Genomic DNA, 71,887 nt, shown 5'->3' on the forward strand with positions numbered 1-71,887 from the left:
TTATTTGACAGAAAAAGACACAGCAAGAGAAAGAACACAAGCAGGGGGAGTGGAAGAGGGAAAAGCAGGCTTCCTGCCACACAGTAGGGAGCCCGATGCAGGGCTCTATCCCAGGACCCTGGGCTCGTGACCTAAGCCGAAGGCAGGCATTTAATGACTAAGCCACCCAGGTGCCCCTCTCCACAGTTTTCAGAGGCAGGGGCTGGGAAAGGACTCTAAGGGAGACCTGAGTATGCCCTTGAACTCCTGGCTAATGACAATGGGAGTAAAAGGCCTAGGATTTGGCTCACTCAAATAGGAAAAGGCCTGTGGTGCCACACACAGAATCTGAGGCTTGGGCCATCTGTGCATGGAAATCATCGCCGTGGGGCTGGTGGGGATGCTTATTTTTGGACAGGGTTTCCAGGGCTAAAAGAGGATTTAGAGGAGGGAGGACCTGAGGGCCCTTTCTGGCCACCTGCAGGATAGATAAGCCCTTTGTTTTTAGGGAGTAAGGTCTTTTTCTTGCTTTTGAATACTTTTCTGGGATCCAGCTTGTTCGCAAAGGAATTGGTCCCTTCTGCAAGGAGGTTTCAGTTGTAGGTGATAGGTTTATACATGTTGAACCAATTTTTGGCCTGTGAACTAATGCCATAGCTGGTGAAGGCATATTGCCACTGCGGCAAGCCCAGGTGCATGATAAAAAGGCGAGAGTAAGTGGTAAAGGTATTTGTGAGAAAATGCCAGGATAACGCTCTATCCAGGAACCAGATCTCAGGGTCTCATGAATGTTGGTTTTCATCTTTTGTAGATGAGGCAAACCTCCTCATTCATATTGCAAGGATCCAGCTCAAAAACCACACTGGGAGAATCAAAGTGAGGTTTTTCTCGCTGGTTCTCACCAGCTTCAGGTGTATCAACTTCCAGGTCTGCCAGAGTTGGTGCATTGGGGGTTGAATACACAGAAGACTGGTTGGGTTGAGTCAGGTTTGAGATGCAGTCACTTGCCATCCTGCCCAGTGGAATAGTGTGCTCATCCAGCTTCACATTCCATGTCATGTGTGGGCCATTGTTCATCAGATAAATATGCATCACATTCTCAGGTAGCACATGGTTATTGTTTTTGTTCCCATGAGGAAATCCTATGACACTTGGCAGGTGGTTTTCTATAGTAGTGACTTCTGTCACACATGGCGAAGATTCTAGGCTGCGGGGCATCCCCAAGGTCACCTTCTTCTGGTGCAGCTCACTGCAACCTGGTGGCAGCATACCATCCATGGGTCACGTTCCCACTCCAGGCTCATTTCTAGTTTTCCATGTTTACATCTTCAAGTGCTCTCATTCCATTTTGCAGTTATGTGCTTCCATCTGGGATCATTTTCCTTCAGAACTCCCAGAAATGTTTCTTGTAGTGGAGATCTGCTGGCAACAAGTTCTCTCAGCTGTGTTTAACTGTAAACATCTTTACTTATCCTTCGATTTTGAGGGATTTTATACTGGATATAAACTATCAGTTTGCAGGATTTGTTTGTTTTCCTTTAGTGCTTTCAAATGTTAATCTTTCATTTTCTGACTTCCATAGTTCCTGTTGAAATGTCAGTCATTAGTCTTTTTGATGCTTATTTGGAAGTATTATGTCTGTTTTTCTAGGTATACAAAGATTGTCAGTCTGTTTTTAGCTTGCAGAAGATTGCCTATGATGTGCCCAGTTGTGTTTTGTTTGTTTAGTTTTCTATTCTGTTCGGGATATATAGAGCTTTTTGAATGTAGAGTCATATGTATTTTAATGAGTTTGGATAAATTCTTAGCCAATATTTCTTCTAATACTGCTTTTTATATTCAATATAATATTTCTTATTGTACATAAAACCTTTCTTACCTCTTTGTTCAAATGTTACTGTGTTTTATTGAGGAAGTATCTCCTGATCTACTGGACTTTGCCACAACTATCATACTCTGAGCTTTCCTGTAACAAGGTCACATAATCAATTTAAGAGTTGAGAAACTACTAAATTAATGCGGCTTTCTCACATTTCATGCAATAATGTAAGCTCATAATCCAACAGGCAGAGGAAAAAACAAATAACATCACTTTTTCCACAAACTAGAAGAAAGTATCTTTAAATCATATAACTAACAAGGAATTCTTACTCAGGATGCCTAAAAAAATACATAAGTTAACAATAAAAGACACAGAGTCAAATGGAAAAGTGGGAAAGGAGTATAAAGTGGCGATTTATAGAAGAAGGAGAATAACCAAGAAAACATAAAAAAAAAAATCTCAATCCCATTACTAATCAAGAAAGTAAAAATGAGAGCAGTAACAAAGTACAAATTCTCACTTATATGAATGGCAATAAAGACCTGAGTAATGCACAATGTTGTGAAAAACTTGAAATATAAATTCTTAGACATTGATGACTACAAATATTTGGAGAGCAATTTGGCAAAATATAGTAACTCTAATGAATCAGTCTTTAGCAATTTCACCTTCACATACACATATATGTTCAATGAGCAATGTATATAAATATTATTATTTGTAATAACCAAAATTTGGGACTAAATTAAATAGCCATCAACAGGGAAATGAATGCACTGTGCTATATTTATGTAATGGAATACCAGGAAATAAATGTGGCAGATCTTCATGAAACAAGATAGATTTATAGAGTATGTCCAAAACATAATAGTGAAAATGCATGATGGCAATGGATACACACAGTTTGACACCATATAAGTAACTTTAAAACACATAGAATAATACTTCATATTTCTCTGGGTTATTATATTTATAATACAAGCATTAAAATATGCACAGAAAGTATACACTCCAACATCAGGAGAGCAGTTACTTCTCGTGAAAATGAGGGGAAATAAGAAAGAGGTGCATTTTGAGTCTTGAGCTCTGTTAAAATAGAAAAAGCACCTGAAACAGACTTAGAAAACTCCTATCATGTTTTTTTTTAAAGATTTTATTTATTTATTTGACAGAGATCACAAGTAGGCAGAGAGGCAGGCAGAGAGAGAGAGGAGGAAGCAGACTCCCTGCTGAGCAGAGAGCCTGATGCGGGACTCGATCCCAGGACCCTGAGATCATGACCTGAGCTGAAGGCAGCGGCTTGACCCACTGAGCCACCCAGGAGCCCCCTATCATGTTTTTTTAAAGTAGGTTGATTATATAGTTTTCTGTATATTTGAAAACTTTCATGATTAAAATTAAATTGTATAATGTAAGCTCTATTTTTATGTTAAAAATTTTAAGCTAAGTTTAAAGGGAAGTATTAACATTTAATGAAAGAAAACGTATAAAATTTTTAAAGGTTCAACCTTAGTAACAATCCTGGAAATATCAATTACAGTAATGATGAGATACCATTTTATTATAACAAAGAGGGATATTTGTTTTTCTGTTCATTTAAAACCCAGTGTGCTGGGCATTTGCATATATTCTTAGATTCTTAGATGGTGATAAACTGATATAATTTTGTAATGTAATTGGTAAGTATATACTGAGACCATTAGCATGTTTATACCTCTTGACTAAGCTACTTCCACTTCAAAGAAACAGAAATGTGGTTGATAATGACCTAGTGCTGAAATTCTGGATCATTTTAATTTTTATCCTTTTATATACTTTTAATTTTTTATATAGTATACAATATGTATAATGACACATTTTAAAATCAAAATATAATCTATTAATTTTGCATGAAAAACTTGAACTTCCTAACAATAAAACTCCTTGGAAAATAACTATATGCTGTATTAGTGCAACCAGGAAGCTGTACTAGATATGGCCAAGCCCACAGGGCAAATGATTAAACCTACTTGAGGTAGGTCCAGAAGATTCAGCTTGTCAAGAGGTTAGGAAGGAAAGATATTTGTTTCAAAGGAAAAGGAAAAAAAACTTACAATGGCATAAAATAGTGTTCCTCAAAGTGTGACACATGTATACCTCCTCATCAGCTGGAGTCATTGTAATGTACATCTTTGCTAACTCAAACCAACTAAATCAAAACTCCTGGGCATGAGGCATAGGAACCTGCCATATGCCTGGCTCCCTGGATTGTTCTCATGGACAAAATTTGTTCACTATGTTACAAAAAACAAAAACAAAAAAAAAACAACAAAAAAACCCCCAAAGTAATATGACATACTTTGGAAATTGACCATAATTTAGTTCAACTGAATTGTAGCTTATAGGTGATGGTAGAATGGGGGAGATAAATCTGGAGAGGAATGTCATGGTCCACTTGTAAGAAGTCTTAAATGGCACACTAGGAGCTTGGACAGTTAACATGAAGATTCAGTGGGAACCACTGAAGAGTTTTAAAAGGAGTAACCTGATACTGTGGCATTGGTGTGGATGACTGGATAGGGAGCAGAGAGGCACAAGGGCAACTTGGGATAATGTTTTAATTTTCCTGGAATAAGATAGCAGCATTACCATAGACTTGAATACATATACTTGGTGACAAATTGAATACTGAGTGAAGGGAGAAATGCTTTGGGATGATTCCAATTCCTTCATTTGCTTGTCTCCATTCTAGTCTTAAAACAGAATATCTAGACAAAGAATATCTTAAAACTATAAGCTGTACTTTTCTACCTTTGCTTGTTTTCTCACAAGACCTATATTTTACTAGAAATATGAAGCCTATAAAGATAAGCTTGTGTAGCCACTATAATAATACATGGGCAGACACTCTAGAGGACATTCTCTTACTGAATAATATCATTTAATAAATGTCTCCAAGATTGTTGGCAGAGAGCATGTATACTTGGAGATACTGTGATCCAGGGAATCTGAAAGGCTCCATTGCAGTTTCTGTGTTTCAACATGTGACAGTGTGTGTGCCTAGAGGAGGAATGAGTGGTGGTCCAGAGTAATTTTTTTTCTCAATAAAAGACTATTTTATTAAAAGCCAGCCCATTTCTGTGTGTCTTTTTTTGTGTCCCACAATGAGACATTCCTTTTAATCCGTCTGTCTGGTGAAACCACAGCAGTGACTGGTCTTCAGACTGACTGTGGCAAGAAGGAATTTCCCTTAGATGGCAGGATGACCTATGTCAGGTTTATATATTTCCTCATTAAAATAAAATGGCAGACATTTGGGGTATTAGAAAGTTGTTTTCTGAAGGCTCAAATTCCTACCCAACCTGAACAGAGAGCTACAGCTGTAGGCTGAATGTAGGGTGAGCAGTCCCCCTGAGGGCTTTGGCTGCAGGGAAGTTAAAGGCAGCAAATACCAATTCAAACTTCCCTATAAACCAAGAACCCCCAGAATTCTCAAAGGCTCCGAATCACTCACTGGACAGTCCCCGAGCACATAAGATCCTTCGGCTACGATCATTCTCAAAACCCACCAAAAGTAGTCCAAATGCAGGCCTTACTCAACCAAAACCTTTTAATGTTAATGCTGCTTTTTGGTTACATCCTGTATAAAAGCTATAAAAGCATTCCTCCTCCCACTCCTTTTAAAAATGTCAGTAGTTTCTTGGTTAACCTGACGTATCTGTCCTATACAGTGTCCAGCATTATGGATTTGGCTGATTGACCTTCCCTGGTTTCTTGTAAATTGTGCCTTTATCCCCAATATCGCCTCATGATCTGGCAATATGATAGTAAGATCTAAAGGTTTGGTTAACTTCATTGTTTTCTTTTTTCTTTCTGCAAGAGTCCTTCATGGGGAGTAGGTGTGTACTACTTACTGCATCATATCAAGAAATAAATAATGTCTGGTGGCACATTTTTATTAATGTTAAAATTATCCATGGATTCAGAGACATAGCCTAATTCCTGCCTTTCAACCTTTCATGCCTTGATTTCAGCATCCAAGGATGATCATTGCCCAGATGTATACTTTCATGAGAGCTCCCTTCTAACATTTCAGTGTGATTGAGATTCTCTGTGAATGACTTTCATACCCTGTTTAGTTTCCTGGTAAAATTTTAAGGATAAACAAAATAGAATAAATGCTTTATTCTTTCTCTTAATTTATCATTTTTCAAAGTAATGAGAGAGTTCCCTAATAACCTCCAAAAGTGACCAAGGAGGTGTGTAATTATTAAGTCATTCTGTATTCATTTTAATATATTCATATATATAGCAGTCATTATTTGTTTTTATGTTCATATCACCCTATTTTAGATCACTGAAAGGCCCTTAATGTTACTCTCCTGTTTTTGTGACATGATTCAAATAGCTTCCTTATTTTCTGGAATAAGATGGCCCAGGTTCATCTTATGTATTTCCTCTTCCAGACCTGGATTCAGTGATTTCTCCTAAGAACCCTGGTTCCCTGGTTCCTTCTACTGAGAAATCATATTTAGAGACCACCGTCTGAATGGGAGTTATACTTACTACTACTGAATTGTCATTGCTTCAAGGATATCTCAGTGGGAGGGTGGAAAATACTTTTTTTTCCAAAGAGAAAATAAATTTTTTTTAAGATTTTATTTATTTACTTATTTGACAGAGAGAGATCACAAGTAGATGGAGAGAGAGGCAGTCAGAGAGAGAGAGAGAGGGAAGCAGGCTCCCTGCTGAGCAGAGAGTCCTATGCGGGACTCGATCCCAGGACCCCGAGATCATGACCTGAGCCGAAGGCACCAGCTTAACCCACTGAGCCACCCAGGTGCCCGAGAAAATAAATTTTGATTTCATGCTAATACTTATATTCCAATTTAAAATCTAAAGAGTTTTTCTTAATTTCCATACTTTTTCACTTAACACTGAAAATCTTGACTTCTAAAGAAATAAATTCTTATATTTTCATATAGAATATATAGTAAAATGTAGCATTCTATGTTAAGTTCAAAATAAAAATATCAGTGTTACTAATAAGACTACTAAATGGAGGGGCGCTTGGGTGGCTCAGTTGGTTAAGTGTTGGTCCTGGGATTGAGCCCCACATCGGGCTCCCTGCTCAGCGGGAAGCCTGCTTCTCCCTCTCCCACTCCCCCTGCTTGTGTTCCCTCTCTCACTGTGTCTCTCTCTGCCAAATAAATAAAATCTTTAAAAAAAAAAAAAAGACTAATGCATTTTCAGATTTCTTCAGAATTTACTTGACCCTTAGATTATATCCCTTAAAAGATAGTCAAAATACTGGCTTTGAAAGTCACCAGAAATAATTACATATTTCTGCAGTTAGGCCATTATTTGATATTCATTTGGGTTCAGTTGTTTTGGTTTGTTTCCAGTTGTATAAGGAATGCTTTCTGTTCTTCATATTTTGTTTTCTTATTATATAAAATGTTTACATGGTCTAAGATCACAGCCATATAATGAGGTACATTCACATAAATGCCTGTCCCATCCTGTTTTCCCCTTCCTGCTATAGGTAACTATTTTAATATTGTTATGTCCTCTGTGATGTGTGTATTTATTCATGTTGCTCTAGACCCTTTTTAAAAATGTATTCTGAGGATCAGATGATATTCATATATAGGTATTTTGTTCATTTTTACATTCATATCTTTAATCCCCTGGTTATGATTATCTGGTTTGTTTCCTGTTATTGGTTATTCTAAATAATACATCAGTGAATGCCCTCAGGATTATACCATTTTGTATTTTTGTCACAATACCTTCGGGATAGATTTTTAAAAGAGGGATTGCTCAAGCAAAATGCAAATGCACTTATAATTTTGCTAGATTGGGGGGCATACTTTTAAATATATGGACCTTGCCATGAAAATGTAGGAATTTTTTAAAACATTTTTATTACAGAGGAAAGAAAAAACTGTTTAACTGGAATGATCATATTTATCAAGAATAATTCATTAGTAGAATTTAAATTATCAAATTCATGCATAGTCTCTGATGTAATTTAAGTAAATGCCTTGAATATTCAGCTCAAAAGCTCTAACAATTTTAGTGTTATGTCTATTATATCTTTGGAAGTAATGAAGATCTATTATGTATAAACAAATACATACATGTGAGTGGGGATGGATGGGTGGAAAGGTAGATGAAGAGAGAGAGAGAGAATTTTATCCCGGAAGAAAGCATTTCAGATTTTAATAAATTTACCAACTTTTTATTCAAAAGTTATCTTATTATCCTCTAAGTAACACAGTAGATATAAAAGTTAGTCATGTCTGTATAATAGCACTTGTAATATTTTCTAAACTGTTGGTAAATCTGCAAGTTTGTTTCCTTGGACCTAAAATATAATCCAACTTTTAAATGCAGAACAAAATGTATTTGCTGGTCCTTTTTATGATCATATGTGTTAAGAGAACATGACTATATCATCTTTTCTTTTCAGTTATGATCACTGCTGAAATCAGGAAGAACAACTCCAAGAACTGAGTGAGTCATTATTTGCTTTTATATCTTAGGCACAGCAAGAATTCAACTACATTAAAATATAGGTGAATGGTAAATTAAAAATAATCGATTCACATTTGAATAGCAGCTGGTTATGTGTAAAAATACATGAAAAAGTAACCTGTAGCAATAAAAACTGATGTATAAATCATTAATGATTCATTTCCCTGTATCACCATATTATTCTTCAGATATAACCACAGAGCCAGTAGCATCTACAAGATGACATACAGGGGAAAAGGTTAAAATTACTCCTTCCAAGTTAGTAGTCTTCCATGGGCACAATAGCATCGGGTATCTTCTCATTCTTTTCCTTTCTTCCCAGCTAAAGTCAACGAAATAAAAATATCACATATCTCCAGTCCATAGACTCACTTTAAATCAACATTTCCAATATGCTTACACACTCACCTCAACTATTTTTAATGATTATAAAGTCAGTTTTACTCACTATCCACTCAAGTTAATAACTTTCTACCTTTAAAATGCAAGGATACAGCTACTACCTGTTGAAGCTAGCCACTATAAGTATTTAACAAAACTGACTGGTACTAAAGTGCCATTTACGTAGAAATGGTCTAGAAATGGCAATGTGCTATTAGGACAACATACATAAAAATATAATTTTGCTTATGAATTATTTATAAAGTTAGTTTAAAAATTGAATAAGAAAATATCTACTACCTTTTAGACAAACACGTGTGCAGTCCTCCATGTTATCAAAGTTATTGTCATTCCCTCCACAGCCAGTATAGGTGAAGGCCTCACAGGCTTTGTGTCTTGGATTAAAATAATAGCGAGTTATATTAGCAGAGCATTTTCCCGCATCTTTTGGACTGTAGCAATATGACGGACCTTGATGAAAGGGAAAACAAAATTAGAACTGTAATAATACCAAAGTTAATAAACTGTGATGATTACTGAAGCTTCATTCTCAATTCAGAATATCATACCAAACCATTTAAAAAGTGTGTCTCAATTTTCAAGAAAGCTTGCATGCTCTAGTTTGTTAATTCTAAAATTTTTATAAACTGGAGAGAATTTCTTCTGAAGTTATGTCCTTGTATCATTTGAATGTGTTAAGAAATTAAACCCAAAAAGCAGATAAGGTCAAGTAGAAATTGGTTGTGTTTCAAGGGTTGATGTATGACATGCTTTAGTAAACTTCCTTGTGTTGGTAGATTTATTTTAAACGTTTTCATCAGTTCTCCTTCCATCATTTAAGTATACATTTATGTAATTCCCAAGTAGTCATTGGAACATTTATCTTTATATAAAACATTTAAGGAAACACAAGCAACAACCATCTTCTCATTAACTCGAGTTTCTGCATACAGTACAATTATAGAGCTTCCTCAAATATCTTCCAGAGCAAGTTTTCCTTGTTTGTTAAATTTATGTATCTTTCTGTATGTGTGTCTCTGTTATGCCTAGGGAGAATGCCTGTATTGCCTCTCTCTACAGAAATATTGCCCAAGTAACCTGTTATTTCAGGGACTAAGAAGGTGGGGGGGGGGTGTAGGTAAGAAATAGGAGCAGAAAAAAGAAGTATGGAGAGGTCTTTGTCCTACACTTTGCAATTACTAAAGGATATAGAAATCTAACCAAAAACTTTAGACAGAAATTTTCAAGATTCACCATCTGAGGTCTGGATATGTTCTACTACATCCTATACACAAGTGATTCCATATAAACCTGAATTCATGGCATTCAGAATACTGTGATTTTTTTTTTTGAAGATTTCTCCTTTTTTTTTTTTTTTAAGATTTTATTTGTTTATTTGAGAGAGAGGCAGTGAAAGAGAGTATGAGCGAGGAGAAGGTCAGAGGGAGAAGCAGACTCCTCGGGGAGCTGGGAGCCTGATGCGGGATTCTGGGATCAAAACCTGAGCCAAACTGAGCCACCCAGGTTCCCTAACGGTATTATTTATTTTGAGAGAGACAGCAAGAGGGAGTGAAGAGGGCAGAGGGAAAGGGAGAGAGAAAACTTAATCTCCATGCTTGGGGCTTGATCTCAGGAGCCTGAGATCATGACCTGACCCTAAATCAAGAGTTGGATGCTTAACAGACTGAGCCACCCAGGCGCCCTCAGAATACTGTAATTTTTATATGTAAACTGAGAAGATGAGAAATAGTCCTAAAGAAACAATCCAGAACAGGAAGCAAAAACTTAAATCATGCACAGCTTTGTGACTTTCTAGCCCTGAGAACTTGGCAAGTCATTAACTTCTGGTAGCCTGTACTCTCATATGTAAATGGGGGAATAATAATAATACTACCTCACGAGATATATATATATATATATATATAGTAGGACTGATACCCTACTATATGTGAAATCATCAGAACACAAGGCATGTAATTACACATCAAAGTATTATTTTTCTTCCATCCTAAAATCTTAAATGAAACAGAAACCCCATAAAAATAGTATTTACTTTTCTTTGGTGCACAGTAGGCCATACAAGTATCTTTGTCCGGGAAACTGTTCTTATTGTTGGGACACCCGCCAGATATGAATTTTTCACATGTCATGGAACTTAGGTTGAAGAAGTACTTTCCTGTGCGTACTCCACACTGCCCCTTACTGACTTCCAACCTGCAAATACGAGGAACTTCTAGGAAAAGGAGGGCATAAAAAATGCTAGTCAAAAATTAGCTTTAGTAATACTTAGTATTACTTACTTTCAGTATTACTAATTACTAAGTTACTGAAGTAATTAGTAAGTAATACTTCCTTAGCATTACTTCAGAACTTTACTGCATTTTCAGAAACAACTGGGGAGAAAACTGTATCACATTTAGTACGGGGATAGTAAATCCCCAGAAGACTTTTCTTTCATCCAGTTATTTAGCTCTTTTTTTTTTTTTTTTTTTTTTAAATAGCAGTCCCAGACCTGAGTCAGCCAAATACAGTGGAAACTCTCTGTTCTCTCAGGGTGTTCTGATTTTTCTACATAGGAAGTTAATCAGACTTATTCATAGGAATACATACACATTTTTCTTTGGCTTAGTTCCTTGAATGGCGAAGTCCCATGTTTTGTTACTGGCCTTACCAGATATAATAAATATGATTAAAATGAAATAGAAACCATGATCATGAATCTCTACTATATCCCTGTACTAACCCAAAACAAGTTTGGGTGTCAGGGGACAAAAGGAAAAGTTACAGTTAGCTAAATCACACCTTAACAATAAAATCTGCTGAAAAGTTTGTCAGATTGATGGATAACCGACAGGAGGAAACAGGGCTCTCCAGGAGGCATAAAAAAAACATGGGTTTAGAACTAAGGATAAAGAAAAGTACTTATGTGGTACCCAATACATCACACCCCTGCATTATTATGCCCTACGATGAACTCTTGCTCTTAGTCTGCACAGACACTGAATTATGATAAATGCCACTTAGGAGAGAAATTTGTTAGCCAGTGTAAACTTGGGTTTACTTTCTGGAAATAATAAGCGAGCCTTACTTAATGGTTGAGAAAATAAAGGCTAAACCTTACTGTAGAAAATGGGATCTGGAAAATTAAGTTACTAGCAGCCAGGAGATCTGAGCTTGAGCAAGGCCACTTACTCTCTATTCTCCAGCAAGCTTCATTGCAGTCCTCCAAAGTTTCGAAATTGTTGGCATTGCCCTCGCAGCCCCCGTAGTAGAACAGGCGGCAGCTCTGTGTGGACCTGTCGTAGTAGTAACGGCGAAGCAGGGCTCGGCAGGGCCCCTCGTCTTGGGGCTGGAGGCAGATGTCTGCATTGTTTCCTTCTGGAGGAGCAGAAGGAGAGCCTGAGAGAGGGAAGGAGGTCTGCCACGTCTCCGGGAAGGTAGAGGCTTCCCGAGGACTTCTGTCCCTCTGCTTCCCGGCACGAGGGGAGTCACAGAGAGAAAAGTACAAACTTCTGCAAGAGTATATCTTCCCGCGGCTCCCAGACGTCCTGTGCGACAGGGGTCTGGGGAGAGCGGGGCAGAGAGAGCGGGTGCAGTCCGGAACCCCACAGTTGCAGCACCCTCCCTGCTTACCCCAGGGCGAAAGAGGAGGGGTCCCCGGAATGGGCAGTACCTGGAGAGCTCTGAGCATTGACTCCCCGCCCGCTCATCAACAGGAACAACCACAGAAGCGTAACCCCTATGCCGGTCATAAAGTCCATGCTGTCCCGTTTGAGTGGCCCTCAGGGCGAGGCGTTTCTTGAATGTGCCGGCGGGAAGAGGGTGCACAAGGTCCAGTCTCCAGGCAGCCTGGGTGCCGATGCGGTGGGTGCCTGCTTTATGTAGGGTGATTGTCCTTCGGACCCTGGACAGGGGCGGAGCGTGCCTGCGTGGAGCCCGGGAGGCTGATTCATGCCCCACAGGCTGTGACCTGTCACAGCCCTGTGTAGGAAAGTGCGGGGGCGGGGGATGGGCGGGGGGGGGTGGGGATTCCCCACCAGGTTGAACCTGCCTCCCAAACTTTCTCCTAGCTTTGCGGGAGTGACTAGACGTGACATTATGTGAGTGATGGGAAGTCGGCAGGCTAGAAGGAAATGACCTGGGGGGGTGATTGCACAAGATTCCAACTTGCAGCATCACAGGGAAGCCTGAATCTCCATAATGAAAGCACGGCGTCCAAGTATTTGAAGGCAGAGAGCAAGTGTGAAATTCAGCTGAGGGGAGCCTAATTCGTTGCAACGAATTATTACATTAGATTAGATTAGAAAGTTAATTATGTGTATTTATTTACATTTATGCATACGTACTTCTTTCAGTCAAGATTTAATTTACATTTAATAAAAGGCTCATGATAGATCTTAAGTGTACAGCACTATTCCAGTCAAGAATTAGAACTCTTGCAGCACCCCAGAACATTCTCTCATACCCTCTCGCAGTCAGTCCTTCTGATCCCAGGCAGGGGCAACCACTTACCACCAGAGTCTTGCCTGTTCTTGAATCTCATGCAAATGGAACCATAAAGTGTGTATTGTTTGTACTTCTTTTGCTCCACTACTGTTTTCAAGACACACCATGTTATTGAATAGTTCATTTCTTTTAAATGCTGAGTCCAATATATGAATACTACAAATGTCCTGTTACTGGTCATTGTGTTGTTTCTAGTTATGACTGTTATGAATAAAGCTGCTTAGTGCGTACATACTTGTTTAAGCTTTAATTACTTGTGGGTAAAATATATATAAATGTTAAAAAACTACCACTTTTCCAAAATGATTGTATCATTTTATATCCTCCCCACCCCTCATCAGCCCTGTGTTAGTATTGTGGCTGTGTTTTTTGAGCTGGAACTTGAAACTCCATAGGAAGGTGGCTGTAGGGGATCCCTTTCTGCCCATTCCTAATCGTCAGTGCATGAACGTTCATTGCTCCTCTGACATTATTAGCCTGGGTCTGATTTTTTCTTTATACAAAACAAACTATTTATGCTTGGATTTCACATAAAATACTGAAGATACTTTTGGTGAACATTTTAATGGGTTCTCTTGATGAATGTGTCTTCCTCCCCCTTTTCCTCTTGTTGTATTTAATATTCTCCAGAGAACAGTTATTCCTGACTTCTCCTGAGGACCTGGAAGGAGTTTACAGGAGTTCCCATCAAAGTTTCTGAGAAACCCTATGCTCACAGAGAGTTAATAGTCGGGGACATTTTGCGCACTAAATCCCTTGTGCCAGTTTTCAGTTATTCTGATGTCATGCCGTAGAATCCTATTCCTAAGAAAACTAGCCTGTCCCGGAAATATTCAGTGTTCACTGATGCTGTCAGGTTACCAGATATCTATGATTAACAGTCCAAGATGTGAGGACAAATGTTTAACAACCAGCTCTCAGGAGGGGAACTTAGAAGCGTTTGCTGATTTGTATAGCCTGCTGATTTCCATGGTTTGTCAGTACTCCCAATATGGCCAATTTCAAACAACCAGAACTGGAAATAGATAATTACAATCAGTTCACCGGAGCTGGCATGCACTGGCTTTAGCATGCGAGCCACTGCAACAGCCAGCTGTTTTGGAAAGACACATTCATAGGAGAATCAGATGAGCCCTTCCCAAACATTAAGAGAGAAGGGAAGTTTTACCAAACAGCCAGTATCACTTTCAGAAGAAAAGTTAATTCAGCTTCCAATTTTCATTCTTCTCAATATGATTTTCATTCTTCTGAATATGACTAAATATATCTCCCATATGGACTAAAATAAATTCAAGGACTGATTCAAACTTGCCATTCAGCGTTGACTATTGTCATTTTTGTTCTTTGTTCTCATGTGCTGGTACTTTATGATCATCTTTAAGCTTCATATAAAAAGGAATCTTATATTAGAGCAGGTGATTTTGGAAAATTGCAGGATGCAATGGGAAAATGAATTTTATCCCTTGCTCCTTTGGACAGTCACATAAACTCTCTAAGCCTTGGTTTCCTTATCTGTAAAATGGATAATGAGTGTATTTTTACATGCGTGTTGTGAGGATTAAAGGACAAGGGCCTCAGCACTCAAAAAGATAGGCTTCAGTGCCTTATACACAGGCACAGGATCCAGCCAGATTGTCCATGTTTTGAGTCCAATTGAGAGCCTTGGCCCAAAACATTAAGATGGAACTACAGCCAGGAAAGAGCAATATGAACTGGCCTCATAGGACGAAAGCCTGTGACAGTGCTTTCATCAGCTCTCCTCTTTGGCTGAGCTCCGTGGTGCCATCTCTGCCTAGGAAGGTGTGACACAATCATATATAACTTTGGGATGTTTTCTTCTGAGGAAGTGAGCTTAGGGTTCTTTGAGTCAGAGCAGAGGCCTTAGTCCTAGTAAGGACACAGGATGCTGCATTCCCATGGAGGGGAAGGAGAATGGGGAAAGGGCCAAAATCAGGCCCTTCACCCCCAGGTGTAGAGTCTATGGACACAGGGCAAAATTCATGTTCAGAGGCACTCAAGAAATGTTAGTTACCTTCCTTTATTCTATGCCAAATCAGGTGCATCTTTCACACCCCTGTGACCACTGAGCAGAGACCGGGAAGAAGAATTCAACAAATGGGGCCAGTTAGAAGTTTGAGACGATCAGGCCAAGTTATCAGGAAGGAAATTATGCCTCTTAATTGCAAACCACTTGAGTATCTTTATATCCATGAAAAACATATCTTCCAATGTAAGGGGAATCTAAATTTTCTGGGATTATTTTAAATTACTGAATTCATCTTTAGCATCATGTGGAAGGAGCCATGTGACCACAGCAACCAGCCTCCATAAGGATGTCACAGTGCTTCCATATCCTTAAACCAGTATCTAGGCCAAAAGTTTACCACATAGCAAAGGGAAAGAAGTCCTTTATCCAAAGTCAACAGGAAGTGGAAGTCTGGAGGGAACCACAAAGAACAGTCACCCAGATTGATTTGTCATTGTTACACCAAGTATTAACTTTAGTGGCTGTGGCTAAAAATAGAGCTTCAAAATAGTTCGGAGTTCTGTGAAATAAGGCATGGAGTTCTTATAATCTGAATGTTGAAGGAACTATAAATATTCTCCATTCCACTATTTTCATTTTACAGAATTCTGTATTGAGATCTTGCCATGCTTCCTTACCTTCGTTGTTGACAGAGCTGAAGACTAGTTCTTGATATTCAGCCCCGTATTCTTCCTTACATTCCCGTATCTGGACTCCTTTTACTGCACGGAGACCTCAGAGTGGAACGTTCAATATCAGAATGAAAACACACGGAAGCTTCAGGAACACCTGTGCAGTGTCAGATCCTTGCTTCTAGGTCTTTCTCACCATCTCCCACATGCCCTCCCCCAAAATGGAGACTAAGTTGATTTGGAGCACATTAGTTCCTAGAAGTCCCAAGTCTCAAGTAAGACCTTCTATCTTCTGAGAGCCACACAGGCTTGGACGGTGATTATGAATTTAACAAGAGGATTAAGACAGATGGTCTTCCTCCCTGTCAGACACCTCAGAGAGAAGTGGCATGTCTAGCTCATAAATGAATGAGGTGAATTAGCCGGTGATTTGGGGATATATATTATATATCATAGTCACTTAAGGAGTTACATTGATTAACTCCTCAATAAGCGAAATTCTTGCCGCCTGTTAGCTGAAGTCCTGTCAAAATAAAATCTGAAGTGAGTCCATCTGGCACGAACAAGAATTTTACACGTTTGATAAGAAAGGCAGTTCATCTCTTCTGAGAGATTAGGGATCATGAGGATTTTGTTCAAGTTTAGGCAACTCCTTCACCTCCAAGGTGTTTTTCTGGCGAGTTGGGTCACGTAGGAAATGTTTACTCTAGTGCGCCCTCTGTCGGATAGAGAGTGCATCTATGAGCAGTGTATAATAAGGTGGAACCGTGTTAAGAGGATGAGACATTCCCTGTGCCTAATTTTATTATTCTTGTTCTCCTTAGGGGGAACGAGATAATGGGGTATTTAATGTGTCTCTTACCGTGATCATTTCTCCATCCATATATTTTAAAAATAAGCAGAATTACTATTTAATACGTGCCAAACCTTGTGCTAGGCGTTTTGGAATTCAAAGACAAATACATATAGGGATCTCCTAGCATAATAGAGTAGAAGAGTAGACATCACAACCCAACTGCAATATCGCATTTTCAGTACAATATTAAAGATATGTACTAGGTTTTATGGGATTATAGAGGAGGAAATAAAATTTTGGTAAGAGCTCAGTTCAAAACAAAAGCCAATCTACACAAACATATCTAACATTGTAACTTTTATGCCTGTGGGACACAGAGACTCATTCCTTAAACAGGTGCTTGCTTTGGTCAGTTTTTTTTTTTTAAGGTGTTGTGATTCTAGCAAAGCATTGCCTTCTGTAGAAAGGCAGAATCTCAAAAAACCCTTTTCTCTTCTACCTAGATGTATGTTCATTCAGCTATCATGCCTACTTAAGAGGCAAACCGTCTTTTCTCTTACTCACACTGCTGCATACTTAACTATGTAGGGCACCCAAAATGTTGGGACAAAGTTTGGACTATTTTATCCAAGACTTTCCTAGCACAGTATGGCTTCACCACCACCTGCCCAGAATTCTAGCCTGGGCTACTCATCCACCAGAGAGTGGCATGTCAAGAAGGGGGGAAAGACATAGAAAATTGCGCCTAACTCCTGTATATCATGTGGGAATAGCAAGCACTATAATAATGAATATGATGTTTATTGAGAGTTTGCATCTCCCACAGTCACCACTGAGGGTGATACTTTATGCTTCCCACTCTGCAAATGAGCACTGAAACTTAAGGTGAATATATGATGGTGCCATGTCTATACAGTTAGTTCAGGCCATTGGAATCCTGATCCACTGGTCTCATTCCCTGTACAAATGTATTTCTCTTACATATTAGTGGGGCCTGAAGTCGGGTTTATTATATATAACATGTGCTCATGACCTCAGTTCAGTACCTGGACAGCTAGATTACAGACTTCCTTTTCACTCAAACATGAAGTTTGTAATTGAGAACAAACAGATCACTGCAATTTAAATACATTGCTATAATGCTCTAAGAGAAACATCTGCCAAAGTTAATAATCAGATTAGAGGATTGAGAGAGTTAATCACTAAATCCTTATTTTCAGGGTTATATTTAGCAAAAAGTAATGGAGCTTGACCTTTCAAGTATAAAGACACTTTCTTACAAAAACACTGTCCTTTCTTTATACCTTAGCCTAAATCTCATGTTAGTTATACAATACTTACTAACGTGTCTGTCATAAACCCTGCATATGCTCGTTTATTCTATTTTATATAGAAAAGCTTTCATCTCTTAAGTCAAACAGGAGGGACAACCTACCATTTGGGGGCAGGGGGAAGCCATAGTTGCAGTTTGAAAGGGCAGTATATCTCCTAAGACTCTTACTATTTCTTTGGGGGCGGGGTATCTCTCTTGACTACTAGCCAAGAAAGCAAACTGAGTCAAACTAAAAGGTGTTATTGGAAGAGAGTTGACTACACTAGCATGGACTAGGTCTACTGAATGAGCCAGAGAAGTGTGAACTCTTCCTATTGGTCAGCAGGATGTCTGGCACTCTCTTTCCCTCCCTTACAGTAGAAGACATGCCCTGGTCGAACCAGACACCAACACTGTAGCTACTGCCCTAGGTCCTTTCACCTCTCGCCTTCTAGAGGACTTTACTCCTCTCACTCCTCTGTAACATCAGTTCTTTCAATAGTTTCCATTTCTATCTCTGATTTTTTTTCCCATCCCAAACTTAAAGTTCATATTTGACTTTCCACCCCTTTCTTGTTAGAGCCTTATTTCATTGCTCCCTTTTCCAGCAGAAATCTTATCTTCACTATCTGCCTCTACTTCCTCATCTCCCCCCACCCCATTGCACTCTGATTCAACTTCCACATTGGGAAGAGGAAGAACAGGAAGTGCTCCCATCAAGAGCACCTCATCCTATTGCCACATCTTACTGGACCTCTCAATTCATACAACATCCAAAGCTGTTGCCACTGAGGTCACCAGGGACCATGTTTTTCCATCTCAGTAGTATTTAACCATTTCAGATTCTTCCTCACTCTTGAAATGCTTTTCTTTTACTTTTTAGTTTTTCCACATTCTTCTGGTTTCCCCTACTTAGTTGACTATTCCTTCTCAATCTGTCCTTCTCCTCTACCTGCCCATTAAAAGTGGAATGACTCAAAGTTCAACCTTGAGAACTCCTTTCTAACCGAACTTTCTTCCTATGTGATTTTAAGTGTACAACACACACACACACACACACACACACACATTTGCGTATAGTCTTGACCTCACCTCTGAATTCCAAATGCTTACATCTTCTAAATATCTCTACCTGGATATCTAATAGACATCTCAAATATTATATGTCTTTTTTTTAAAGACTTTATTTATTTATTTGATAGACAGAGATCACAAGTAGGCAGAGAGGCAAGCAGAGAGAGAGGAGGAAGCAGGCTCCCTGCTGAGCAGAGAGCCCAATGTGGGGCTCGATCCCGGGACACCGGGATCATGACCAGCGCTGAAGGCAGAGGCTTTAACCCACTGAGTCACCCAGGCACCCCTCAAATATTATATGTCTTAAACTGAAATCTTGACCATATGCCCCAATCTTCCTTCTTTCTGTCAGTGACACTTCTACTTAGACTTTCAAGCCCCAAACTGTGGAATCACTCTTGACATCTCCCATCTCTTCATCACCCAATCCATCAATAGTCCTGTCAATTCTACTTGCAAATCACATTTTTAATCTGCCCATATTTCCCTATATCCGTGGCCACCAATATTGTTCAAATCCGCCTGTTCTTAAGGGACTCTTAGGTTACGTTCTTCCATAAAATCCCAGTTTCCGCTGTAGTTACCCTTCAACCCCACACACCTCACTTTTTTCAAAGTAGAATCCGAACCCTTCATTAGCTCCTCACTTTATTCCTTACCACTCCTCTGAGTCACTCTACGTGACTTGGCTACTGTCTCCGTTCCTGACCTCACCCCATCACTCTCCCTCTATCTTACTCTACTTGTTACATAGTGTTTTCTGTTCTTGTACAACAAATTTGTTCCCACATCCTGCCCATTGCATGAGCTGTTCCCTCTGCTTAGCCCTCCTCCTTGCATGAAATGCTTGTCTACTGACCTTTACTGTCACTGTCTGGACAGTCTTAGTGCTGCTGACTACTTCTAATCAGTCTAGATGATGTTGCTTCACATCCTAGTCACTCCTTATCATGAACTATAGCATTTATCAGTTTAAATCGCTATGTTTATTCATTTTGTTTCACTTGTCTGATCCTTTGACTATTACGTAAGCTCTGTGACAGCAGGAAGCTTTCCTGTTGTAGTCACCATTGTTTCCCAGTGCTGAGAACTAGACTTATGGAAAGTAGAATCTTATAAGCGTCTGTGGAATAAACAAATTACTTATTATACCTCCCCTAGTACTTATCAAAATAAATATATGTTACATTTTATCTTGTTTATTGCCTTTCCCCTTCATTAGAATGTATGTTCCTCATGGGTAACATTTTCTGTATTTTTTTCTGTTCTACCCTCAAGCATCTAGATAGAGTCTAGAACATAATAGTCCTCAGTAAATATTTGTTGGACGAATGAATAAAATGTTAGCTATTTTTATAGTCCTAAGTATAATGTCAGGATGGAAAAGAATAGTACGAGATAAGAAAATTTATAGCCCTATGATTGCAAATTTACTGTAAATAATATAGTGGATTTGTTTCTGAAAACAATGTGTCAAATGGAATGTTTATAAATCAAAATATTTAAAGTGTGTTAGCAACATTTCTATTTCAAAGAATGTGTGATTTATCTTCTGTATAAAACAGGGGGCTTCTAAAAATAATTTTAATAATTTCCACTAATACAGATTTTGTAAGTTCAATATTTTGTCGAGTTGCCTTACTTCAAAATATGCTTATCTATATAATGTGTAAAAACAAATAGAAAGCAGGTAGCTTTTGAACTTTATACTAGCCCACTTTAATTCTTGAATAGATTAACAAGAAAACTATGGACAATATTAGTGAGACACTTAAGCTACTCTAAATCTTTCTATCTTCTCTACATCCCATACTCGCACCCACAAAACCCCTGAAAACCATAAACAACCTGACATATTTTCAAAAAGCCCTGGAGGGGGCGGTATTGCCTCCCACAGAGAACCCCTGCTCTATGAATGGGGTACAGCTCTGAGGTACTTTTTCCCCCTTCTCATCTCTTTACTTTGTTGGACCTTACCTCCTCTGATAGTAGGCAAGATGGAAGAAGTAAAAGGGCAAATATCTTCTACTTAAAGGGGTAGGTAACACCCCCCCCTTAAATTAGCTATAATTGCTGCCTTAGCTTGTTGGTCTGAGTCTTCAGTCCTTCTCTTTTATATTCTGGTGGAAGGGGGGTAAGGATGCTTGGTTATAGTGCCAGTAATATGATCTAGCCCCTCTGAGAACTTCCCATGTAGAGGCGGCTCAGTTGGAAGCTTTGAGCTGCCCAGAGATTGGGGCCAGGGGTGGGGGGGAATAGGACAGGGAGGCTTAGTGCCCCTTGTTTTCAATTCTGTACTTTCTTCCTGTGTAATTCTAAAGTTTGACACAACAAATCTATGCTTTTACACTGATTTGGGAAGGGTAGCAGAAGTGTGTTGGATTTGAAAACACCCCAGACCAAAAACCAAGCACCTGTGTTATAGCCCAGCTCTGTTGCCACCCCTTTTATGATTTGGGTCACTTCAACTGTCTGGACCACCTTTACTTCATCTGTAAAGTGGGTTTAAGGATGATTGGATGATGCCATATCTGAATTCATTTAAACCCTTCAATGCAACTCTGAGCCTTGGGACTCCATGCAGACAATATACACTGCCCTTTCGTTGGCTGGCTGTCTTTGAAGGAAGTTAGAGTTTTGATCCTCACTCTTTGAATTTTCTCATGTAAGTCCCACGGCATCAAGTTTGGCAAGCATTCCCTCATCTTCTAAGATTCGCCTCCACCAAATGAAATGTGTTTTGCTTAAAGTATTATTGAATTTTAGAGTTCAGAGATCATTTGTTAGTAAATTGGTGTTACATACTTTGTACTTTTTTCTATGGCTAGGTGAATATTTATGACATAGTTTGCTAGTGACTGTATCTACACCCCATGATTCTCTTTTATATATTGAACAATGGGCAGGAGTAAGGACATAAAAGTTGTGAAAGACTTAGATGCTCTTATAAAAGTCCTTATAACCTTTTGTGTCTTAGATTTGTCAGAATCAGTGCCTAAGACAGGGATCCTTGTCCAAGTGATTTACCAAGGATGAGCTCACACAAGAAATCTCTGAAGGAAGGTAGAAAGCAAGATGAAGCAGAAGTTAAGCAAAGGTATAGTCTCAGATGTCTAGCATATCCTGACTCCATGGGGAGCTCTGGAAGGTTCTCAATTACAGGATTTTTCAGCCCAGAGGCACCTGGTCTGAACTGTTACAACCTCACTTCAGCCAGCCCTACACTAAAGGTCACTCACAGGGGCCAATTGAAACCATAATCTCCCAGACATCACCAGTCGAAGTCATTCCCATCAGCCAAGAACAAACCTATGCAGAAGGCTTGCCCTTGGCAGTCAACATGTGCACCTCTGGGAAAATGAACACCCCACTCTGGAAAGGGAAATCTAGGAAGGGCACCATCAGCATCAGCGACCCATGATATTAAGGGACCCAAATCATGTCCACATGATATCCCTAAAGAGCACTTATAAAGCCACCTATCAGCGAGTGCCATGTAAGATATCAGACTTTGAAAGTCTAGAGGTGCAGAATAAATGGGTAACCCAGCTAACGTGTACTGAGCACAAATTCTGTGCCACATACCGTTATGCAATATTGATCCCTCCCAAGACATCTGCAACCTACATAATCATATTGCTCCAATTTCCTAGTGAACTGAGGCACAGAGAATTTAAGTAACTTGATCAGGGCCACACCCCTAGCAAGAGCCAAAGAGTGATCATTTCATTGTCAATAACATGGTAGGGATTCTCTAAAACAGAGAAAATTAAATTCTAAGCCCTATTCCAAATCAAAACCTCTTCAGTTGGGCTCATATTTTAACAAGTTCCTAAAGCGATTCTTATACACACTGAAGTGTGAGAGTCATTGCCAGTGGAATTAGTTTTTCAAGATGTAGAAAAAATGTGCAAAGGATAATCTCAACCACTAAAAATGATCAGCAGACGTAGATTTGCTTGTGAATGGTTACAGATAGTCTGAACGCAGTTAAGAAGGAAGGGGAGAATGAATACCTCTCTCAAATACCAAACAACAATTACACAATTACGCAGGTTGAAGGAACAATCTTTTCGTGTCATATTGTTTGCTAAATTAAGAACAGAGAAGCAAAAATAAAAAGGTAAGGGAAACATTGACTTTGGGTCCTCATAGAGTGTTCTTTTCTATATCTGTGCTGGCATATTTAGGCATTTGCCCCTAAAAATATGTGAAAATGTCTGTTTCCCAAAGAAGAAGAGTCCATTATAAGATCGAGAAGGGAAATAGTATTTCCTCAAAGGTTGTGGAAATGATAACACTCTATCACTATAAGGAAATAAGTTAATTGCTGATAAATTATTAGCAGAGTATTTGTATATAAATATGCAATGTTTTGTTCGCTGAAATAACATGTGACCTAAATATGTCTACTTTCATAAAAATATCTCATTATAAAAACTGGACCAGGGAGACAAAGTAGAAAAAAAGAATACAAAAAAAGGAGAGGTTTTAAGTGTGATGCCACTTAGCTACAATGAAATACTTTCCATTTTGCATATGGGTACCACCAGCTACTGCACCATTTCCCCCCATTGCCCATTGATCTAATTAAGGAGAAGAGATTGCTGAGAGTGCAGAAGATCCTTCTTTTATGATGTCCAACAGTATGCCCACTATCTCACCTTTAACCTGATACATTTGGTCATGGTTGCTTTCCAGTGCATTGTGACGGTTACACAGAACTTCCTGGTATTGTATAGAGACACATTCTAAGTAACATGCTCCTTTATTTCTGATTAATGAGGTTGTTTGCTATATCTCCACTCTATTGTTTCATATTACAACCTGTTATTTGTAAAGAACTTATAGTAACAGTTTGTGTATAGTTCTCTGTTAATACCAGATTACTCTAGCGTTTTAGAGGATTAATCCAGTCCTCAGAATGACCTCAAGCTCATTTAAATGGTGTATATCATATGATGGAGAGTTTTGGTGTTGGAGATTGAGTGTTGGAAACTCAAATATTTACACTATACAAAAAAACAACAATAAAACAAAACAGAGAAAAGGAGGAGCTTTGGATGTTTAAGACTGTATGCTGACTAAACTGACCTCTCCCACATCCCTACAAACCTACTAGCAGGTGGTTAGAGTCAAATGCTTGGTTTAATCATATTAGTGAAGATTATAAAGAAGCTTTAAAATTGCAAGGATAGTGTGCAGTGCTGGAATTGTTCAGAGAGCATTCATAAGAAATCAGTTATCCTAGAAAGCTGAAACAAAGAAACAGTTCCCGTAGTAAGTTAAGAGCAGAGGGAAGGACTGGCTAATACTGACCTGAACCATGTCCAGAAATTTGGTGTATGTATGAACTGTCTCTTTTTTCAGCAGGTAAAAGATGCCAGTGATCAATATTGAAGACTTGACCGAAAAGGACAAATTGAAGATGGAAGTTGACCAGCTCAAGAAAGAAGTGACCCTGGAAAGAATGCTGGTAAACCATAGCTCCCTTTTGAATTTTATTTTAAACTATAGATATGGTAGTACTGCCAGGTGAGGACCTGTCACAGGGGAGCAGAATTTGCCACCCCAAACAAAATATATTTCCTTAACATAAGTATTGTTTTAGGCTGGTTATTTTTAAGAAATAGCAGGTAGGAGAATATCTGAAAAACAAGTAGAAGTTGTCCTTTTGTAAGAGACTTTTACAGTTATAAGGGAAGTCTCCATTTATAAAATCTCCCTCTCTGTACCTGGAAGAAAAGGATGACTCTAAAACTCTTATTAGGAGAGAAGGCAAGGACTTAAATGCTCTTGAATTAAGTGGGCTTTTGATGGCTGCTTTTCCTGAAAACCTCCCATAACTGGCCTTTCTGTCCTCAAACCCCCAAATTTTTTGTCTTCAGCTGGAGATGGTATTTAAGGGGGTGTCCTGGGCCATTTTGGTTTTCCTGGATCTCTCCCATGTACAAAGAAGGTATACATGCTATTAAATTTTTGTGTGTTTTTCTCCTGTTAATCTGCCTTTTTCATTAGCAGGAGTGTCTCAATTAAGAACCTTAAAGAGTAGAGGGAAAATGATTTGTCCTCCCCCACACCATTCACTAGAGAGTCTCAATGTAGCTAAAAATGAATTGTTCAAGTAAAAATGCATTAGAGAATAAGAAAACTAATAATCATAATTATCTCTTGATTCAGACTTTAAATGGAAGGTTTTCCAAACTATTTTCCATGGGCCAAATTCTTAGACTGTTTTTGTATGACCACAAAATTAAAAATGTTTTTCTGTTTTCATAGAATTGTTTTAAAAAAGAAGGAAAGAGAGGGAAAGAAAAAGGAAACAAAGACTATGAGACAGAGACCATATTTTAGTTAAGCAGTAAAATGAAGCAATGCATACATAGGCATTTTATTTTTCCTTTTCTAAATTGATAAGTTTCTTTTTATTTAATGTAATACTTTGATGTTTAGATACTTTTAGCCAAGACCTCATTTCCGCCAGCACTGTCATGGCTAGTAATGAATGAGTACACGCTATTCCTTCTTTGCAAATAAAAATGAGTTCAAGCACAAGAATTTACTCATTCCTCCTAAAAACATCTGACAGATCTTGGAAATGGTTACCAAGAGTTCTCTGCCATTAAAAGGAGAGGCGTGGCAAAGGAATAAAAGTTTCCTCCAAACAAACAGTGACTGAAGCTTGGAAAATGTAGATATGTATTTTAGATTTCTTCATTTTAGGAAAGTAAGTAGAATAAAACTCCTCTATGAGTGATAAGAGTATATTTTATATTTTTTCCAAAACACATTTTATCAAGCCAAAGCAGAAAAGGAGTTTGTATTATCTTCATACTTTGCTCAAGACCCTTATTCCCAATAAAAATTGGAATTTTGGCTTCTTTGACATTTATAATTGTCTCAAACTTCTCTTTTGCCCTTTCCATACAGGCAAAACATATTTTTCTATAAAAATAAAATTAAATATATACACAGCACAAAAATCTTGGAACATACAACAGAACAGTTAAAATCTTTATATTTGGGGGGAAATAAAGGAAATTTATTTTTTCTTCTTGACTTGAAACATCCAAATGCTGTTTCATTATTTATTTCCTTAGAATTGTTGTTTGAAAGGCAGTTGGATCATATTCATGTTTATTATTCATTTGTGGCCACCTTATCTGGGATTTTTTATTTTGGGTGAACATCACATACATCACCATCTAGCAGGTTTTTGGGGTTCCTTTTCCCTGCTACTCAAAATCTCCTTGCTTTTGGAAGTCAAACTAATATAATACCGGACTACCAAAACTAAACACACACACACACACACACACACACACACACGCACACACATTTTAGATACCAAACCTATAGTTTTGACACAGGCTGGCATAAAGTCCTTCTAGAACAGTTCCAGGGGATAGACACTGGAACCCATCCCTGGTTCAGATTCTGGCTCCACTACTTTCTCCCTGTGGAATACTCACCTGAAATATTGTCTATAAAATGGGAATAGTAACAACATCTAATTCAGAGGGCAGCTGGGAAGCATAAATGTGATGATGTATATAAATCTCTGAGAACAATACCTAGGACATACCAAATGCTTTCTACTAATTTTTATTACTTTTTAAATAATTATTTGATGTCTGTGAATCAGAATAGTTCATACTATTCTGCTATCAAGGTACTAGTATTGTCAGAAGACACAACTCTTTGCACCCAGTTTTTAAAGCTGACAGATTTGCAATTGAGCACATACACTCACATAGGATTTTTAGGTAATTTATTGCTCCTTATAGCCTCAGATCCTAGTTAGACATTGTCAAAACCAACCCTTCGCTGACTCTAGAATTATAATACCTCTATTCCTGACACCCAGTTGGGGCCAAAATAGCTGGTGTTTGGAGGAACAGGGGGAAAAGTGAACCTAAATCTTAATTTTGAATTTTGAAAAGAAAAAAATGTGAATCTAAATTACTGCATATTTCAGAATTGTGTATAAACTATGAGTATCCTCATATGAAGGAGACATCTGACCAAGGCCTTGCCCCAGTTAGAAATGATGTTTCCTAATATGTAGATAATGAACTTGCAGAGTTATAAAGTAATCTTAAGTCTTATGTTTAGTGCTACTGGAAATTTGCATACAAAAATGATATAAATATTTTATTTTAAAAAACAGTGAATTAGTTAGAGAAGTTATGGAATGGCCACCTAATGGACTGCCAGAAATGAAGCAGTTTCATGTTACTGTCATGAACAGTAGAATAAGTGAAAAGGAAATAAGTTGAACATTAAAAGAAATATTTTGAGCTTGTGTGGATATGCATGTGTATATGTGTATACACAGATGCACACATTTATATTTCTATGTATTATAGAACATTGACTCTTTCTAAAAGGTGTGTTAAATGGCACATGGACCATTTAAGCTCTGGCTGAGTCCATTAAGTTACTAAAGCCTGATTTTTCATGAAGCCATTACTATAATGGTAGATGAGTGAAGAGCAAGCTCATAAACAAAAATAATGATTTAGTTCAACAAATACATGTTTACTGAGCACCACCTAAACCCAGCCTCTGTTCTGGATGCCAGCGATACACGTGAACAAGTCAGCCAAAGGTCCTTGACTGTTTGGAGCTCATGATCAATCACTGTAAATGAGTTTAAAATAAAATTATATGTGTATACTTCTGAGAATTCAGGAGTGACGATAAGCCTAGAATTTAAAAATTATTCATTCCCTTCCATCTTTACAGGTCACATTTCTGGAATGAGGAAACAGATTTAATCAATGTTTACTCTGGTGACCCTGGTGACCTCTGTGGCCAGCTGTTTTCTGATCCCTGTTCTGATCTCCTTTAGAGAAGCTGGAGGCAGTGTCTCCTGAGAACCCTTAGCTGAATTATGGCCAAATGGTTCTCCTTTACCTGAAGATATCCAGGACAGGAAAAAAGAGCAGCTATTTTTTTTTCTTCTCTCCTAGAAAATACATATGCACTGGTGGAAAGCAGAACACATAAAAAAGAACACAGAAATTATAATACATTCTTGGATTCTGCAGCATTCTGTATTAAACCAAATGTGTCATTTCTTTCTCCTTCCCTTTAAGGTCTCCAAATGTTGTGAAGAAGTAAGGGATTATGTTGAAGAAAGATCTGGGGAAGATCCACTAGTAAAGGGTATTCCAGAAGACAAAAATCCCTTCAAGGAACTCAAAGGAGGCTGTGTGATTTCATAAGAAAAAAAAAAAAAATCCGTGGAATAACTTGAGCTTGAATGACAGTACTAATTTTTGGTCATCTATAATAATACTGTTAAGCATGTACGTAACCTTTTGATTTATAAGTACAAACTTTTAATAAAAAGTGGGATGTGATAATGCATAAATCTGTTTTTCTTAAAGTATTTAACACAGAGTTTAGCACATAACTGGCAATAACTATTGATTGACCCCTTTCTTTAACAATGACTGCTATGGAGACAGCTGGTTGGCTCAGTCAGTTAAGTGTCTGACTTTTTGATTTTGGCTCAGGGTCGTGCTCTCAGGGTCGTGAACTTGAGCCCTACATTGGGCCCCATTGTGGGCATGGAACCTGCTTGGGATTCTCTCTCTCCTTCTCCCTCTTCCCATTCACACTCTCTCACTCTTTCAAAAACAAACAAACAAAAACAAAAAACCCAAACAAGCAAAAAACAAACAAAAAAATACTATGTTTCATGAATGAGTCTATATTATTCTGGTTGCCAACATACAGTTTTCTGTTTCTTAACTTCTCTTTCAACACTACTAATATTCTAACAGGAGGAAATTTTATGCTTAGCCTTATATGTTTTCCAACCTTTCTCTTTCTTTGTAGAATTAGGAACTCTATTCTTTTGATTCTATCTTGAAGATCTATCTTGACAGAATGTGTGCTCTGAAGATTTTCACTTTGGATGTTTTGTTTTCTGTTTCTCTTGCTCTCTCAACCCCCAGGCAGCAGTGATGGTTTTAACATAACCTCTTCCTACATTCTTACCATTTTTACTTGTTACCAGTGATGTAACTTTTTACCACAATACCAAATGGATCAAAAGGCAGTCTGTGGTCATGGAGACAGCAGATTTAACCAGCACCAGAGTAAAGGTTATAAGAAAACAGAGAGCTCTGGCTCTGGCGTTTTACTGCCTGACTTTGGATGAATTACTTACTCTTTCTAAATCTCAGTTTCTTCTCCGGTAGGATAGGAATAATATGGTCCTATCCCCTTTTTCATGGGGAGTTACATATTACATTCAGGGGATTAGGGCACTCAGCATACTGCCTGACACATAGTAGCAACATCCAGTAAGTATTAACTAGTCGTGTTGCTGAGAAAGAAACTAGACAAATATCCAGAACCCTTTGAGAGCCACACATTCCATTCCATCCCATCCCAAAGAAGACTCTCACCAGCACAGCCCTTTTTTTCTATAACAGTCTTAAGAACAAAATGATAGAAAAATAGCTGTCTTCTGCATCATCTTGCTAATCAGTTTCCTCCTGGCATCTCACCAAGTTGACATAAGCCAAATTTCACTACCTTTGTGCTAAAGACTGAGAGATAATTTGCCTCTTGTCTGTAACAAATGATGAGTGCTGATTACTGCAACTTGGAAACTGTTTTTGTTGTGTTTCCTTGTTGCTATCTCACATTTACAGTGCTATTTTTGGGTATGTCAGTGATCAGAATACAAGGGAATGCTAATTGATTGTCATCCTTTTTAAGAACAAGAATTAATCTATTATTTGGTCGGGAAGGGAATCTCAAGGTGGTCCCAAGTTTAGCACCTAGCACTGTCCTTTCCACTCTGGCCGTAGTAAATGCTCAACAAGGATCAAGGCTGCACGCTCGTCCAACCCCTTCATTTTGAAATGGAAGAAATCCAGGCTCAGAGAAGTGAGTTGGCAAGTTTCTCAGGTCCGGACTCTGGATCTCTAGCTGAATGGGTAACACCACACTCTACCACATATCAAATATGCTTTGAGTATTACGAGATTCCAGGATAAACTATTGGAGTTTATCATTTTCCTCAGGAGACACTATTTTCCATTTAAAACTGCAAAACTCCTCTCCAGCCACCCCCTCAGCCCTTCCTATCTCCCTGTTCCGCTCTCTTGTCTCCCATAGCACCCGTCACCATCTAGTATCCCATACACCTCACTGCAGTATTTGTTTAATTGTGGTCTGTCTCAAAGGTATTTCTGTGTGCAATTTAGCGCTTATTATATGTTCCATTTATCTTTTTTCCCCCTGACTAAAAAAAGTATAACAGAATCTTGGCTATGGCATTTAGTAACATGTATGATCCTAACCACATCTCTAGTTTTATCTAACACTGGAAACGGATTTGGAAGGCAGGTGATTCTAAGTGAAAACGCTGGCTTGTTTAATTTCTACTTCAACTCTTTGAACACCACTTTTGTTTGTTTGTTTGTTTTCAAAATAAAATGAGAAACTAGAATGGATTCTTATATAAAAATTTAAAGTCACTTAGAACAGATATAGATAAAAACCTAATCAATGTCCTTTATTACAATAGACCTGGAGGCTTCCTGTGGTCAACAAACTTAAGTATTTAATAATTCCTAACATGATACCCCATTTCCCCACCTTCTGCAGTTCCATCAGACTGATCTCTCCACCTGAAATGTCCCTCCACTCTAACTCATTTCAGCCTTTGGAAATCCTTCTTCTCTGAGGCTCACTATAAACTATCTCCTCTGTCCCTCACTCCAGCCCAAAAGTATTCTGCAAAATCTTTTAACTCACTTAACATTCCCTTGCTTTCTTTTTTTACAGTCTGTATGGTTGTGTTACTCTCAAATCTGTGTTACAAATTTCCCAAGCCAGAAGCTCTGTTCATCTTTGAAACTGCTATAACAACTCATAAATTGCCTCTACAATTTAATTGACTTAATAAGTGTTCAATTAAAAGCAGGAAGGATGGTAGTTTTTATTTTGGAGAATTCAAAATTCTTACTAGCTTAACTAAGGAATGAATCAATAGTAGGGTAACATTTTTGTTGCTTTAAAATACAGACTGTCTGCAGGAGTTGGAATAAGATAAAATTCATAGAAAGGAATACAGAGAAAGATGGTCTAGGAAGAAGATTGTGAAGTCATGACTATCCCACAGGATACACAGTTGCAACAGTGAGTGATTTTTTTTTTCCAGAATTTATTTCGGGGCCACAGATTACTAGGTTAAAATGAATGAGATAAGACTATAGGGAAACAAAAAATATTCTAGGCATAGCCTTAACATTTGGTTCATCCACAGAATTTCCTGGTACCAGTAATGAGAATAGGTAAAGCATATACTACATACTTACTGTAATATATCATTTGAGATACTTGCACTTTGAAAGTATTTTGTACACATAGGTGAGGTTAAGCATTAGCAAGGAAAGAAAAATGATTATTTTAATTTGCATTGATTTGATTTTAGCCAGATTTCAAAACAAAGCTAATACTGAACTTCCTAAATTCCTAAAAAAATGTATTAACATAAGGAAAAGAGTAAACTAAATAATAAGAATGACCACTTACAATGGAAATTAAAGTCTTGTGAAAGCAAAATTGATAAAATAAATCATTTTTATATGAACTATAAGTAGTTAAGATGATCAGAGCATCAGACATAGGCCATCCTGTAACTTTACATTATCTCCATCTAGAAAAGGAAGCTTATGCATATAGTTACATGAAACGGGTGAGTTTATGAAATGTTCCATGTGATTTTTGTAATTAATTGAACTAAAACAAGTTAACTGGGTGGATCAAATATGCGTTAAATATGCTCCTTAGAAACCCATCATTTTAATGGCCTAAACAGTCACCATTAACTTTATAAATTCCAGAGGAGCAGAATTTGGGAAATAACCTGGTTTATTTCCACCAACAAAACAAAGGCAGAGAGTATCTATGTCTTGCCAAAAATCACAAGATAGAGTAAGACAAGAACACTTGTCTTTTTGAGTTCAGCCTAGCATTAAATCAACTCCAATATAACTGCCCTTGATATTTTCTTACACAGTTTCCTTTATATGGATTTTTTAACAACACATTTAATACATCAGAAAAGTAACCAAAGAGTTGTTTTTCCCTTTTTTTTGCAGGTCACAGTAGGTATTTCATGGCCTTTGCTCTTTTATAATTTAAAAGTAGAAATAACCACACAGTTAATTTTCTTAAACAGTTTTCTTTAAAACATTTGTCAAAAGACAGTGGGATAATAAAAGTTTCTAATTATACCTATTATCTTTCATTGCAGAGTAGTTTGTACACATACTATTTTGTAAAACAAATCTTATTAAAAGTAATATGTAAAATATAAGTAAAAAGCTAATATGACATTTGGCTATAACTCACTTGGATTTTAAACTTTGTTTATCCAATAAGTTTTGTTGATAGAACATTTCTGTGAGAATAGACAAGAAATTGTTTACCATGGTTGCTCTCTGAGAGGTAAATTCCATGCTTAGGGATGGGGGCTACATGCTCTTATAAAAAGAAGTGTTCCTATCCTTTTACCATTTAAAACCAAACAATAACAAGACATTTTTCAGAATGCTGTGTCATCATAGGATTTCAGCATTTCCCAATTCACTTTAATCAGTTCACTTAATGTGATTTTAGTATCATGCATTATTCTGTAAGAGTAAAAACTAAATAAAATAAAATAAAATAAAAAGACTAATATGCATTTGCTCTCCAATTTAAGTTCTCTTAGTATGGGGAAGAAGTTAAATGGCCACTATGGATTTATATCTATTTATCACTGTCTGCAAGTAGGTGATTTCAAAAAGAAGAGATTTCCAGGCCAAAATAATTCTATTTTTATGATTTGGAAAAGACATGCATTAAGTTACTTAACTAGGTTATTTGATTTGGTGCTGAGCTTATTTAATTTGGGCCACATTAACTATTTTCACTAACTTATTTATTTTTAACCAACCTTTTAAATCTGAGCAATGGGGAATCAAAAATCATTAATTGCTTTTGGAGACAGATGTAAGTTTTTGTCTTGGCTCACCTTGCATACTAACGGTGGGTGGGGGTCCCTCTAGAAGCTTATTTAACTTCTTTGAGCCTGGGAGATCCTGGAATGTGTGGTAGTTAAAATACAGAAAAGCTCCCAAACAGTTTTCTTCATGAACGTGATTTATCAGATGTAGATACATAAATGCAATTAGAATGTAACATACCTTAGCTAATTCACTGTTCCCCTGGCCCATCGTCTATTTTATAAATTAGAAAACCAAAATCCAAAAAAAAAAAATAAATGACTTTTCCAGTGATAGCCAGTGGCAGAGCTGGGACTAGACCCAGAGTTCTTACCAAGTAGCTTATTGTTCCTGTCCCTCCAGTGTATTCATTGAGGACAAGGGGGTAGAACCTAGAGAGAAATTAGGAACAAACAAAAGCCTGTGGTTATAAAATAGGGAGTGGCTTGGGGTGTCTAAGCCCAGGTACCCTGAAATTCTCCATTCAGGCCACCACACTTAACTTGAATTTGACTCTCTAGGCAAGGAGGTCATCTCCAAAGAGAGAAATATCTAACTGCTTGGGAAGGTTTCTTATATTCGTGCTTTAGTTTTCTTCTAGGCTCTTGAGCATCTTTAACAAACCAAACATAAAGTTTTAGTTTATAGTCAAAGAGAAACTTTATATTGCAGGTAAACATGTCAGGCCCCATACCTTTCCTGGCTTTACAAAATGGCAGCAAGATGAATACTGCTTTCCAGAGAGCGGAGAAACCCAAGCTGAGGGAATCCACTGCCGACCTCCAGGAAGTTTGCGGGAGCCAGGAATTCCTAACCCTTGGTGTGGACAGTCACCCAAACCGCGGTTGATGGGGATTAGGGAAACACTTCCTGGTAAGAACTTTCAGATTCCTTCTTCTGTCTTCTCTAGTATCATCCGTGTGTCGTCCAAATCATTACAAAACATCCCCCTGAAGAAAGAGTAAGAGCTCTGCTGTGGAAGTTGCAGAGAGTTCATTAATGTCCGAAAATGGCCCTGCAGATTGGAAACAATATTCACATCCCAATGCCCCCTTGACCCCCCAATGTGTCACTATGTTTCAGGCATTAAACAGACGGGATGGATACACATCAACAGACGTGGAGGGTGTTTCTGAGATTACAGCTCAGTTTCGTTCTCCTCCTGGGCCTTTTCCCACAACACCCATGTAACTGGGGAAAAGTAACACGCTGTATATTTTTGAAACTTGGAGAGGAGAAGGGCCGTTATTTCCTGCAGGCTAGTGTCCTCCTTTTCTGGCTTCGCAAACAAAACCCGGATGTGACTTGGGAACGAAAAAAAAAAAAAAAAGGAACAAAAAGTAAAACTTTAGTTGTTTCTCCAGGAGAGTCGGCTAGTGCAACCCCAACTGTCCGGCCACAGCCCTGGCGAGTCCCCCGCGGGCGTGGCAGGCTTGGGAGCCGGCAGAGGGCCAGCATCCCGCCGGGAGCTCCGGCAGCGCCCAGCTTCTCAGGCTCCCTCTCCACTCAACCCTCCGGCTCGCTGGAGCAGGCCTCCCGCAGTTGAGGAGGCCTGAGAAAGAGCCGAGGACGCGGGGCAGGGTCTGCGTGTGGGGCCGCCCCGCAGGCAGCCGAGCTCTAGGGGCTCCGGGGAGCACGGCGGTGAGGCGGTCCTATCCAGCACCGGCCGGCGGGCGGTGTGCGTGGGCACCGCAGTTATTTTGGGGCGCGTCCTAATTTGCTGCACTTCCAGCCTCTCCGCTTCCAGAGCTATCCCCAGGCCTAGTTCTGGGGCGAAAATGCCGGCCCTTCACATCGAAGACTTGCCAGAAAAGGAAAAGCTGAAGATGGAAGTTGAGCAACTTCGCAAAGAAGTGAAATTGCAGAGGCAACAGGTAAATTGTCCCAGAGCATTTCCTTCTCTGAAATCAACCAAGGGCAGTTTTTCCTGGTTTGTTACAGTAAAGCAGTACTGCTTTTCTGGTTTTTGTTATCCCCCCCGCCACCAGCTTCTCTTGAAGTAGGGCTTTTTGTTGGTACCTGGGAACTGCCAGTTGGTGTGGGGAAATCATCGGAGGTAAAGGAGAGCAAGGGTCGGCTGAGTAATTTAAAGCCAAATGTCAGAACATCTGAGCCTAGGACTGGGCAAATGGACAAAAAATTCTGCCTGCTGTTACTTGGTTTTAAAAACTCAAAATGTAGGAAAAAGGCAGATGGCTATTTAGTTCCTTGATCTTTTTCATTATGGGAAAGAATGGTATTTTAGTGCTTTTTAATCACTATTTAATTCATATTTAATTTAGGTAATTTGAATTACATAATTTTGAATTTCACCAGGCCTCTCCAGAGGTATGCAATGAACAGCTCACTGGGGCTTGGGAACAAAACATTGCAATTTCTATTATTATTTGTTCGTAACTCCCATCCCTTTATACCTTCCACTTGGTTTATAGGTATACACAGTGAATCAATACAGTAGTATCTGCATTTATTTATAAATAATTATACATATATTTGGGTACATACAAAAATTCTTTTTAGTGATCATGATGTAAAATTTGAGAGACCACTAAAGTGGATTACAAATTCAGTAAACATATGTCTCAGTGTTCAGAAGTCTCCACCAAAACGTGCTGGAGATTTTGTACTTTTGACTTCTTACTGCTAGCTTGAGCATGCATTTCTTCCTTTTTTTCCTCAATCAGGCAACCTAAAGTCCAGGAATAGGTTTTTGGATAGTTTTTGTTGTTGTTTTTTTGTTGTTGTTGTTGTTGTTTTAAGGAAATGATCCACTCCTTTCTCCACAGCAAGAAAAAAGTAAACTGATTTCATTTCTCTATGGTTTAATACTAGAAATTTAAAAAAAAATAGAAAAGGAAAACAATGGAAATTAAGCAGTTATAGTAAATAAGCTCTTTTACTTTCCTGCTCTAATTATGGTAAATCTACTCATGACAGAGTCCTGTTACTCAAGATGAACATTTGAGTGCTATCTGGAAGATGCGGATGTTTTTGAGTTTTACTTTATACACATTTCTTTTCTGAAATTTAATTTTTCACTTCCAAATCCCTATTCTTCCTAGATGTTTGAGTGCAGAGGTTGTTTCTCTCCATGTTGAAAGTTTTTGTACCTTTAAAAATGCTGCTGTGCTTGAAGGAATAAGCAAAGCTACGGTACCCAAAGAATAGGGTAGTTTCTTGAAACTTTAAGGAACCCATTTTGTGGATGACAAAGTGCAGTCCGTGTTGGCCACTGAGACTTCTTCACACAAGGCATCTTAGACGTTACATATCAAACATAGTTGCATATACTGAAGCATAGCCTTGTATAAAGTTGGAATATCCTAATACCAGAGTGCACAGAACTTCTAAGAGAAAAAAAGAGACAAGTGTCTTCTAGGTATTTTAAGCTTCAAATTTGAAATTGGGCAGGGACCTGGATGCAGCTGACTGTATAGAAATTGAAGGTGTCATTCCTGAGCCATTCCTCCCTGCTAGCTCCCCACCTCCTCTCCTTAGGACACACCCTACTGAATCAGTTTCCAACTCCAAGTGTATGCTAATGGGAGAGAAACCTTCAGAGACAGCCTTAGCAGATACAAGGAGAGGCATCTGAATCCTAATGATAATACTCAAACATATGTTACCACACACTTTGGTTTATAGAGTATTAGTGTTCTACAACCATTATGGCTCTTAGATCATTCAGTGCTCTCCCTTTTAAGGATCAAAAACTTGAATCCCAAGGAGGCTAAGTACCTCCTTATTTAAGACCTCATAGGGAATGATACAGACGTGTACTAAAACACATGTGTTCTGATAAACTAGTTCATTATTCTGTCAATAAATTGTTCATGTCTGAGCTGTGTGCTCTGCTCAGGCCAAGGACACAGAATCCACAGGCTGAATTCTGGCTCCAGCTAACTGTTGCTCAAACACATCTTCTTGATCATGGAAGGAAATGCTCAGAGGAGTAATTATGTACTTTTGGAGGTTTGGAAACCTAGTGAAGAAGCCGCTATAGAAACAGATACAATTTGGAGGAACTCTAATCTTACCCACAATTATCTGTGGGAAGACAGACCCCAGGTTGTGGTTACTTGCGTCTGTACTTCTGACAATTCCATAAAATGTGTGTACTATGAACGTCAGCAACAAATAAGAGCAGTTGTTATCCAAGAGAATGGCACTTGAAAAGATTTTTATTTCACCACACTTTAGATCATCTAACTCCATCACCTAGTTCTAAATTTTTTTTTTTAAAAGATTATTTATTTATTTATTTGACAGGCAGAGATCACAGGCAGGCAGAGAGGCAGGCAGAGAGAGAGAGGGGGAAGCAGGCTCCCTGATGCAGGGCTTCATCCCAGGACACCAGGATCATGACCTGAACCAAATGCAGAGGCTTTAACCACTGAGCCACCCAGGCGCCCCTCGTTCTAAATTTTAGAACAGTGGTCTTCACTTTGTGTGCAAAAAGTATGTGGGGTATGGGAGTATAATATTAAAAATATCTGATTTTGGTTAGATTTAAATCTCTTCTGACAGTTTTCAGTTTATGTTTTATAATTACACATTAAGTATAACACAGTAGCATTTATACTTATTTATAAAATAAGTAAATAATTAGATATCATTACATAATTATGTACATTTTGGGATATATATATATATTTTATATATATATGCAAGCATGTTTTTGTGATCACCATTAAGACAATTTGAAGATTATTAATCTAGATTACAAATTCAATGAGACAGTTTCCCAGGGTTAAGAGATCTCTATTAGAATTTGCTGGAGCTTCTGTAATTTTTACTAATTTCTTCTTAACAATGCAGGCCTTCATTAACACACTAATCCTTTTATTTTCTTCCTTTTTTCATCCTTTTTCTTTTTTAAATTCACACTTGTGATCTGTCTCTAAAGGATAGAATTTTTGAAAAAACTATTCAGTCCTTTCTTCATTACAGAAAAAGTTTCAACTAATTATATAAACACAAGGATCTCAGATATCAGATAAATTTTTTATTATGATCATTGCCCTCAAGCAACGGGAAGGAATCCTGAATAGAGACACAAATGGTATGACTGGGCAACCTCAGCCTCTCCAGGCATCAGACTTTCTCCAATGTTTCTATCATTTTGTAAAATTGCAGAACATGGCACACACCCATAAGTGAGAATTTTGGCAGGACATAGCCCAAAACATTTGGGGATTATCTATTACTGCACCTGATCATTAGCATGGGAAATTGAAAATGCAGTATATTTGGTTTGTAAAATATTATGAATAGATCATAATTATATTTCAGCAGAGGAGAGAATTCACATGAGCCACAATGGATAGAAATTGCTGGGATGAGCTATTTAATACAATGACTTTCAAGCTTTTTGACCCTCACCAGACTGAGAAATATATTTTACATAGATTGTGTCATTCATATATAGCATATATGTTATACATGCTTTGTACAACTATTTTTATACTATTTTATTTTTTTAAATGCTAGTAGTGCTCAATTATGTTGATTTCACTAAAGGGTGCTAATGAAGTGTAGACAATCCTGACCTAATTTATTCTTTTTTTTTCTCTTAAGGTGTCTAAATGTTCTGAAGAAATCAAGAACTACATTGAAGAACGTTCTGGAGAGGATCCACTGGTGAAAGGAATTCCAGAAGACAAGAATCCTTTTAAAGAGAAAGGCAGCTGTATTATTTCATAAATAACTCTGGAGAGAAATTTCATCCTCAGTAGAAGAACTAGTTTGTTTTGTTTTTCTGAAATAAAACCGAAATTCCTTTCAAAGAAGGAAAACAAAATTTAAAGACTTTCTTAAACACTTAAATTGATATGGTTACGTATCAAAGCTGTGTGCTTCTTATCTTTGCTCACTACACCTCCTTGTTAAGAGGGCAGAGAGTATCAAATGTACAATTATGGAAATAAGGACATTACTTGTGCATGACTCACCTCTTTCAGTATATTGCTTGATGCCTTAAATAAAGTTTTATCTCTGGAAAATGAGTGTTGGCAATTTTTAAAAGCAGTTTGTTGCTGGGCGGGTGGGGGGGGTTGGTGTTTTTTGTTTGTTTGTTTTGCATTTACTTTTGTATTTTTTCCCATAACCGTTCACGTGTTTGGGACACATATCAAAGGATTAGGGGATTTGATCAAATCTAGCTCTCTCCTTCAAATCTCAGTTGGTTTACGATGCTGAGTTCTGACTTCTGGAATGTTTCTGATCTAATTTTAACTATGAGGGAACCAAGGGAGTAGAATTCCTCCCATTGACGGAGTAGCTAAGTCAGGAACCACATTAGCACTCAAAACCCGCATTACCAGTCACCATACAGATCTTGGTCAAAGTGTTGCTGCAGTGGTGCTGTGGGGAAGGGCCACATGTGAGGCCTGCGAGAAGCCCCTAGGAGGTAAGCCCCAATATGCCCATCCTCAGGGAGCTTCATCTCTCAAAGGATGCAGGTTGGCACTGTGACCCTCTGGCCCTGTGGCATTGGCAGAGAGACTCTGCTCCGACCGACTCTTACCAGTGTCTTCCAGCAAGCCCAGGCAAACCACACCACCTTTCCAGGGTCCTTCTCCTCCAAAGGGACCAGTTAATCTTTTGCCCATTTCTAAAATCAGCTTGTTTTATTGTCCCCTCATTAATTTGTAGGCATTCTTCATATATTTTGGCCATCATCAGTGATAGGTGTCGCCAATACCTTCTCCAGTACATGGCTTAACATTTCATGGCAGAATGGTAGCTGCCGCGGCTTTAGCCCCAAGGTGGAACGCACCAAGGTACAGGGCCCACTCACACTGGAGGAGTTCTTTATGAAGGCAACTGCAGCAGTGACCTCAAAGAAAGCGACCTTTCTTCTTCTTTTGAAGCATTTTTCCCTGTTTCCCTCTGACTTTTGAATGTCAGTTGTTCAATGTTTGAGCCAAAAGAAAGATGAGAAAACCCTTCCAGGCAAGTTCCAGTTCAAATGGGCTTACTCACTAATGCGCCCCGCAATTTTAAATGTGACACCAGAAACCCAGGCTTGATTAGGTTCTTTTCTCCTGTTTAGATCAAAAGGGTAACTTATCAAGCCAGAGATGTGCCGGTGACTTCTAGCAGCTTCCTAAAGCATACCAGCCTCCTCCTCTGAAATTGCTTTCCCTTCCCTCTGTGAGAGGGAACAGGATGCCCCAAGCAGGTTACAGCAAACGAAGAGCAGAGACTATTTCCTTCAGTTTCCTGCCGTTTTCCAAGTGTTGACGTCAATTGGGATTACTGAGAGCCCAGGGATAATTTTAGCCCAAAGCACACTCTACTCCAAGGTGAGATTTAAGAAAAGTAAAGGCATTAATTTTACCAACTGCCATAGAACAATTTGTATTGGGATGTGTTGCTACTATCAGTCATTTCACATTTAAGGTGGCCTGGGATTTTAATACTTTGGGGCCTGTGAAGTTTTGACTTCAACGCACTGTTTCGTGTCTCTCAAGTCACAAAGTTTTCTTGTTTTGCAGGAGGAAGGAAGCATCTCGTTCTTGCTAAGGCAGATTAGATGGCCTGCTTTCTTCATGGAGGGCCAAGTCAACATGTTTATCCTGTAATTTCTTCAGTGTTATGGCTTCAAAGGCTGTGCCCTGAGTTTCTGTTAGCCAGAAAGAGTTCTGTCAGCTATCTGTTCATGTACACCTCCAAGTCCTAGCCTCTGCTTTTCATGTACTTTCAGCCAAATGACAACTTAGCCCACTTCTGCTTTTTCCTTAATAAATTCCCAATCTTGTAGATGTTTCTACCAAATCTAATTCTGTTCTTTTTTTCTTACTGTTTTCATCATAGTAATTTGGCAAATATGCGGAAGTGTAATAAAATCCTCTTGATTTTCAAGCGTTCAGCTGCTAAAAACTTATTAGCTTACATGAGGAAGAAAATGAAAAATACGGTAACTATATATTTGGGTGTATTATAAAAGTAACCTTTAGTAAATGGGAATTTGTTAAGTAGAATTTAAATCATGTATTCAATTTCTTCCAAGTATATAGTTGTGTTAATCATTTGGCATCTGATTAAATAGTTGCTATCCTTTGTGTATTGAGACTTAGGTTCATAGAACTCATTAAATTAACAAAATTGACTTTCCTATTTCCAGCCAGAATCTACATTATGAGCTCCCTCGTACTTGGTATTTTAAGAGTTTATCTTACATGTTGGATGCAAACTGGTATCTCATTATTTTCTAAATTTGTATTTCCTTGATTTCCTGTATATTTAATAGTCAGATTCCTTGTGACTTTCGACCACCTTCACCCATTTCAACCCTCCCAACCCCCACCGCTGACAACTACCCTTATACCCAAGTGTGTAAGCTTGGTTTATTTGGGATGTTGTTGTTATTGTTGTTTTTAGATTCCACAAAAAAAGATTATATACAGTGTTTGTCTTTCTCTGTCTGACTTAGTTCATTTGCCCTCAAGATCCATCCATGTTGTTGCAAATGGCCAAGGTTTCCTTCTTTCATTATGGCTGAATAATATTCCAGTTTGTATAGATACTCCATCTAATTACAATATATTCTTTATCCATTCACCACCCATCATTGGGCATTTAGGTTGTTTCCATATCTTGGTTATTATAAATAATGTTGCAGTGAACATGGGGGTACATAAGTCTTTTCAAATTAATGTTTTCATTTTCTTCAGATATATAGCCAGAAGTGGAATTGTTGAATCGTAGAGTAGTTCTAGTAGTAGTTTTTTTGAGGAAACTGCATACAGTTTTCCAAAGTGGCTGCACCAGTTGGCATTCCCACCAACAGTGTGCAGTTGTTCCCTTTTCTCCACATCCTTGCCAACACTGATTATTTCTTGTCTTTTTGATAAAAGCCACTTGGACAGGTAGGAAGTGATATCTCATTATGGTTTTGATTTGTATTTCCTTGATAATTAGTGATGTTGAGCACCTTTTCATGTACCTATTTTTATCTGCTTTTATATGCTGTTTCAAGGAATATTGGAAGGTTATTACAGGAAACCAATAATGGCTACCCATTAGGGTCAAAGTTGGGGACAACTATGTAGGAAAGGATGAGATTGAGGCTTTTCAAGGAATATTCTTTTTATAAAGTTTTGATTTGTGTAACCTGTAAGTGTATTATCCAGTTTAAAAAGTAAAATTAATTTAAAAATAAAAAATTGAAGAAGTTTTATATTACTATGCTTGGGCTTTGGAGACTAAGTATGTTTTGGTATTAACATCTTTATGAATCAGAAATGAGTCTGTTTCATCAACATGATCTGATTAATAGTACATTTATATCTATTCAGCTCATCCCACTGAGTTAGACAGAAAAATTAAGTCAGTAATAGTTATAATCTACCCTTATCCCCTCTAACTGAGTCTTAGAAGGATGACAACAAATGAAAAATAAGTTCCTATTTCTAGTATTACAGTCTAGGAGAGTAGGGACCAGTCAGAAGATATTTGAATTTCATAGAATGGTCACAGAACGAAAGTGCTGTGGGATCTCTCTGTTAAAACAAACCCTGAGGCACCTGGGTGGCTTAGTGGGTTAAGCCTCTGCCTTCAGCTCAGGTTGTGATCTCAGGGTCCTGGGATCGAGCCCCACATCGCGTTCTCTGCTCGGTGGGTAGCCTGTGCCCCCCCAACCCCACCTGCCTACTTGTGATCTCTCTCTCTCTCTCTCTCTCTCTCTGTCAAATAAATAAAAAGATTAAAAAAAGAAAAAGAAGAAGAAACCCTGATATCTTAGTCTGTATGTCTGTGGTCCTAACCAGGGAAGACCAGGGCATCATCAGCAACTTTTCCACTTGGGCTACCTTCAGTCTGAGGTGATGAATCCACAGACCATTGAAAACCATCCACTGGCACTAGGAGAATGTAGAGACATATTGATGCCATTTCTTCCTTTTTCTTTTGGTTTGCACACACATTAAATGATGACTTTTTTTTTTATCAACCTGATATTAAAGAGTACTTAAAGAGCAATTTCATTGAACATAAAAAGGCACAAATGGTTAAAATAGGTGGACTATAAATTTCAGAAAATGACCTCGAAGTTATTGTGCAAAAATTGCACTAAAAATGAAAGGAGGGGCACCTGGATGGCTCAGAAGTTAAGCATCTGCCTTCTGCTCAGGTCATGGTCCCAGGGTCCTGGGATGGAGCCCCATGTAGGGCTCCTTGCTCAATGGGAAGCCTGCTTCTCCCTCTGCTCCTCCCCCTGCTTATGTTCCCTCTCTTCTTGTCTCTCTCTCTCTGTCAAATAAATAAATAAAATTGTTTTTAAAAAAAGATGAAAAGAAAAATTAAAATGAACAGATAAGGTCCTCGTAAAATTAACAGTCATGAAAAATAATTCACATTGGCATATATAAAAATGTATGCATTTATTTATCCAAAACCAAAAATATTTGGAGCTCTGTGTACTAGGCACTGGTTTAGGCACAAGGGATATAGTGGTGAATTAGACAAAGTCCTTAGCATCATGAAATTTACAGGAAGCATAATTAATCAGATGTAGGTGGGAATTACAGAGCACATTATAATGTATAGGTTAGGATAAATAGGAGAGTGGTTTTTCTACTTTTTGTTTTGTTTTGTTTTAAAGATTTTATTTATTTATTTGACAGAGAGAGATCACAAGTAGGCAGAGAGGCAGGCAGAGAGAGAGGGAAGCAGGCTCCCTGCTGAGCAGAGATCCCGATGCAGGACTCGATTCCAGGACCCTGAGATCATGACCTGAGCCGAAGGCAGCAGCTTAAATGGCATTGTGATGATGTTGATGATGATGGCAGTAGCTTACACATGTGAAATGCTTAATATCCGTTGGGCACTGGAATAAGCCTTTTTACATAGATTATGTCTTTTAAATCTCACAAGTGCCTTATATACCGGAGAAATAATTTACACAAAGTCATATAGCTACTTAACTGGCAACACAGAGACTGTGTCCTAAACAACATGCAGCACCACGTCTCTTGCAGAAGTCAATATAGATGCAGACTGAAAGGAACCATTAACTCAGTCATTTTCTGAAGTGGTTTTGGCACATATCTAGCCAGCTGCTATAGCCTCAGAAATGGTTAGCCCTTGTGTGTGACATAGCATTTTACAGTAGCTTATTTTAGTTGTTTCTACTGGTTGGTTGGTAGGTTGATTAGTTGGCTGATTGGTTTTCTGTAATCACAGTCTAATATGAAAATTTTAACCTATACAAGGGAGTGAATTTTGCTTTCTTAGTAAAAATCATATCACAACCTAAATTTTTGGAACAGTGATAACCTCCAATTATATACTAAATAGCACTTGCTCGTATGCTGAATAATATAATATCTCAGTTTAGTACGAGAATTTAGTCCGATAAAAGCTACATGAGTTATGGTAGAGTGTCTAGAAAAAATAAATCATATTCTGTAAGGACTTTCTTTACCAAAATTATTACATCGTAGTTAGCCCTAGAGAATTACGTATAGGTACCAAAGAATCTTTTCTAAGAAGTGACTGAGCTCATTCTCTGTAAAAACTTGTATGCTTTCCCTAATAATGTTACCCATTGGCTTTAACTTATGTCATCTCAGCCTCTTCTTAGAGCCAGCCTGAGACACAATGTGAATGACCTACTTCCCAGAGTTGGTTTGGGAATTATTGAGCCTGATTCTCTAGGCTATGAGTAGGTCCTCATATTTTTAGCATTGACCTGTATTTATCAGTAAATACTTCCAAATCCCTTTTGGAAGTAATCAAATTAAATACAAATATATTAAAAATATATTTATTCTACAGAATTAGTGCATTCATTCAAACTTTCACAGCTCTGTTTGGTACAGGAATAGGGAAGGAAAGAAAGGGAGTTGGTCTCGCCTTACTGAGTGTTTTGAAATAGCATTGAAACCTGTATGTGTCTCAACCTAAGAAGAAAAGATGAAGAGAAGAGAGAAACATTTTAACCTATAATAATAATTTGAAACATAATCTAAAAAATCTTATAAATATTAACATAGTTCACTGATTGCTTAAGAACAGTTCAAAGGCCATTGTTGCTAAATGTTTCATCTTTATAACTGAAGTAATATGTTAGCAAGGAAGACCACAATATGGATGTAGGTGCTCTTTAACTGCTAATACTGAGGCTTGCCTTTATTTCTTTTTTGGTTTTAATTCATCTTTGAAAGATCATATGCAATTGGATTTTAAACTGATTCTTATTTACATATATTAATATAAATGCAGGTATCAGGTGAGTGCTGTGAAGTGTATAAACCAGGCAATTCACAGACCTGTACCCCTGGGGCTAATAATACATTATATGTTAATAAAAAATAAATTTATAAAAAAGGTATCAGGTAGAATAAATTAATATTTATTAACATTTGGATTTTGCAATTTGGGGCAGGGAATAATTTAGACATTTAAAAACAATTTTTTTAAATTTGATTCAACAAATAGATTAAGGACCTATAAACATTGACACTCTTGGACAAGTTCAGCCAATATTTTTCTTGCGTTCTAGGAATTGGCAGTCAAAACAAATGGTAGTGACATTTATCAAGTCCAATTAAATCAATTTATGTACAAAATGTAAGTGGATTAAGTGCTTGAGAAAAAGAGGATAATAAGTGAGTGATTCGTAGAATAAGATCAGGACATTTTCTATCTTTTAGAGGAACACTTCATGGAAGAAGACATAATAGCTTAAATGAAGGAAAAGAATTTGTAAAGTATGAAACTAAGAGGAAGAAATTTCACTTGTTGAGTGCAGAGCTTAGCAGACTAAGAAAGCATTTGCCAAGTATATAGAATAAGAACAGAAGGAACCTATAGCTAATTGGATACACTGTCTTTGGTTAAAAAAAAAAAAAGTTTTGAAATTCTTGTTTCAGTTATTGTGGGAAACAAATTACACCAAATTCAATGACTTAAAACAGTACATTTATTATTGTTTGTGAGTCTACCAGTCAGTGTAGCTGGGCCTTGCTCTGTTGATAGTGCCTGGTTTCGTTGGTTCGTGTGCAATCAGTGGATGCATCAGTGGGGGCCCAACTGGTTAGCTGGTTGTTGGCCAGGAGTTGGCTAGGGCAAAAGTTGGTGACTGGGTTATATGTTATTCATCCTTTAACAGACTTGCCTAGGCTTGTTCTTGGCATGGCAGAATTCTAAAAAGAGGAGAAGTGTAAGAGGTGTCTTAAGGCCAAGAAAAAGAGCTAGGGCATCATCCCTTCCACTGCATTCAGTTGTACAAAGGAAGACACAAGACAAACACAGATGCAAAGCACAGGAAAACAGATGCCCCCTCTTGAGTGAAGGCGTGGCAAATCCATCTGGCCAAAGCATAGATAGTAGGAAGAGTAAAATATTAGGGACAGTTTACAACTTATCCATCACCTTGGGGGAGGATCTTGGCTCTAACCTTGGGCAACGGAAAGCCAGTAGGAATAACCTAGGGCTACGTGGGCAAAGATGCTTGGTTAGGATAAGAGCCAGAAGGTTCTGATGATAAAGGCAAAACATGGGGATGGTCAGGGCACACACTTAGTAATTCAAAAAGTTGGGAAGAAATAGGTTAGAAATCTCTTGAGAGAGGGGAAACATGACAATGAATTTGCCACTTGACCAATTCTCACAGCTACTGTGGCAAACCCAAATTACATGCAGGAGAAAATGATCAGCCTCTCAAAAAGCAATTGCACTAACTCAACTTACAAAAACATCAGTTTCTAGAAAGCAGAAGGCGACAGGTTCTGATTTTGCCCTTTTTTTCTTGTTACAGAACAGAAAAGACTCCTGCAACTTGATGACCCCTTCGTGCAGAGGGACTCGTTTTCAATAGAGTCAACCTCCAAGAAGTCACAAGATGTGTTCCCAGCACTGCCAGCCAATCTGGTGAGTGGAAGGGCTATAATGTGCCAATCCTGCCAGTATTTCAGAAACTGATGATAACATGCCACTCTCGGTTTACCCCCTGGCAGTCTGCATTTCTTTCTAGTCTTTTCCAAATATTCAAACTTAGATGGAGACAGTGAGAGAGATGTCTAGAGAATTCAGTTTGCTGTTCAATTTAGAGCTTACCTCCCAAATTTGCTCTTGTCTTAATTCATCTGTTGGAGGCTACAGCGTGGTTGGAGTCAAGGACCAAACCAGGTCCTGACTTGTGTCTCCTTTAAAGTCCGGACACCTTGACAAGGTTAAGGACGGGAAGTTGAGTAACACTGAGAAAAGGGTCTGTGCTATGTGTTGTGGGCTCACCTAAGTGACTTCCCACACATTCCCCCTACGGAAGGGAACAAGTGGTCAGGGTCATGAATTCTTAGTTGGTCCTTGATGTTCTGTACCTCCCATAACCTACTCCCTGGTTGATTGTCTTGCTAATGGCTTTAGCTGAAACTACCTGGCATCAGGAGATTTGCTTGTAGTTAATGTAAACTTGTTATAGGAACTGCGGTCATCTGACTAGGTACTGATGTATTACTCCTCCTATTGTGGTCTGCCTTATAAATGCTTGTAAGATGTGGAATAAAATCGGCACTGTTGGACATCCTCCTCAGTGTCCCTCCTGCCCCCATCTCTTTGTCTCTTAGTTTCTTTTCACCATCCTCTTACCCTCACGTTTTCCTGGTCGATTTGTCACGCCGGCCACGACATTCTTCTGCACTCTCCAGATTCCATTTGAATCTGGACTTGAGAGGGACTTCTACTGATATTTGTTTCAGTATTTGTCTATGTTGGACTTTTTTTTTTTTTGCATAACACTTATCTTACTGAAGTTGAACTTCTCTTTAATCCTAATCAGTGTTTTCTGAGGCTTCTGCTTTCTTTTGTTATGCCAGAAGTTTCTCACATAATTCCTCATACTTTCCTGTAGTTGAAAGAGTGCAGTTTATCTGGAAGGGAAGGAGTTTGCAAATACTTTTTGATTAATGAGTAACACAATCACAAGTTTGAGGGCACACAAATCATGAGCTTAAAGTATTAGACTGTCTTGGTGCATCCACTGCCTGGAAACAAGTGTTTCTTTTATCCTTTTAGAAGGACATTTCCTAAAGCAATGCCAGAGACTCTCCCTCACAAAATTTACTTGGGTACCTGTGATCTGAACTTTGTGTCGCCATCTTGCATCTGTATAAACTAAAAAACTGGGCATAGGGTTATGCATTTGTCACATATCGCGAAGGGCTATAAGGCAATATTATGAATGTATTTTCCTGGAGTGTTAAGTCATATTGGTACACTAGAGCAGAGGCTGTCAAATTTTTTCTGTAACGGGCCAGACAGTAACTAATTTAGCTTTTGCAAGCCATGTAATCTCTGTGGTAACTACTCCACATGTGGAGGCAGCCACACAGTAGAACAGATAACCGAATGGGTGGGGCTGTGTTCCCATAAAACCCTTTTTATACGAACCGGCCACAGGCTGGATTTGGCCTACAGGGCCCAGCTCTAGATCATTGTCTCACTTAGTGATCAATTTAGTGGAATGGTACCAATGATTTAATAAAATAAAATATCGGGACACATTCCATATTGTAAAAAGGCAAGTATTTATCTTTTAAAACATAGTTGTCCAAGTCACCATATAAAAATTCACCTCTTTTTGTAGGTTCCAGGTAATGAAAGTCTGAAAACCATTAGTCCAGAGTGTTAGAGCTGGAAGTCTGGCTTTTGATAGTATACAGTAATGACTTAAAACTTGCCCAAAGAGAAGCCTGGCTTTTTACTACTCACCCCCAGCCCCAAGCTGATCACTGAGCCCTTTGCATGTCCTGCTTGCTAAGAGTGTCTTTGTTTACCTGGGGACTTTGAACTATGCCAGGAAGAATAACAGTGTGACTCAAGGTGAGTCTTTCAGTCTTGTGTGAGTCAGTTTGATCTCTGGGGAGGCTAGAGATGGGGCCCAAGCATGAGGGTAGTTGAGTATGGAGCCCCCATAAAGACTCTGGATGCCAAGCTTTGGTGGATTTCCCTGCTTAACAATCCCCTATGCATATTGTCACACATCATCTCTGAGAGAAAAAGGAACATGTTGTCCATAATTCCACTGGGAGAAGGCAACTGGAAACTCCATCTATGGAACTTTCCTGAACTCGGCTCCATGCATCACTTCCCTTGGCTGATTTTCACTGTCTCTTTCAGCTGTAATGAACTTGCAACCCTGACTAGAATAGCTTTCAGTGAGCCCTATGAGTTCTCCTAGCAAATTATTGACTCTAAGAGTGGTCTTGGGTACCCCTGAACTTGTAACTGGTATCAGAAGTGAAAAGGGGTACTGTGGACTATGTCCTGTGAGTTTCTAAGTAGTGGTAGCTGTGGGTCAGTGACATTTATAAAGGTCTTGTAGCAAATTAGGCCAGCAAAACCACAACAAGCATATGCAGTCTGCAGACTCCTTATTTGGAGGCTCCTTCCTATTCCTGTGCCTATTCCTGATGCTTGTTGACATTTGTTGAGTTTATCTGACTTTGTCCCAAAGGCTTTGTACACATTAACCTATTTTATCCTCAGAAGGACCCTATAAGATTCATACCAGTGATGCAGGCTGTCCCCATCCAAGGACCCAGAGGTGGTTCCACAGGACCAGCCAACAGGGTCCTTGGCTTCATGCAGATCAAATGTGAGCCCAGAGGAAGTGGGAGGATAGTTTACTGAAATTTATTGAAGAGAGAAAACAGATATAGACACAGAACATGAGAGTCTCTGAGGGGAAAGGAGAGAGTGTCTCATCTTTGCTTGGAGATCTAAGGTTTTTATATGGGAGTGGTCAGCGGTGTGAGTCCTCTCGAGCTTCAAAGCGAGGATGAAAGCTCAGGTCGCCTCCATAAGTCACTTATGCCCTGGAGCCGGGGATTTGGACATCCAGGTGGCTGGAGTGTATAGTCTTGGAAGACATACATGATGACCCCATGGTCACTCCTTAGATGTTATCAACTGTGCTGGAAAACTCCAAAGAAATCATTAACTGCTTGCCTTTTCATGGAAGATATTATCAGTACTCTAAACCATGTATAAGGTCAGGATGCACATCCTAGCAAGAATAGAAGGAGGAAAAGGAACAAGAAAGCAGGGGTCTTTTGGTTTTTTGGTTTTTCATGAGGTCCCTCAGTTTTCCTATCTCAGCAGGATTACACCCATTTTACAGCAAGAGAACTGAGGTTTGGAGAGCTCAGGTAAATTTCCCAGGGTTGTACAGGTTTTAAATGGCGAAACCAGGATTCAAAGCCAGAAAGCTTGTTTCCACCGGAATCTTATACTGTATCATTGCTTAATATTGTTTCCTTGGATGTTGTACATTGTATTCTCTAGAGAAGCTGATTTTATTTATTTCACATGAAACCATCAGGTTATCTTGGACATATGTATATAACAAAGACCTGAGTCATACACATCTTTTATATTCCCCTTAGTACCTGGCATAATTAACCTGTAACAAATAAAGGGTGAAAAAAAATGAATGAGGATAAAAAAAATAAAGGCCATTGGGTTAGATTCTCATGTATCTTCTTGGTTTTCCACATTGTTGAGACACTGGTTTTCTTTCTCTGCCTCTTTTCCTTCTTTTGCTCTTCTCTCTCCCCCACTTTCCTCTCCCCTTTCTCTTGCTTCCTATAGTTTTCATCCTCCATCTGTATGGTTTTTATTATTATTGGCAAATTCTGATTAGACTAATCTAAACCTCTTAATTGCTTAAAAAAAAATGAGTTAAGCCAAAATTGCAGCTGACTGGGGTATTTGGTTGGATATTCTCTAACAGTGTTTTCCTGCTACTTAGTACATAATGGAACCCAAACTTTCCCTTTCTCCCCGTCTCAGGCATTTAGGGTAAGGATACCCAGAAAAGGAAATCTGAGAGCAGCAATGGAAAAATAGGGACTGTATAGTATCTCTGAAATGCTCTGAAGTCAAGAAGACTGTTCTTACCATCTAATTCATAATTCAGGCCACTTAACAAATCTAAAGGAAATCTCCCTTTTGAAAGATATTTAATTTAATTTATTTTCCCAGTCCTAATCCCAGAGTAGAGATGGGGAGATTTAACCATTTATTCATTAGTAGGAGGAAAAAAAGATGTTTCCCTGCTCCTCATGTAGTCAATATTCTAGGAAAAGCTAGATTCGTGGGATGAATAAACCAACAAGCAATAAATAAGTATAACACTAATAGTGACTTCTGTCTATTTGTATGGTCTTTTGACATTTTCTGGGCACCATCCATTATTTCATTTGATCCTGAGAAGGAGACAGTGTAGGTATTAAACCCCATGGGATTTTGTGATTTATAAGTTGATACATATTTGGTCTTCCTCCCACTTCTGACACAGAGCTTCCATAACTGTTGGCACTTCCTCTGCGATGAGAGCAACAAAGGTATCTGTTGCTATGTGACTGAGGTGACTTTTGGAAAACACGTAAGGGTGGCGGTTGGTTGACAGGAGAACCAACCATGTGAGTAGAGGATTGGAAGTTTCAGTCCCACTCCCTGACCTGGGGAAGGGGAGAAGAGCGGGACTAGAGGGTGAATCAATTGCAAAAGGCCAATGATCCAATCGTGCCTATATAATGAAGCCTCCTTAAAAAATCAAAAGGACAGGGGCACCTGAGGGGCTCCATTGGTTAAGCGACTGCCTCAACTCTGGTCATCATCGTGGAGTCCCAGGATCGAGCCCCACACTGGGCTCCCTGCTCAGAGGGAGTCTGTTTCTCCCTCTGCCCCTCCTCCCACTTGTGCTCTCTCTCTCTGATAAATAATCGATTTTTTAAAAAATCAAAAGGACAGGTTTGGAGAGCTGCTCATTGCTATTTAAGTGGAGACTGGGGAAATGTGTACTAGGAGAGAATGCTGCCTTTCCTCGAGCCTTGCTGTATGCCTCTTTTCCACCTGGCCGTACCTGAGTTCTATCCTTTCGTAATAACCCCGCTATCTAGTGAGGAATGCTTCTCTGAGTTCTGTGAGCCTCTGCAGCAAATGAATCCCACCCAAGGAGGAGGACATGGGAACCTCTCATTTACAGCCAGTCGGTCAGAAGCATAGGTAACAACCTGGACTTGCAGTCAGCATCTGAAGTGGAGTGAAGTGGAGGGGGCGGGGAGCATCAGTCTGGGAGCACTGGGAGCCTAACCTATGGGATCTGAGGCTGTCTCAAGTGAGTGGTGTCAGGATTGCGTTGAATTCAGACATACCCAGCTGATATCCAAGAATTGTTTGGTGTCGTGGGGGACCCCTCCTTCCCCCCAACACACACACACCCAACACTGAAATGCCTCAGAACACCTAAAGACCTCATGACTTATTTTCATCCTAGAGATGACGAGATTAAGTGTTTTGCGCCCCCCCCCTCCCCTCCCAAGTCAAGGAGTTTCCAAAGGTCATATGTCTAAGTCGGGACCTCTGACTTGCCTTTGTTTAAATAAATATCCTCCGTTGGCAAACTCTTCTTTCAAACACTCATTTTTATTTTTTAAAAACCAGGAGCTCTTAAGCTGTATTATGTATGCATGAATATGTGTGAGTGGGTTTCAGGAGCGGGCTAACCTCCTGAAATTCCATTTGATATGCTGTGTACATATGCTCAACACCCTCCCCCCACCCCCAGGGTAAGTCAGCCCATTTTTAAAAATTAATTAATTATTTAATTCATTGGGAAAGATTTCATTTGCTTATTTATTTGAGAGATGGGGAGAGGGAGAATCAGACTTCCCGCTGTGCAGAGAGCCTGGAGCATGGCTCAGTCCCAGGACCCCGGGATCATGACCTGAGCCGAAGGCAGACACGTAACAGACTGAGTCACCCAGGTGCCCCCAAACAGTCTATTTCAATCTCAAAGGGGTCAATAAGTATTTACCTTAAGAAGTAGATTGCCTATGTAACCCACATGAAAGAGATTGTGTTGGGCTTTTAGTCCAGACTGACTACAGTGAGGGCTTCTGGGAGACTTAGAGCACAAGCCCCGCGTACCCTCCTCCGTGCCGTCCCTCTCGCATTCCACAGAAATCAAACTGACCCATGTTCTGGGTTATCTCCTTCCATGAGGTTTTCCTATTATCCCAGTCATTCCAAGACACCGCCCTTTCTTCCACGCACTGAGGGGCCTCCACTGCCATATCCTGACCACGACGTTACTGCCCTCACGTCATGTTTGAAGTTCAGGCTGCTCCGTTTTGCCCTTCTCTCACATGGCAATCAGTTACCTGCCATCCTTGCTTCTTCCTTGATGACATCAGAGACCTCGACTCCTCCTGTCTCCCTCACCTGCTAACTTCTAAGACGATGACCCTCTTTACACTTCAAACTTAGAATTTCTCATCTCCTTCACCCAAGGGATTACAGTGCTGGTTTTGTACATCCCACTTTTCCATTATCTTGTGCTACCTCAATGCATGAAAGTACTAGTATTTTTGTTGGCATATCTCCCATCTGAGATATTAATAATTTCTATCTGGAGCTATGCCCAGAGTATATTAAAAACATGAGCAAAATGATGGTGAACTTTTTACTTTTTTATTTCTGTGTCGTTGTTTTGATATGTGGTTCTTTAATCATGAGCAAGTTGCATATCTTTTTTGTCTTTTGGCAGTGTTTTTTTTTTTAAGATTTTATTTATTTATTTGATAGAGAGAGAGACACAATGAGAGAGGGAACACAACCAGGGGGAGTGAGAGAGGCAGACTTCCCACAGAGCAGGGAGCCCCATGTGGGGCTCAATTCCAGGATCATGACCCGAGCTGAAGGCAGACACTTAAGGGCTGGGCAACCCAGGCGCCCCGTGGCAGTGATATTTTTTAATGTAAAACTAATAGATGGGGTAAGAAGTCAAGATTATGGTTGCTTTTAGGCGTAGAGTGTGACTGAGTGCAAACAAAGGGGAGGGGATTTTCTGGGAGGCTGATAATGTTTTTGGTGTAGGGTGAGTGAGGTCCTTCATTTCATAATTACGTTCATTTTGTGAAATATTTCTTCGTGCTGTACTCTCTGATGCGATAGGCATTGTTTGCCATCACAGAAAATATTCAGAGGTCCTTTCTCCCCTTTGAAGCTATCTAAGAGATAATGTTCTGGTTTTAATTCAGACTCCCCAGGTTACCATTGAATTGCGAATCTTATGTTTTAATCATTTGTATTTCTCCCAAAGCCAGTTTGCCCTGCACTTTCTGGGATCCATAAGAGGATCTTAAAAATCAGGGGCCGGGGGAGTGACAACAGGGAGATCAGGAGGGTGTGCGGTAGGGGGCTCTGGGAGCAGAAGAGAGCCGTGGAGGGTGGGAGGTCATACCTCGGCCAATCCCCAGGCCAGCCCTGAAGGCTGATTATGGATGCACTTCACTCTCCTCCTCTCCTTATTCGAAGCCTGGTAAATTGTCAGGGGCCTGACCCCTGGTGCTCTTAGATGATTTATTTAAACCAGGATTTTTTTTCATCAATCATTTGAGCCAGAAGGTCAAAGGCACCTCAGGCCTGGACCCTGACCCCCTTTCAGGGAGAGCAGCACCTCGGGCAGAATATAGAATCTGATGACAACTGCGTCCTGCTTCGTGATAAATCACCAACTTAAATATCAAAATACCAGCATTGTCCTCATGCTTTCCCGTTGCAGGGGCCACTCCATTTCTGTTCCCTTCTCTTCCCCTTTGTCTCTGCCAGCACGGGTTTACGTGAAAACACGTTCGTCTTCAATCCCAAACCGGTGAGTTTTCGGGGACTTCGTCCCTCCCTCTCCTTTACAGAAGCACAGAGGCTTGTCCACATCCTCGTTCTGTAGCTGCTTTACTTTCCTCCATTTTCTCCACCATCAACGTTTCACTGCTCCCATCCAACCTGGCAGCCGGCCATTTTCACACCATTCCTGTATCGCCCCAGCGTCAGATGAATTTCACACCATCCTTTAAGAGTTTGACAGAGCTCACTCAGCTCTTGTGTGGCAAGTCCTGTGGGAACCCGTGGCCCATGGATGTGAATTCCTGAGGCTTACTTTCTCAGGGTCTCCTGTGGTCCAGAATCCACCCCACTCACGCCCCCCGGATCCCTCACATTTCACCTCCTGCCACTGTGCTCTGCTCTGAGTCTTTTCTTCATCTCCCCCAAGTGCTGTCCCAAGGCAGTTTCGTGTGTAGCAAATACCATTGACGATTTCAATGAAGAGGAAGTTCCAAGATAAAATTCAACCTTAAGCTGAATCATCTTCCTGCCATCCTTCTTGGCAAGCCTCACTATCCAGTCGTCTTTCTACGTATCCCCTACCCTCCGCTCTCTCTCACCTCCAAATTCCAGTTAATTTCTAGTGAAAATCCATCTCTCCACCATCATCATCTGAAGTTTCTTCTGCTTTCAGGCTATTGACTAGGTATGGAGAAAACCTGGTTAACCTCGGCTAGCCCCCTTGCTGCCTGGGATTCTGTTACTTGTCATTTGAATTCACCACTGTATCTGTCACCAACTCTCTCTCTTCTCTTCAAGAGTCCCGCCTTGCTTTAGCCCGCCATTTTGCTGGTACTTGTCCTACCCTCTTACTCAGGAGAAAAGTTTGAGAACTTTACATGTATACTCTCCTACTTTTCCTCCTTCCTGCACGAAAATGTCTCAAATGTTCCTCTTTCTTTCTTGGTCCATTTCTTTTCTGAAGGACAAGAAAGCATTTTCCTTTTCTGTTGCTAGGCCGATCTTTCTGAGCTCTTGTATCCCTGGATCTACTGGAACTTATATAAGTTATGCTGTCACCCTTAGATTTTTTTAATTCTTAACCTCAATGGGCTTCCTCTTTTCCACCTAAAAATGTAACTTGCCCCCTCCACCCCAATCAATAATAATCACAACAATTATAATGATAAAAGAAAGAGTAAACTTTCCCTTGTTCTGCTTCCTGTGTGAGCAATACCTTCCATGCTTTTATTCAGTTTCGACTGTTGAGAGCATTTTCTGTACCATTTGCCTGACTCTGTCCCTTACTAATTACTCATTCCTCTGAAATGTTGCAGTTCCACTTCCATTCTTACTACCGACATTCTGCACGTGACTCTCTGTCAAATCCAGTGCCTTTAAATTCTCATTTACTGGTGACCTTCTTGATGCTGGAAGCTTCTCTCTATTCAAAGCCCCTTCCTCCTTCCACTTCGGAACCTTCTACCCTGATTCTCTGCCTGCTTCTGCCTCTTGGAGCTTTTCCAGCCTATTGATAGCCATTCTTTCCAGGCTCTTATACAAAGGCATGCCATGACCTCTGCCCTTCACACTTTTCTCTTTACCCCTCTTCATGAAGAATCTCAATAGCAATCGTATAATATATTTCCTTCAGAAACTTTTCATGGCCTTATTTTGTCTGCTTGAGGATGTAGGTATAAATGACTCAGCTTGACTTCAAAGTTCCACTCTAAACATTGTGAATCTGCCATTGTCTTCCCATTACTTTTCTGAATATACCTGTCCAGGGGACTGCTGGCTGATAGCTAAGTAAGCCTAAGTAAGTTTTCTGCAACCCAATTTTTGCAGATGCCGTTTACTCAGTGTGAAAACCTGTCTTCCCTCCCCACCTCACCCCCTGCCCACGTGGCATCATTAGCATGCCTGCTCAGCAAGGGAACTACAACTAGTTCTAGGTTATTCAAATAAGAATCTTGCTTAGATACTAGCCTTTCTTAATATATTATTCTTAAACAACAGGTTAACTTTTTCTCTGCCTAATCTCTTAAATAATGTCCCACTTTCAGAAGAGAAAAAAATATAAATTCTATTCTATTTATGGAAGTGTTATATGATATTAGAAAGCAAGTCTATTCCTTTTTTGGATTAAGAATTTGAATATGACTACAGCGTTTTCTTTTGGTTAGAAAGGTAAAGTAATATTAGAATGATGGTCCTCATTTTTTGTTTTTTGTTTTAAACTTTTAAAGCTGTACGTTTTGCTGGGAGCTAAAGCACTGGACTCTGTATTATAGGGTGGCTGTGGGTGATGTGATAGCTCACAACTGTGTCAGAGAAAGCGTGATCATACTGTTGACTGGTTTGGCTTAGACAGTAGGAAACATCTGGTAGTTTCCTGATATTTATCAAGACAGAGCTGTGTTTCCTTTAAAAACAGCTTCACATGAACAATGCACTACATAATAGCAGAGGAATTTTATAACACAAGTATAGCAACAAGAAGGTAACCATTAAACATAGAAATTAGTTTTCAACAATGGTAATCAAAAAGTTAATTATACTTAAGAAACATTTCAATATATATATTCTTAGTAAAATGTCTTTAATGAAACGATAGACCTTCTGATATGCTTTTCTATAGCCCCTTTCTCTATCCAGTTTAAATTGGGGTATTGAAGCAGATGAAGAGGACTGCTACCCCGTCAACCAAGTCCCTGACCAACATTTACATCTTTGATGGGAGATGACACTACAGAACGTGCTTTGCCACAGGGATCCCACCTACCCCACCATTTCTGTAGGTTCTTCTCTATGTATAGAGAGATACTGTTCCTCTCCTCCCTCCCTACCATCCTCTCTCTCTCTCTTCACCTCACTAAAAAGAGTACAAATTGAAAGCAATTTGATTCAGAATAGTGTTTCCTTCCCCTGGGGAAAAAAAATCAAGACAACCGATCTTAGATAGTGGTGCAAATTTCAGTCATACTTTCTTTAATGTTAAGTTCAAATGTTTCCACCCCAGTCCCAGATGAACTTGGAAGGAAAGGAAGGAACGAGTGAACAATAAATCAGAAAACAGTTTAGAGAAATGAGAGGGGCCTGGTATTTCTGCTTCAACTCTGTAGTTTCAAAACTTGGGTTCCAAAATCCAAATCTTTCAGTTAAGGAATCTTAAAGTTGGGTGGCTTTGCCTGACATATCTACTTTTATATAAACCTGTGATGAATATCTAAATGCTTTATAGCTCCTGATCTGTGTATCAGAAATTGGACTAAATAACTTACAGTTATGATTCCAGAGTTAGCAAATACATCAACCCTCTATGCTTGGCCCAAAGTAGACATGGCTGATCAATCACAAGGGGCTCTCCTGCCGAGCTAGAACAGGTCTCATAGTCCTTTTCAATAGCACTGCAGGCTCACTAATCAATTGGAGTTGACATGACAGATTAAACCCATTTGCTTTCTCAGGTTTAGACTTTTCTAAATATAACAGATACAACAATTATTTGGGCAAAACTTACCATTAATCACTTTTCAAAAAAAAAATGCTGGAAGACTATCTTGGCAGTCCCTCTTTTCTATTTTGTACATGGCCATTTTAGGAGATGAATGACTGTGGGTGATCCGATTCCTCCCTTATCTTTCTTTTCCAACAGTGCCTTAAAACTTGATCTCATCCATTTTGAATAGACTTCTGAACACATCATTCTCAGGTCCTCACAACTGATCTATTTTCAGCAATGGTTGGAAGGACAAGGCGTCCTTCCTTTTTTCTGGAACTTATCTTTCCCTGTTCCTTAAATTCCATTAGTTTCTCCCATCCTCTAAACCGTTTTTCACTTCATCATTTCCGTACCATGTTATGTCTCCTCTCTCCAGTAATTGTCCTTCCACACTGTATAAATATGCTGTCAGCTCTTTCTTTGCCTAAAATAAGCAAAAATACCAACTTTTCAGCAATCCCACTCCCTCCTTAAACTAACGTAACTTTTTTCCCCTTTAACCACAACATTTCTTCAAAGGCTGGTCTGTTTTCATCAAAACCTTCCTAATCCTCTACGAGGATTAAAAACACTCAGAACTTGCCAAGTGCTTTTTCTCTCCCCCTCGGTGTCTCAGAACATTCCTGACATGCTTCTTTTCCTTGGCTTCTCTGGCCCTGCACAAATTAAATTACTTCTTCCTTTGTCCTTTCTTCATTTCCTTCCTTAACATTTTCTGTACCTTCTAAAGTCCTATCCTCAACCTTCTTCTCTTCCTTTTTTTCTACATCCTCCTCTTTGGAAAACTCAACTTCAAATATTCTGCTATCATCTCTTTGAGTGTGACTTTTAAATAAATATGAATACTCCAGGCTTCTTTCCTAGAGGCTAGTTTCACATTTTGAAATCCCCTTCTGAATATTGAAGAGTGACTCTTTTTCCAATTACTTTCAACCTTCACAAGACTTTTCGCCTGAATTTTCATTTACTATATATCCTGCACGTCAAATTTAGTGTCTGTCTTTCACTATGTTTTTTAGCCCATTCTTTCTTCTAGTTCTCATTGCCATCCTGCGTAAGGTCTTTATTACCCCAAAAAAGAAGCCTAAAATAGTTATATTCCAACTTCGTGTTCTAGATTCTATTGTCTCTTTCCATAGAGCCACTTCGCATAAGGACCCAAGTTGAGTTTTGTCATCTTAAAGCACTGTTTTGATACCCTTTATCCCTTGTTGAAAACCATCATGGGATTACTATTATTGGTTGGGTGGGGCCTGAGCCCCTTATCTGCTTTATGACCCAGGCTCAACCTATTTGTAAAGCTTATATTCATATAAGCAGGTAACTTCCTGATTCCAAAATTCAACTTCATCTTTTCTTCTTATGAATTTTGCCTTTGTTTTGCCATTTTTGATATCTGGGATAATTTTCTCTACTTCTATACATCATCTCAGAAAAGTCTCCCCAACCTTTAATACCCAAATTAAACAATCCCAGTATTCGCCATGCAAGAGAGGTATGCCCAGGTCTAGGTGGGGTGCTGAGCAAGAACGTAAGAAGGAGGCAATTGAGGGACATCTTAGGAGGTACACAAGATTTATGTCCAATAGGGACATTGATGCTGATTAAAACCATGAAGTTGCTTTGGGAGAGAAGTGAGAGCGGAAAGAAGCCTGGACCTGGCCTAGAGGACAGCGATCCATTACCTCCTGGATAGAAGAGAATGGGCATGAAAAGGACACCAAGAAGCTATGGACAAATATAGGAGAAAAGCTAGGAGAGTACAATATGACACATCAATAGAAAAAAGTGTCTCAAGAAGGGAACAGTGTTCCACATTGTAAAATGCTACTGAAAAATCAAGTAAAATTAAAACTTAAATCATAAAAAATATAATTGCACTTAGTGACATGGAGGCTGCTAGGGACCTTGTAAAAGCTGTTTTGGTGGAATGGTGGGGGTAAGCCACATAGAAGATTGATCAGGAAATAAGCAACTAGAAACAGTAAAATAGGTACAATGTTTTTGACAAGTTTGTTGTTGCTAAAGGGAAATGAAGGATCCGGTAAACATTTTAATTTTTTCTTTAGGACAGGCTTCAAAAAGCTTAAAAGCAATTGAAAATACTCAAGTTTAAAGAGAAAATTAGAAAATATTGCAGAGAGAAAGAAATATTTGATTTTCTAAAGTTTCTGAGAGGTTGGGAGATGTTCGGCTATAGGTCACAGCTGGGGAGATTTTGAATTTTAGAAGGAGGAGGACCACTTCCTCTCTTGCAAAGAGAGGTGCAGATGGAGGAAGAGAAAGGGAATGTGTTTGATGATTTTGGGGTTAAGGAAGTGCCCAGCTGATGGTTGTGTATTTTCTCTCTGAGATGGTAAGTAATGTCACATGCTGACACCAAGGAAGAAGTGGAAAGTAGCAGAGATGAAAATTTCAGGAGAATAGAAAAGGTTTAAAATTGTCACCGCTGAGTAATGTGACTACAGAGTAATGAAAAAAAAAAGTTATCAGAGTGCCAACAAGGAATACAAGGAAGAGATGGTCAGTCAGTGAGTTTTCCAGGAATGGTATTTTACAAAACCAATGAGACCAAATGTAGGGACATACATATATTTAGAGTGAGATCAAGAGTGTTATGGAAATGTTGAATAATAGAATACATGTATTCTGGTTCAGAGGAAGGTAAAGAAAAACAGAAGACTAGTCTGTTTTGTTTTGTTTTTTAAAGATGTTGTAACTGGATTGGTGGTCCTGATGTGAGTTGAAAAGGGTCTCAGACGCCTTATCTCATTACCCCAGCTGGAAGTTCTGGATAAAGATCTAGCCTCTCTTACTACAGTTGTTTGAACTGCTTCTCACTCCTTTTTTTTTTTTTTTTAAGATTTTTATCTATTTATTTGACAGAGAGAGAGAGAGAGCACAAGCAGGGGGAGTGCAGACAGAGGGAGAGAAAGAAGCAGACTTCCCACTGAGTAAGGAGTCCCCATAGCCCACAGAGGTGGGGCTCGATCCCAGGACCCTGGAATCATGACCTGAGCCAAAGGCAGATGCTTAACAACTGAGCCACCCAGGCGCCCCACTTATCCCTCCTTCTAATGTGGTCTACCACATGCTGCCATATTTCCATGTAATGTCCTGCTTTCTCAAGTGTGCTGGCTATACAGCATACATGTCCACACTCAGTGTTCCTCATGATAAGTGCTCCAACCGTATTTGTTGAATGGATGAGTGAATAAGGGAAGTGAGGAAGGAAAGAAGGCATAAAAGTAAGGACAGTGTACTTCAGTTTGTTTTTTACTCACAGGTTTTTGTCAACCCATGTCTTACTGATGCCTTTGCCTTTTCTGGCTACTTTCAGAGTTAGTGGAAGGTATTTTAGTCTTTTATTGATCAAAAGATTGAAGCATTAGATTAAGTCACTCAAACCAACAAAACAAATGTTTTATTTGTTCGTTAAACATAACACTTGTGCTTTCTTATTATTCACATCATGAGGCAGAAAATTGTGAAATTTTCCAGTAATTGTGATTCTATTCAGAGGGCAAGTCTGGGGATGACTCATCAGCCTGTCTGGACAGCAACAGACCATTATTTACGTGGACAGACCCCATGGCAATGCCTGCAGCTGACCCTGAATGGTAGCAAACTGCTTTTCCAATTCCTTTTTAGCTTCCTTCTTTAAGAAAACAATTGGATATAACAAGATAGAACCACACTGAACATCAGTGTTAAGATAATGGCTTTCTGACTTTGTTACCATGGACAAGAAGTCTGCTCCTAATAAAACTAATAATTAGTTATCTACTAAAATGTGGATTTTTCCATTTTTACCTCTGAATCTGTAGAGATTACAAGCAAATCTGATTTACTTCCTTTATATTTTTTATTATGATTGTATTGCTGTCTTTCAGTCCAGTCTGTCTAACGTCGCTTACATTCATTTTGCCATTTTCCTGTTTGAACACATATTATATAGTATCAAAGATGCAGTTAAAAACTAAAAAGTTTAAAACAATTTTTTAAATAAATAACTGTGAACTGGATTGTGCAGTTATCTTAATGACAGTATTGAATCAATATCTGATGTTTTATTACTGAATTATGTGAATTTTTCACTTGCCCAGATAATGTCTGACCATTAAATAACAGATCTATCTGACAGAACACATCACAATTTTATGTTCTAGGAGTAGAACATTGGCCTCCTCCCCCCCTTTTTTCCTAATTCTTCATCATTGTCATCATCATCAAGTACCTCAAGGCCATTGCCATCACCAGAAGGTGATGTTGAGTACCTCCTTTTATAAAGGGCTCATGCCCAAAGTGATTCCATATATAATCCCTAAAAGGGCCAAATTCTTTCCAGTGCCTTTTTGCTGTCTATTAATTTGCTGGAGATGTCCAGATATCTAAAGAGGAGTTAGAATGGCATGCTTTAAGAGGAATGAGAAAGATTCAGAGTCAGTGATCCGGGTTCAATTTTGGATGTACTATCTACTTGTTTGACTCTGCGTAGACTGCTTTGGCTTCTTTAATCTATGTTTCTTCATTGGTAGATCAGGGATAAGAATAGCTACCCGATAAGGTTCATTCATTTAACATGTATCTATTTCTTAGATATTTACCATGTGCGAAGTCCTATGAGCAAGGTAAGTAGTTGGTGGCTTTATGAATTCTACGGTTTAATGATGGCTTGAAGGAAATGGCTAATGTGAGTGGCAGTATATGCATTAAAAGCTGGAAGTCCAGAGCCAGTCTACCTGGGTTCAAAACTTAACTCTGCCCCTTGCTAGTCAGAGCACTGTAAGTTTTTGAATCTCCCTTTGGCTCAGTGTCCTTATCTATAGAATGAGGATAATATGAATACCTCTCATGGGACTGCAGTGAGGATGTGAGTTATTACGGATAAAGTTGGGGCTTTTTTTTCTCTGAGGAGACAATGGAAATTCACAGAGCTTGAAATAAGGAGTTAGGAGTAGTTCATATCTCTAAAGGCAGCTTTTTAAGGAAGAAAACCTCTTATCCTCCAGAAACCTAAAGAGAAGTAGAGATACTATACTTCTATAAATGGGTTTCTGATTTTTAAGGTTTGTATTGGGAAACATTCCTGGGACACAGAGGTCCAGCTGGAATCACTGAGCCACACCTAAATGTATGTGCTTTGCTGATGTCTCATGCTAAAAGCAGAGTCCAGGCCTCATGCAGATGGACATATAATGGAGATAAAAAGGGACCCCGATAGGGGTGCCTGGGTGGCTCAGATGGTTAAGCATCTGCCTTGGCTCAGGTCATGATCCTGGGGTCCTAGGATCCAGCTCCATGTCAGGTTCCTGGGTCAGCAGGGAGTCTGCTTCCCCCTCTACTCCTGCTCATGCTCTCTTTCTCTATATCTCTCTATCTCAAATGAATAAATAAAATCTTAAAAACCAACCAACCAACCAACCAACCAATAAATAAATAAAACCTCTATTAAATTAAAAAAAGGGGGGGGGAACCCGATGAACTGACAGGTCAGATACATACACTCAAGCTCTCTCAGAAACTCTCTCTCTTTCTCTCTCTCTCTCTCTCTCTCACACACATACACACACACACACTATGAGAAACTTGTATTTTTGCTACAAAGCTTTTAGTCTATGAAAATATGAAGGCATTACTCGTTCTTTGGAGAAGGAGAAAATAGTAAAAGTATTTAAAATTAATTTTATGAGTCAACGTCTCTCTTTTCCTGTACTGAAGTATTCATAAGATCATTAAATTTCAAAACTAAGTATAAACACAATTTCTTAAAAAATGTTGATATCCAAGGGAAAACATAAAAGAACATCTGTTGAACATCTACTTTCTGCCAGGATGAAAGTTAATATTGTATCATAAATTTTCACAACATGCAGTTATTTGTAGCATTTCTGAAAAGATAGATTAAAAATGTGTGACTTTTCTTGTTTTGCAAATACTTCTTAGTGTTTACTTTTGTACCAGGCACTATTCTGAAAATTTTAATGCATAGTGTTTCACATGTAAGTAGGAAGTTAGCTGTCCTTTGATCAGATTGAGGATTTTTTCTTCTACTCCTATTTTGATGGGAAATTCTTAACATAAATGGCTGTTGAGTTTTGTCAAATGGTTTGTCTCCATCTATTAAATGGGCCATATGATATTTCTCTTTCATTTTGTTAGTATAAATTGCATGGTTGATTTTTTTCATTGTCAACCCAACTTGGCATTTCTGGAATAAATCTCATTGGTCATGATGTATTATCATTTTATATATTATTAGGTTAATTTATCTAAAAGTTTTAAGAAATATTTCATATATGAGTTCTTCGGGGATATTCATCCCTAGTGCTCTTTCCCTATAATGTCTTCATCAGGTTGGTATCAGGGTTATGCTGGGTTCCTGCAATGAATTCAAAACTGTTCCACTTTCTGAGAACTTTTGTGTTGCACTGCTATTTTGAGTCTTGTGTTTATTGATGGTAGTGAATTCAATTTCTTTAGTAGAGTGGTTCGTAAGTTTTAGTAGGTATAACAGTCACCTGGCTGACTTATTAAAACACAAATGGCTGGGCCCTCTCCGAGGATTCAGTAGTTATGGTGCAAGGTCCCAAATCTGCATTCCCAATAAGCTCCCAGGACATGCTCTTGGCGGTGGTCTTCCAGACACACAGTTGGAGAAGCACTTTCGGCACAGCTTGAGAGCTATTGATGTTCTGTTACTGCTGGTCTACAGTGAGAGTTATTTTAAAGTCTCAGTCTGATCATTTTTACATCTGTGCCATGCCTGGATTCTCGATTATTGACTCTTCATTCCTGATGATGTAACTTTTTTGTTTTTTTCTTGTATATTGAACTTTTTTAATTTAATGCGGGTCATTGTGTATAAAAGGCGTACTTAGCAGAAGGTAGGGAGTGCTGAAGAGTCCTTGTAGGTTCTCCTCCAGCCCCAGACAGAAAAGGGTCTCCATTTTGTGCACCTCATTTCAGCCCCTCCCTGCAGGGCTGCTTCTCCCTCTGAGGTAGACCACCACTGCTCTGTATATAGAGCAAGACCAGGCCAACAGAAAGTTGTTTCTTGGTTCTCCTGCTCTGCCTTGGTTGTAGGCAAACCCCCGGCCTCCCGTGGTGAGGGTGAGGGTGTCTCTCTCAGCGGTTCTTTATGTCCTAAATGTTGCCTTGGGTTGATCATGGCAGTGATTTATGTGAGGACTAATGAGCAAAGCTTTTTTCACAGGAAGGAGCTAAGGCAATACAAAGGAATGAATATATGCCTGGGATTCATTTTAAATGCCTAAGCTATTGCAATATTGGGAAATAGCCCCCAATTAAGAAGAATACCCCCTTACAGGAAGCATGAGAGAGGGAAGAGGAAGAGATTTTTAGCTGTGTATAGAATTGAAAAAGTTAATCAGGGGAGGGAGTGGCTTCAGTGGGTTTTATAGGAGCCTGACCTTGGGGCTATTCAAATGAGGTAAACTCTGGAGTGTCCCCCTGGGAGAGAAATTGGAAATTGGATAGAGAGGGGAGGGCAAGTTCTTGGGGTGGAGTGTGCCTTTAGAAGGTACAGGGTTGCTGGACCAGGTAAAGTTTTTTGTTTAATTTAATACTGTGGGTCATGGCCCTGTTCACGAGAGGTCCCAGAGAGTACTATGATCCAATCTACTTGAGAGTTTTAAAAGAACAATAAGGAAGCTCTATGTCCGTGAAGGGCAGTGCCCACTATAACATTGTATGACATAGTTTTCCTGTTCAAAGGTGCTTCAAGAAGGTAACAGATACCTTACATTTGATCACTCTTGGGAGTTTCTAGAAAAGTTAGCATCCAGAACTTTAATTCTGTAACTGGTTGTAAAGTAGGAGTTACTGAGCACATTTTACACATTGAAACAAATACACTGAAGCAGAGATGGAGGACGTGCAGATTACACGCTAGAGCCGTGTACACACATCCTGTATGAGGCAAGGCAAAATGGAAGACTTTCAATCAAGGCAAGTTGAACTTGCGTCTCATGGCATTGCTCCTTTGCCACCACAGTTTCTCTGTAGTCTTTAGATAGCCTAGATTGGACATTGCCACTTTATAATGCATTTTATTTTTATGTTTTTCATTTCCTTTGTTTACTTTTGTGTTGCTTCTTAGAATAGTTTCTTTTGGAAATTACATCCTGGCTCAACTGCATTGAAGAGAAAATGGAAAAGGAGCAGACTTGTCCATGTTGTGCCCACAGGGACCCCTGGTTTCCAAGGCTGTGGCCAAGCAGAGGTGGGAAGACCCCCAGGGCTAGGGCATTTATTATTTAGTTCTCCCTGGAGAAAGGATGGGACAAAAAAAAGACTGTTCTTTTCTCACCTACCCAGGGCAATTTTCCTGCAAAAACACAGGTGAAAATGGTTGAAAAGGACAAAATACTATTTAAGTGTGCCAGATATGACAATTTTAGTGCAGTTGACTGTGGGTAAAACTATAATGATGGTTTATACACAACAAAGAATCCCCTAAAAACAACACAAAATTGGGACTATAGAAGAAAAAAACCTAAATGTTGTACATTTAATGCAGTTTAGACTCTGGAAGATGTACTTTTAGGCTCTTGGTGATGGAAATAATTTTATTTTTTTTAATTCTTTTATTTGAGCATAGTTGACACACAAGAAAAAAATTTTATTTTCATAGTTATAATACTTAAGTATATCGTTCTCTAAAAGAGAAAAAAAAAGTAGAAAGCTTTTTTTCTGTTTCAAGTACATCCTCCTAAGCCATTCTTACTCCTAAACTTACAGTACATTTTTAACTCTTTGTGTAATTACTAACTTCAGTTCCCCCCTAAATTAAATATACCTCTTGAAAGGGTTCATCTCAATTTTGCTGATTGCTTGACACCTTACAATTTCCTTGAGACTTACATTTTTGGTTCTTAATTCAAATGAGTTTTGCCATCACTCTTAGTTTACTGATAAAATGATTATGTATTCTGCATCTAAGTATGCTTTCTGGTGATAAATTATATTATAATTGTCCCTACCAGATCTGCTTTAGTTAAGTGCCTGGTAGCATTTTCATGATACAAGTCATTTTCCTGCCAAAGGTTTTATAACTTTATCCTTCTAAACTATGTTTTTGTTATTCAGTTACTAATAGAATATGTATATTGGAGCAGGGCTAAAACAGATATCCCTAATATTTAGACCGACTCTCAAAGGAGAACTTCGATGATTAGAACTTTTACAATGGAAAGGAAGACATTTCCTTCTCTTTGTTGAAGATAGAGTGATGGACATTTAGTGTGCCATACCTGTAGCTGGTTAGAAAGCCATGGAGTAGGGCATGCTGAACCTGAATGTTCTCTCCCTCTTACACATGTACAAATGTGTAACCAGGAGCCTGCTTTCAGCTGTTTTCATGATGGTTCCACAGAGTTACACAGAGCACAAAGAGATGTTAAAACGTGGCCTATTCATCAACACAAGTTATTTTATGGACTGTCAGCATGGCATGATGAGGACATGGCACTTCTGTTGAAAACAAAATTGAGTGCACCCAAGGGGACTCAGAGGAGAGGAAGCAGTTCCTGGCAGGCTAGGTGGGAAATCACAGATGTATACTGGCAGGAATGTTTACATACTTTATATAACACATTGTAGCAAATACTTTAAAAGAGTTGCAGGTGGAGAATTTACAGAGACATACAGATGCTAATATCTAAATATAATACACATTTCCTTGCTCAAACTGTTTGGTCTAGAAAAATGGCAATATAAGTTGATATGTACATATTTACATATGTGTGTCTATGTATATAGACAGACATATATATATTTGTATGTATATTATATATCCATTTTCAATGGCCTGCAAATCCTTCCTTCCTTCCTTCCCTCCTCCCTTTCTTCTCTCCCTCTACCTATCCATCTACTTAATCTATCTCTTTTTTTTAGTTAAGGATTTCACAATCACAACACTTGTGGATGAAGATACTTCAAGTCTCAGAATAAGTAAATCATTCCTCTTTAAAGCATTAGCCTTTAGAGGCCTATTTAAAAAACAGCATGAGATCTTTAAGTGACAAACAAACAAATAACAAGCGGGTTGTACAAAACTCTATTTCCTTCAAATTCTTATTGCTATTTACCGGCATTATGTGATTATTCTTTGGTGACACAAATACCATGGTGCATCAGAACAATTGTAGAATCTGAAATTAGGCGAACTTGTGTTTGAATCCTTATTTCCTGTGTGACACTGAACAATACTTCTCTCCTTGGAGTTTTAATTTTCTCATCCGTAAAATGAGAGTAATAATTTCTACCACGCAGTGTTGCTATAACAATTAAATGTCATGTAAAGTACCTAGCCCATTTTTACCACGTCGTAGGTGTATAATAAATACCATATCCCCTCCCTGTGTCCCCTAGGAAGGATTTTAAATGGGGTGGAGGTATTAGATTGAACCAATTATTTACCATGTCAAGATAGATGAAAAATATTATTTAAAAAGAGAAGAACAACTGTGTTTTATGTAATATTTGTAACGTTTCTTGACATGAATGCCTAAGTTTCCTTGGGATCAAGATTAAAATGGCTTGATTTTATCTTTGTGCTATTGTAAGTTATCAGATTATCAGACTTATTTTTTATTAAAATATTAAGTACAAGGATATATTTCAAGGTCATATGTAACAATTGGGACATCACTAATGCTACAATCAAGGAGTTCACAAGCTAGTAAGAAGACAAACATGTTAGCGAACAATGCATTGTGAAAAGTGTGGTATTAGATATTTGGTTGAAACCCTGCCATCTGATGCAGATGGGACCTGCAGTTGGTCAGGTAATCAAAAAAGTTGATTAAGCTATGGACTCTGAAAAACAATCTGAGGGGTTTGAAGTGGCGGGGGGGGTGGGGTGGGAGGTTGGGGTACCAGGTGATGGGTATTATAGAGGGCACGGCTTGCATGGAGCACTGGGTGTGGTGAAAAAATAATGAATACTGTTTTTCTGAAAATAAATAAATTGGAAAAAAAAAGTTGATTAAGGCTATGAGTCATAAAACTGCTACATATATTTTATAAATATTTTATTTAAATTTAAAGCTTACAAAGGTATATTCATTGGATCTTTGGATGAATTTCTGCTGACTGGAGTGCCTACTTTTTTTTTTTTCCCTCTCATAAACAACAACCATATACAATGCCTAGTGCCCCATTCTAGCTTTTAAGAGAAATGAAACAAGAGTTCAGAGACTTGAAAGCAATTTGAATGCTGAATGAAATTTGAGAAATTTTATGTCTTACCCATCCCTAATTTAATAGCAGTATAAGACAATTCATCTTCTTCGAAAGTATTTGTAAATGTTTTCAATTTCGTTTTCCTTAAACAACAACCTCCTTTCTTTAACCCTCCTTTACCCTTGATTTACGCCATGTTTATTTAAGTCACATCATTAAAATGGCATATACAAATGGCATAAACCGCCTGAGGAAGACCCACAAACTGACTCTTTTGTTGACCCTATAGCTTTAGCTTGTGGGAGCAGAAGTGCAGGGACGTCCTGGCCACGTGGTGCAGTGCACCTTGGGTATCAGCTTGCGCTGTTGAGGAGACAGAGAGCATTGGTCCACTTGTGAAGTGGAAGTTGGTTAAGAGAGCTCTTAGTAAGTGTCCAGTTCTGGCAGTAGTCCGGAGGAGATGTTCCTGTGGTCGTGGTGGTGGAGCCCTTGCATTACATTGACCTGGGATGATGATCGTTGCATTTAATAATTAATTACGTGACCTCGGGCAATTTGTTCTAAACCTCTGTTTCTGCTTTTTAAGATGATCATAACTGAGCTGTTATAAGGAGAAAAGGCACTTAGCACACATGACGTTCCAAAATATTGGGGAGGAGGAGGATGCATGGAAAACTTAAAAACATGAATGAAATGTTTAAATTAAAACATAAATGAAAACTTTAAAACAAAAAAGATGCAGTCATACTTGCTCAGATGGGTTATTTTATTCCCCACGTAGTGTCTTCTTCCATGTTTTCCTGCAGCATTTGTTGCGGTTGTTAGCTTGGAAAAATTCTCTGGCAAACACGGAACCACATTCCAACAGGTACTTTAGGGCTTGCTCGCCGTTCCTAGGTGTCTGTAGGAACAATGACTGTTCTGAAAGACAGGACCACATACTTTGGGAATGCTGGCTTCTGTTGGAAGACAGAGAACTTCAAGTGTCATAAGCAGAGCCACCAGCAAAGATCTGGTGGCAGCAGAAGGGTAGGAGGGGGTGATTAAAAACTAGAGTGAGTTCATGAAGACACAGCTTCTGCTAGATTGATATAATTTCCTTTTATGGTATGGTACTTTGTTTTGGGTACAAGATGAATATGAAGAAAGTTGCAGTATGTCTACATATTATTAAACATTTCACAGTATTTTATTTTATCCATTCTATGCATTTTATCTAGATAGGAAGCTTGAATCTCTCCCTTTGTTTGATTCTCAAATATTGGTATCTTCAGGCTCCAGTCCTTCACCTCTTCTCAGTTAAATGCGTTTAACAAAGAAACAGATTTACTTCCATGGGCCCAACTCCAACAAAAATGCATGTCTGTGTCTTGCTTATGAGTCTGTACCAAAGCCCCACAGGCATCTTGCATACAACACGCTCTGAAATGTAATAATTTTGGGGACGCCTGGGTGGCTCAGTTGGTTAAGCAGCTGCCTTCGGCTCAGGTCATGATCCCAGCGTCCTGGGATCGTGTCCCGTATCGGACTCCTTGCTCAGGAGGGAGCCTGCTTCTGCCTCTGCCTGTACCAGCCATTCTGTCTGCCTGTGCTCGCTCACTCTCTCTCCCTCTCTTTCTCTCTGATAAATAAATAAAATCTTAAAAAAAATAAAATGTAATAATTTTTGTCTCTCACTCTTTTTTTAAGATTTTATTTATTATTTGACAGAGAGAGACACAGCAAGAGAGGGCACATAAGCAGGGGGAGTGGGAAAGGGAGAAGCAGTTCCCCCAAAGAGCAGGGAGCCCAACACAGGGGCTTGGTCCCAGGACCCTGGTATCCTGATCCCAGCCAAAGGCAGACGCTTAATGACGGAGCCACCCAAGTGCCCCCATGTCTCTCACTCTTTTAACAGGTTCCTTGTCAAAGGCCATTTGCTTAACCCCAATACTGGAAACCAACTTTGACCCTTATACTTTCTTTACTCCTCACATCCAAATAGTTCCCCTTAGACCTGTTGGTATTTCTTTATAAAATTTTTTAAAGTTTTATTGCAAAAAAACCAGATATGTTTTGCTAAGATAGCCTTTCAAAAAGCCTAAAATGATGAATTATAGAAAGGGGGGGGGGATTACTGTTAGCAGTGGTAGAGGATAATTCTATGTCGTAAGAATTCAATGACATAAACGTTTTATGGTTGGGGGAAAGATTGAAATGAGGGTTAAATATGAGTGAGAATGTGGGGGACTGAGACGGGGAGGCAGATAGAACATGTTAACCGAAGGCCAGAGAGATAGATAGAGCAGAGCATCCCGAGGATGAAAAGAACCAGCACTTCAAAAGGTGAGGACTCTCGGGTGGAATGAGAATGGAGGGAGGGCATGGGATCTGGGCACCAAGGAGTTGCCAGTGGCCTTTGAACAATGCCACTGGAGTTGAACATGAAACCTAACTGAAACATCTGGAAAGATGGTGAAGAGAATGAACTGAGGTAGTAAGGTAAAGA

General features: G+C 39.0%; 3 protein-coding genes, 1 long non-coding RNA gene and 1 pseudogene across 5 annotated transcripts; 2 read left to right on the plus strand and 3 right to left on the minus strand.

The window, feature by feature from the left end:
* Positions 1-180: 180 nt before the first annotated feature.
* Positions 181-1,580, minus strand: LOC122904032 (annotated as a pseudogene).
* Positions 1,581-8,296: 6,716 nt separating this feature from the next.
* On the minus strand, positions 8,297-12,651 carry TFPI2 (tissue factor pathway inhibitor 2). Its single transcript, XM_044246041.1, has 5 exons — positions 12,375-12,651; positions 11,894-12,079; positions 10,755-10,934; positions 9,002-9,172; positions 8,297-8,642 (listed from the first exon to the last, which is right to left on the minus strand). The coding sequence occupies exons 1-5, from the start codon at positions 12,460-12,462 to the stop codon at positions 8,620-8,622; spliced, it is 648 nt and encodes a 215-aa protein (XP_044101976.1). The 5' UTR covers positions 12,463-12,651; the 3' UTR covers positions 8,297-8,619.
* Positions 12,652-15,892: 3,241 nt separating this feature from the next.
* Positions 15,893-34,403, minus strand: LOC122904823. Its single transcript, XR_006384265.1, has 3 exons — positions 33,763-34,403; positions 33,403-33,460; positions 15,893-15,967 (listed from the first exon to the last, which is right to left on the minus strand). It is a non-coding gene; the product is annotated as an uncharacterized LOC122904823 (long non-coding RNA).
* GNGT1 (G protein subunit gamma transducin 1) lies at positions 22,128-31,119 on the plus strand. 2 transcript variants are annotated; one of them, XR_006384264.1, is made up of 4 exons: positions 22,128-22,144; positions 24,418-24,523; positions 28,149-28,361; positions 31,102-31,119. XR_006384264.1 is itself a non-coding variant. In XM_044246042.1 (3 exons), exons 2-3 carry the CDS (start codon positions 24,428-24,430, stop codon positions 28,275-28,277), a joined length of 225 nt encoding a protein of 74 aa, XP_044101977.1. In that variant the 5' UTR covers positions 22,128-22,144; positions 24,418-24,427; the 3' UTR covers positions 28,278-28,371. The 2 variants fall into 2 exon arrangements, 1 of the variants encoding a protein (XP_044101977.1); XM_044246042.1 differs by lacking the exon at positions 31,102-31,119 and having other exon boundaries at positions 28,149-28,371.
* Positions 34,404-34,628: 225 nt separating the features above from the next.
* GNG11 (G protein subunit gamma 11) lies at positions 34,629-39,070 on the plus strand. The gene is made up of 2 exons (XM_044246043.1): positions 34,629-34,942; positions 38,646-39,070. Exons 1-2 carry the CDS (start codon positions 34,847-34,849, stop codon positions 38,769-38,771), a joined length of 222 nt encoding a protein of 73 aa, XP_044101978.1. The 5' UTR covers positions 34,629-34,846; the 3' UTR covers positions 38,772-39,070.
* Positions 39,071-71,887: the final 32,817 nt, after the last annotated feature.

This window comes from Neovison vison, chromosome 4 (genome assembly GCF_020171115.1).
Source record: "Neovison vison isolate M4711 chromosome 4, ASM_NN_V1, whole genome shotgun sequence".
NCBI classification, from domain to species: domain Eukaryota; kingdom Metazoa; phylum Chordata; class Mammalia; order Carnivora; family Mustelidae; genus Neogale; species Neogale vison.

Excerpts from the sequence above, each read along its gene's own strand:
- GNGT1 (XM_044246042.1), top strand. The coding sequence starts at position 24,428 with ATGCCAGTGATCAATATTGAAGACTTGACCGAAAAGGACAAATTGAAG. Across the intron at positions 24,524-28,148 it reads TGACCCTGGAAAGAATGCTG|GTCTCCAAATGTTGTGAAGA; the intron begins GTAAACCATAGC and ends CTTCCCTTTAAG.
- TFPI2 (XM_044246041.1), bottom strand. The coding sequence starts at position 12,462 with ATGGACTTTATGACCGGCATAGGGGTTACGCTTCTGTGGTTGTTCCTG. Across the intron at positions 12,080-12,374 it reads CAATGCTCAGAGCTCTCCAG|AAGGAAACAATGCAGACATC; the intron begins GTACTGCCCATT and ends CTGCTCCTCCAG. Across the intron at positions 10,935-11,893 it reads AGCTTGCTGGAGAATAGAGA|AAGTTCCTCGTATTTGCAGG; the intron begins GTAAGTGGCCTT and ends TCCTTTTCCTAG.
- GNG11 (XM_044246043.1), top strand. The coding sequence starts at position 34,847 with ATGCCGGCCCTTCACATCGAAGACTTGCCAGAAAAGGAAAAGCTGAAG. Across the intron at positions 34,943-38,645 it reads TGAAATTGCAGAGGCAACAG|GTGTCTAAATGTTCTGAAGA; the intron begins GTAAATTGTCCC and ends TTTTCTCTTAAG.